The 72,089-nt window shown below is 40.9% G+C and overlaps 3 protein-coding genes and 1 long non-coding RNA gene across 4 annotated transcripts in view; all 4 read right to left on the reverse strand.

Annotated features, from left to right (window-relative positions):
- Nucleotides 1-3,081, reverse strand: part of LOC136714905 (serine/threonine-protein kinase N2-like) — a 3,270-nt gene extending 189 nt beyond the window's left edge. Inside the window, exons 1-9 of the mRNA XM_066692533.1 lie at nucleotides 2,803-3,081; nucleotides 2,423-2,514; nucleotides 2,033-2,209; nucleotides 1,608-1,670; nucleotides 1,265-1,341; nucleotides 1,023-1,165; nucleotides 477-584; nucleotides 105-185; nucleotides 1-9 (exon numbers count right to left, since the gene is read on the reverse strand). The exon at nucleotides 1-9 is cut by the window's left edge and continues 189 nt beyond it. Coding sequence (XP_066548630.1) covers nucleotides 1-9; nucleotides 105-185; nucleotides 477-584; nucleotides 1,023-1,165; nucleotides 1,265-1,341; nucleotides 1,608-1,670; nucleotides 2,033-2,209; nucleotides 2,423-2,514; nucleotides 2,803-3,075 — 1,023 coding nt within the window. The 5' untranslated portion in view covers nucleotides 3,076-3,081. The remainder of the gene's footprint in view (nucleotides 10-104; nucleotides 186-476; nucleotides 585-1,022; nucleotides 1,166-1,264; nucleotides 1,342-1,607; nucleotides 1,671-2,032; nucleotides 2,210-2,422; nucleotides 2,515-2,802) is intronic.
- A 15,933-nt stretch (nucleotides 3,082-19,014) lies between these two features.
- On the reverse strand, nucleotides 19,015-23,929 carry LOC136714430 (uncharacterized). The gene is made up of 4 exons (XM_066691936.1): nucleotides 23,403-23,929; nucleotides 21,573-21,763; nucleotides 20,666-20,704; nucleotides 19,015-20,209 (listed from the first exon to the last, which is right to left on the reverse strand). The coding sequence occupies exons 1-4, from the start codon at nucleotides 23,403-23,405 to the stop codon at nucleotides 19,633-19,635; spliced, it is 810 nt and encodes a 269-aa protein (XP_066548033.1). The 5' UTR covers nucleotides 23,406-23,929; the 3' UTR covers nucleotides 19,015-19,632.
- Nucleotides 23,930-35,832: 11,903 nt separating this feature from the next.
- On the reverse strand, nucleotides 35,833-40,228 carry LOC136715010 (serine/threonine-protein kinase N2-like). The gene is made up of 11 exons (XM_066692675.1): nucleotides 40,004-40,228; nucleotides 39,171-39,298; nucleotides 38,751-38,826; nucleotides 38,368-38,459; nucleotides 37,952-38,128; nucleotides 37,456-37,518; nucleotides 37,076-37,152; nucleotides 36,824-36,966; nucleotides 36,522-36,629; nucleotides 36,188-36,268; nucleotides 35,833-36,090 (listed from the first exon to the last, which is right to left on the reverse strand). The coding sequence occupies exons 1-11, from the start codon at nucleotides 40,226-40,228 to the stop codon at nucleotides 35,884-35,886; spliced, it is 1,377 nt and encodes a 458-aa protein (XP_066548772.1). The 3' UTR covers nucleotides 35,833-35,883.
- A 7,706-nt stretch (nucleotides 40,229-47,934) lies between these two features.
- On the reverse strand, nucleotides 47,935-58,072 carry LOC136714850 (uncharacterized). The gene is made up of 4 exons (XR_010805059.1): nucleotides 57,958-58,072; nucleotides 55,157-55,312; nucleotides 49,156-49,304; nucleotides 47,935-47,970 (listed from the first exon to the last, which is right to left on the reverse strand). It is a non-coding gene; the product is annotated as an uncharacterized LOC136714850 (long non-coding RNA).
- Between the last annotated feature and the right edge of the window lie 14,017 nt (nucleotides 58,073-72,089).

Raw genomic sequence — 72,089 nt, forward strand, 5'->3', positions numbered from 1 at the left:
ATCCACACTCTGCAATGAGAGACGAATGAAAAGACGGTCAGGGTAAGGCGGTGCCACCTTCATGTGAAAGAGTGGCTGTAGAGCGGATGTGTGCGCCAACGTACTCTGAAGAAGGGATGCTTCTTCACCTCCTCGGCATCTCCCTTCCCTGCCCCAAGGCGCTTTCCGGGACTTTTATTCAGAAGCTGCAGATGATTCAGAACAAGAAGGAGAGCACGTTATTTTCCATCAATGTACTTAAAGTTGAAACACGATGTTAAAAATAAGTTCCCGTAGTTGGAAGTACAGATGAGCATATGTTGGAATTGCGTTGTTATTGTGAATCTCACTCCACTGCTACAATCACTGGGTCTTTTTCCAATTCCACAACATTTCAATAACAGTGACATCCATTCATTACGGTTATAAGCAGGATACAGAGGGACAAGCTGGAGGCAAAAATTTGTCACAAGAAAGAATAACCCTGGCATACAGACCTTTTTCATGATGGAGGTGGCTGTTGAGGAGAGGAACCGAGGATATTTCACTTTAGCCTTAGCAATTCTGTGAAACACCTCTCTTCTGAAGACACCTTGGAAAGGACGCTACAGGCACAATGAGAGAGAGGACAGCACATTAAAGGCTTACTTCAGGCCAAACCTTTGATTATTCACATTCAGAGCATGGGAATGCAAGAGCCACACAGACACAAATATTGTCTACTGCACAACACAATGGTCAATGCACACCTTAGACATGACTTATTAAAGCAGATAAATGATCGAACACACAGTTCATCGCTGCAATAACTGAAATCCCACCAAGAAGCTAACCTGACTCAATTTTCAAATACTCTAATTACGTAATCGAAGCTTGAATTATAACCCAACTGGCTCTCATGGTATAGATTTAACTTTGCCTAGGTGGCATTAGTATTTTAGAGGATATGTATAGTATTCTGAAATTCCTAGGTGAGTCAAGTTGGATATTTGTAATTTTCTAAATCAACTGGTAAAAAATGAAGTTCTATTTAGAATACCCACCTCACCAACCAGCATCTGAAAAATGAGCACACCCAATGCCCACCAATCCACTGCCCGGGTGTAAGGCCTCTCTGCCACGACTTCTGGAGCAATGTACTCTGCAGTGCCGCAAGTTGAATGAGTTCGAGCTCCGAAACCCATGCCTAGCAAGAAAAAGTTGGGAAAAAACACTTAGTAGTACAAAAGGAAATTATACAAAAAGTTTCAAACTAGGAAAACAATACAATTGATTTATAACGTACCTTCCTTGCACAGACCAAAGTCTGTGATTTTCAGATAGCCCTCTGAGTCCAGCACCAAATTTTCAGGCTTTAAATCCCTGCAATAAAAACACAGTATAATCACTTGGATTGCAGAATATAGAGAGAACTTGTCAGAAACACAATTCTCAAACGTTTTGCAATCACGTACATGTCCACACTGATTTTAGGACATTCTATTGTGAGCGTCACAATAAATCATTTACAAAACATAAGAGGAATTAAATGATATCGGTGAATAGTTTAGGCTGTGCTTGATCTCTGTGAGACTGTAGATTTTCTCATCTTCATATATTGTAAGAATTGCTGATGTCTGATGACTTACCTGTACACTATTTTGCGCTCATGCAGGAACTGTAAGCCGAGCACCACGCAAGCCGCATAAAATCTGTTCAAGAAAAGAGACCAACGACAAAAGCACAGTTCAAATATTTGTCCTCACTGGTTTTTAAGCTGATTGCACTCAAACGTAAATGAGCCAAACCAGCCAATTTCCTGTCCATGCAGGAACTCCAGCAATCCATGTCATCGGATCTGAAAGACACTACAAACAGACACCAAAAACGACATCTGCATTCCTTTTGTGATCATGATCATATTAGCCTATTTAGTTGTACTTTGCTTTGTTATGTGGAGGTGAGGCCAATGGTTAGGAATAATAATTTGCACGGTGCTGAAATGCCCCTCAGGTGACATCATCACTGTTCGTAGAGCGAGCTTTTCTACCGAGATGGACAATTCTGCACTTACACGGCCCGGGGCTCCGAAAACCTGGCTGTCTGAATGTGCACAAAGAGTTCTCCTCCCGCCGCATACTCCATCACAAAGCAGACATGCTGTGGCGTCTGAAAGCAAGACAGGAGGTTCACCAGAAAGGGGTGCCGCACACTGCTGACAGTCTCCAAAATCCTCTTTTCACACCTGAGCCTGAGGTGAGACAAAAGACAGACAGCATGTGAGTATACATTTAGAAAGAGCTCAGGTGCAGAAGCAACAAAATGGCAGCTTTCCTGCAGAGTAAGAAAATACAAAATCAATGAAGACTTTGCTAATGCAGTGTATTAGTGTGTAGCATTAAAACATGACTAGGTTTATTGATATTTGCTCTGCTTACAAAATAAAATAAAAATGAAGCCTCACCTGTCAACCTTATCACGGGCCACAATGTCTACTTTTTTTAGCGCTTTGATGGCCACCATTTCTCTGCTCTTCTTGTGTTCAGCCAGCAGCACCTATCAAAGCAACACAGAATCAAGATGGTCAAACTCCACTCCCAACCCCAGGATCTACATTCACAACACAAGCATTTAGTAACACATCCTCACTAATGCTGTACTTTAATAAGTCACACACAAAGGTTTTGTTAAAGGTTAAAAATGAATTTCTTAATTGTCCACAAATATATTTTTTAGGAAAACTGGTGTCCAGCAGATATCTCTTCTCCACATGTTCTATTGAACTACTGATTGTTGGAACTGCCCCACATAATAACCATGATGACTTTGATTACTGGGATTTACCTTTCCAAACGCCCCTCTGCCCAGAACAGCAAGACATTCAAAGTCCTCGAGACCAGAATGCACTTGCATTTTCCCCCTGCTGCTCTTCTCCTCGATGCCGTGGCTGGAAGAGGGAGCGAGGCTGTGTGCCTCAGGCAGCCCCACTCCAGCACCTTCCTCTGCCTGGTGACTGGTGCCGCGCTCTTTCCAGCAAGACGTGCACCACCGCCAGCAAATGAGCCCCAGCACTGTAGGCAATGTGTAGGACAGCCTCAAGAATGACTTGAACCCCATCTTCTCTGGACCCTAGCAGTTAGCAAAAGCAAGAGGAGATTAGATACATCAAACAGACATCCTGCTCTAATGGGCTCCATCAAACTGTAAAACACACTTCAGTTCTCCATCTCTGTTTCCTCCTCAAAAGATTTAAGCACAGTGTCTGGAACCCTCTTCCTACAGCTCACCCTGTGGGCAGCCAGCATTTGTGCAAAGCCAATCAATAGCATTTTAAAGCATAGCATTTAATGCCACCAAACCTAATATACATGTCACTACATACTGCATGGCAATGGCAAGTTGGCATCCTGATCAAACACTCAACATATTACCACCTGTTCGGCTCTCTAAGGCTAGGTAAGGAAACGATCAATGATTCAACAGAAAAGGTGTCATTCTGCTCAATGCACAGCCCGACTTTGTATTCAATTCATCATGACACGTGACAGAGCATCACTTAAATTGTATATAAAATGACTTACACAGTTTCAAATAAAGCTCCCGTGAACAGTTTAAAGGGACTGACCTTTCAGAACCTCATGGCTCAGGGCAATGGGGATAGTTTGCATTTTGACATTTATGATTCCAATCATGGAAAGTAACTGGTTTTATTCTGATGTAGATCAAATCAGAAACTAAGTTCTGCCAGTGTTGCTGCAGTCTTTAGAACTTATATAGCCAAGCAAAGGATGCAGAAGTCTGAGCAATTTGATGCTACAGTTACATCCTTTGTAAAACAGGTGTCAAAAAATGTAGAGACACATGGGGCATTGATTGGATGATAAACATTTAACAATTAGACATTTGTATTTAATAAAAGAGTAACACAATGCACAAGACTGACATTTCTAAAGTTACAACCCATCAACGCACAGTACAGCGCGTTTCATATGTTCAAAGGACGCGTCCGTGTAGCGCAGATTTCCGCTGCTCTGCGCGGATCTGCGCGGCTCCACCAATGGGAGCGCTGGGATTCTGCAGACCTGCACCGAACTGCGGACATCTGCGCCAAACGGACCTTCGGTAATGATAACGGAGGGGTCCGTGTATATTTGCTGATCAAGTTGCCCACCATGTCATACAGCAGCACACACAGCTGCTGCATTTACAATAGTAACCTCTAAAATGAGCCAATGAGTTGCAGTGTCAGCGGCGACACTTTCACATCCACACATCTTACTCCTGTGACATCCCACAGCACCCAAACCCACCGGGGCACAGCGGCCAGCTTTGGGTTTCAGATGTGCACCAACGACCGACAACAACATACAAGCACACGTTTTCAGTTCCTGATACAGGACGCAAAAGTCGTGTTGGTCTCCGTTAGAAAACTCCCCTGTGCAGTTAGTTATCATCCCGATAGGAGTTGTCATACTCACGCTTCGCAGTAGTCTTGTCAATAGTAGAGGGGCCGATGCAGAAACAACGCACACCCGTCCGTCTGTCTGTCTGTCTGTCTGTCTGTCTCCGGCTCACTCCTCCACACGAACCAATAAAAACAGACACAACACAACTGTCGTTATGCTGTAGTCAAGCGATGTCAAACTCTAAAAACACTGACAACACCGCTTTCGCTATGACGTTTCCACAAACTCAAGGGATGTCCGCTCTCTTGTGGGTTTGCTCTGGAACTGAATACGATGGCATAAGTAGAGCGATCTAGAACTCTTGAACCATTGTGACGTCACAACTGCGTGATGACACAATGCAACGTATCCCACGGTGATAGTACGGAATGAAGTAGCAGTATGAATCATAAAGTGCAATGGCATTATAACCTATAAAGATCCGATTGCTTTTGTTTTTCATCAACTGTAAGCCTTTCCAAGATGAATACAAAACCAAAAACATTCCAGTGCAGTTCACATAATATCCGCCTGATGGTGCAGAAGTGTAAGTCTTACAGGTTTAAAATGAAACTCATACTTCTTCTCCATCTAGTGGGAATGATGTGTATTGCCATGGTAAGTCTATTTCTATCCAGTGGTAAAAACATGACGTTTAAAATACATTGATACATTACCGAAATGAAGAATGGAAACCTGTAGTGCACTCAGATTGTGAGCTCAAACTCACTCTGAAGGCAATAAAAATACAGTGAAATCCTACTAGATTTTAAGGTGATGTTTGCACTTGTATCAGTGTTCCCAAGTCATGAAATAACCAGTCCATACATACTGCTGTGGAAACGAGCAATATTTATTTTTGCTTGGTCAAAAATATACCTTTACTTTAAACGTAATTTACTAGACTATCAGAAATCTATCAATCAATACATTTGTATTTGTTTAGCGCCCTTCGCAGGGAGCCACAGAGCGCTTTTGACATGTCAAATCCCAAATCATTCAAAGTTAATATGAGTGAAGTGGATTGCATGAGTTATGAGCATGGATAGCCTATGTGGTGCTTCAAAAGTGTGCGTCTCTCCTGTTACAACACATTGCTGATAGTGGAATTTCCATAATTGATCAGTGGGGATACATATATAGTGGGTTTGTTATTATTATTATATCAGGTTTTGCTTTCTGATTCACGTTGGCATTTCAGACTTTCATTGACATGTAAATCTTCTTTATAGTGGACACCAGACAAACAATACTCAAGTTGCATTGTAACCGACTGTAACTATAGTATGGATAGCAAATATTTCATTATTTATTTTTATAACCACTAGCGCAGATGATTCAGGACCTAAATGCCTTTATTTTTCCCAATCTGACTTTCCATGAGGCATGTGTATGTGTAAGAAATACCCTACCTGTCTGCCACACTCCATTCACCTTGTTATATCTCGAATCTGCATATTCTGCACTGATGTCCATGACCAGACGTCGAAGTCCATCATCGGAGCAGTCTCTGTTATGTTTCCTTTACAAACTGTCCATCGCGTATCATTTTCCTCCGGATGGGTCTCACACTTGCAGACAACACACATGATATTTCAGGAATGGTGAAGTCCTGTTCTAAGAGATATTCAACCTGTTCCTTGGATATATTGAATTATGGCTGACCTTCATTGTCATTTTTTCCCAGTCTGATTTTCCATTAGGCATGTGTATGTGTACACAGACATACAGGTCTTTTTCAACCCAGTGGATACTGTTAAAAGCATACTGTCCAAGTATGGAAATATTACTATTTGTAAAATGTATTTTTATAGTTTGTGGTAAATTTCCAAACTATGTTCCATGCAGTCTTTTAGCTGAGATGTTAAACCTTATGCCTGGATTTAATAGATCCCAAGGCACGTGTAAAAAAAGAGTAGCGGTATCAAGCCAGTCTCCTGGCTAAATTCCAATACCAATAGCCACTTCCCTGGATCCAATTGTACTGATGACCTAATAGTATAAAAGAGTGTCAAGATATAATAATGACAATAAAATAATTATTATAACACATCTTAAATCCAGGATACACAGGCACAGTAGGAACTGTACAAAAAAGCTAATATTTGTACTGTGTTAATATTGCATTGTATGGCCTATAGTTGGAGGATAAAAATTCAAGGTGGCATTGATTACTACAGTAGAAAAATAGTGTCCCTGAAAGCCAGCAACAACAACAGAGCTTCAACCGTTTTTGAAAGTTGTGTTTTTGCTGTACATCAGTTTGTCTTACCATCATGAGTCCAGTGACAAAGGCCTTGAACATATAGAAGTTTGACTACAGGTAAGGCGAGCAAGGGAATGTGTTTATGCCCTTCCAAAGTCTTGAGATATTTGAATGCCCAAGTCCACGTCTTCCCTGAAGCCCTCGTATGAACGCCTGCATGGCACCCTTCAGAGATTGAATCATGTATTTGCAAGCGGAAACTGTGAACCAGCATGCAAATATTCTACGGCTGGAGAAGGGTTGGAGCCCAATGGTGACACTCTTGTTGCTCGTGGTTTTTATTTGTTCTGACAGATAAGCAGCGCTCCTTGAATACGCATGAGTTTCTAGGTTTGAATCAGTAGTACCAAAGACAGATGCACTCAATGCATCCAATCACAATGAGCAGCGCTCACCATATATATGTAAACAGTTTGGCCCGTGGGCCAGTGACTGCAACAACACCATTGTTGACCCCAGTGAGCCGTGGCCCGGAAAACAATCCCTGTCTGTTTCGAGAGCGCATTAGCAACCTTAATGGCCAGAGATGCAGCTGGGGCAGTGGGCACCACCAGCCACCCAGAACAAGCGTGGACTCCCACGACTCACGTCTGAGGACCATGGTGTCCTGCTAGGTCCTAGACCGAGACCGCCATCTGCAGCTCGTAGTGTGACCACCAGAGTGAGGCCTGATTCGATCAGACCACCTAGACCTGATGTGAATTAGCAGGTATATGCATGTATATGCATGCATGTATAGCTCATAGAGCCCAAACAACGCTAGTTAGTGCAGATAAGATGAAAGAGATGTGCTTAAAGTGAATGAGATGATAAGGAGCTGGACATGGGCTGCTGAGACGCTGTCAGGAGTGGGGTCCACTCACAGTCGTCTGTGGACGGATGTTGACGTATCGAGTCATGGAAGAGGTGTCTCTCGTGCTGTGGACTGGCACGTCGATTCACACTCAGTAGGAGTTTAAAAAGATATCTGACTGGGGTGTTGACTTCTCTAATTAGTTGAAACTTCACAAATTGCATAATGTCATTTCACAACAGTCCAGTGACCCATTTTGCACAGCAGCACCCTTCCTATTGATTTATCAGACTGTCATAGCGTGTGTTTGACATTGGTTTATAGATTGTACTCTTGACAGTCTGCGTTGCCCCTACTTAAATCCCACTGAATGGCTCTTGTGTAATGCAGTGCCACTTGCGGGTCCCAGGTGGGGGTCAATGCAATGAGAACACTATACCATTCTAAAGAGACACAATAAACATTGGACAAATTTGCTAATAGTCTCAGAGCTTGTGCCCAGCTTTTCCACAAATTCCAGCTTATCTGATTTTATATGGTTTACTATTGATTTGTGGTGACATAACACAATAAACAGATAGGTCTGCTAACATGTCTTGCTGTAGTAAGCACTGCTCATCATTGTTTAAAGCAGTAATTAGCATTGTTCTTCAGTGCCAACTGCTTAGTCAAATCATAGAGTTCAGCTGACTATCATGCATTTATTCATAGTTGCTTTCCATTTAATCCAAGAAATCTGATGAAAATGAAAAAGAGTAATAATAATGTCATCACTATGTATGTTTCACAGTCATCATTTGGCTTTATGTGCAAGTCCAGTGTTGAAGGGTTTGTAAAATCAGTACGAGAGCAGCACGGCTGAATAAGGCCACTCACACTCACAATCGTGCACATGCAAATACAGAGACACACACAGCGGCACAGTAATGATCACTCCAGAGTGAGTCAGGAATGCTTTCATTTTGAACCAGGAATAAACTCGCTGTTCACACGGGCACAAGCTACAGGCCAGACGCATTTCCCCAGCACAGCCCCCGCTGATTGAGGACAGTGATTGGCTCACATGGATTCATTCCCTTGTGAGTGTGCAGTGTGGAAGTTGACGGAGCTGTAGTGTGGATTTCCAAACAGCACCCCTTGCTGATCTGAACAAAGTATATAAATGGCTGATAATCCTTGTTACACTGAGTAACACTATCACATTGATTTGAATTGCATTGTGTTGAGTCACTAAGCAAATGTGTCACTTGGTTTTGCTTTAGTGGCTCTTTAATGGCCCTTTCACAGCCTCATTTTATCAAGTGCCTTGAGAGGGTGCTACCCATGTACATCCACAGCACATTGCAGCACTGCAATCTCTCCATCGTTCGGCACTGAAGACAGTTTGCTCAACTCCTCCACTGCAGAGCCCAGGGCACCCAGCTGTGCAGACAAGTGAAGAAAGAATAGAGGGGTGAATACACCGATACAGAGAAGGGGTTCATATACTTACACACAGGGATAAGGGCTTTAACACTGATACACACAGAGTACAGCAACTACACTGAGCCACAGTGCTGGTTACAGAGAGAGAAAGCAGTGCTCCACTTCTCACAGCAGGCCTGCAAGAGGCAGCAAGAGGAGCAGGGCACTCTGAGGAGAGTGTGAGGGTAAGAACAGGGGGCCACACTGAACAATATCAGTGTGCAGACAGACTCAGGACACGTGTAGCCAAGGAAACCTCAGCAGAGCTCTTTGTGTACAGGTCCAGCACCCACAGCCCCAGAGCTGCCCAGGGAGTGGGGTCAGACACACCGTACATCTGCTGTTTTGAAGCTCTTACCATGGTCCTGTCCCCTGGCTCTGCTCCGCCATACCTCCACAAATACACTGTGCCATTACACACTGCTACCACCAGGAGGGGCTGTACACCAGACTCACCCTGGGACTAAAGTCACTCACTGGCAGAAGGATCAACAATCCTTGCAATAAGCAGACAGCTTGTCAAGTTGTAACTGCAGATTCCTAGGCAGCTTTAGAAGGAGCAATATTTGACTTAAGATAAGACAGTTGTTCCTACACCTGCAACGATTAGTCTGTCCACAAATTGCCAGTCATCATCACACTGTGTCCTAGTCCTGTCTTACAGGGGCTCATGTGTGCAGTCTCACCTTTTCACAGCCTCCGTCCCAGCATGCATTGCATCATCCTATGCACCAGCATCAGTGTGACCTCTGAGGGGAGGGCAGCAGCGGTCATGAACAGCCTAGAGCTGAGAGAAACACAGACACAGTCATTTTTAAGACTATATTTTAGTTGTGCAGGGAGGGTTGGGAGCTATAGTAAGATTCAGGTTAAACTCAGGATATTAACAATAACTGTACATTTGTGTGATCACAAATCTTCCAAAAGTTGGTCTGTGTTATTATGGCAAATCCCAAAACTGGCTAAACATGTATTAGGAGGACATCCAAAACCTCACACAAATGTAATGGAAAGGTCAGGCTCTCTGCTACTTGTGTGCCAAGTATTAGGGAGGTTTCATTTTGTCTTCTCATCTTGATGGAGAATTTGGTTATAATGAAATCATTTGGAGATAATTCAAACTGTAACTTGCAAGTAGTTTACAAGAGATGTGCCCTGAGATGATAGAATCACTGCTTCAACTGAGAAAGTAACGTATCATAGAATTACAGGTAATTAAAAATGTATTACATATATGATATAATAGCTGGAGTGAGAACTGATCTTATTTTATAACCCCCAGCTCACAACAATACCTATGACATTACATATTTTGCTAATTCAAGAAAACATGACTTAATATGTGGGAGATTTAATGGAGGGGAGAGAGTGAAGCAGCTCCATGGCCTCAGCTCTGGCTCCAGGCTCTGGAGCGCTCTGAAGAGCCTGAGTCCAGCTCCAGCTCCGCTCCGGCTCCAGAGCACAACTTACAAAATCTGTCCAGCTCCGATCCAGCTCCAGGTCCTGGAGATGGCTCCGGGCTCCAGAGCTGGTGCACGGCCAACGTTACAAGGCAGCAATCAGGTTGTTTCCCAGAAATGTTGCAAATGCATTGCTCATCCATATTACCCAATGTAGGAGTCACTGGAGATGGAGGTCACCCTCCTCTTTAACTCCAGACTCATCCATGGCCTGTGGATAATACACATCCTCCTCAAAACCACATGCCCTGATACACTGATACACTACAAAGACATACAAATACAAAGACAATGCAATAATACAATACAAGTGTAAGATCTGAGGTTCCAGGGTTCAAGTCCCTGTTTGGGTACCAAATTATATGCAAGTACAGCCCAGCTGTTTAAATGTGTAAAACATGTAAAATAATGTGATATACTGTAATAATTGTAAGTCCAACACAACATATACCACAATATCATAGTTAATCATTAGCAATATAATGTACATTCATAAATTCAATGGTATTTGCCTTAAAGGCACACAACCAGATTTTAAATGCATATGTGAACATGTGATCAGCCAATATTGCAGTGAATTACACTGAATGCTGGACACACACTGTACACTGAATGCTGCACACACACTACGCACTGTACACTGAATACTGCATACAAACTGTACACTGAATACTGCACACACTGCGCACTATACACTGAATACTGCACACACACTGCACACTGTACACTGAATACTGCACACACACTGTACACTGAATACTGCACACACACTGCGCACTGTACACTGAATACTGCACACACACTGCGCACTGTACACTGAATACTTACGCTACACATCATACACCACACGCTACACAAACAGTGCACTCCACACCGAATACTGCACACTGTAGATTATACAGTGCACACTGAGCACACACAGTAGGGCATTTCTCTCATTGTATTATAATATAATTCAGTACATTAATAAATGTCCCTCTCGCTCTCTCTCTCTGCAGGCTGGTCCCGGGGCGGCTCTGTTCCAGGCAGTGGTGTCACTGCTGTGCTCAGTGCAGGAGCAGGGAGACCGCACCCCCCCAGGCATACTCAAGGTTGCTCTCTACCTTCTGGCACTCAGCCAGGACCGGAGTCCCCAATGACTAAATCCATTATTTTGACAATAACGTTTTTTGGGGTAATTGTCATTTGTTTTTATTTCATACATTTGTGTGTAGTGTTCGTCAAGGTGTTTTCACACTGCTAGCTACATTTTTCTTGTATGATTATTTCACAATACAGCAACATATGAATGATGAATCATGCTGTAAACATGTATGACGGAGATGAACCTAAATCTATTTCTTGCATCTTGAATAGTGTAGGGAAAAAATGAAAAGGAAATTTAAAAGTGGGGACATTTCCCGCTTCTTCCTTCCCCTAAAACAGTGTAGGGGGCACAAGGAGGGAGAGTTGGAGAAAGAAGGAGAGCAGAGCGAGAGACAGGAGAGAGATGGTGAACTGAGCTACAGAAATAAAGACAAGAGACATGGAGATGGAATGAGCAGCGCCAGAGAAGAAAGAGATTCAGAGACAGGCAACGATCAAGACAGAGATGGATAAAGAAAGTGAGAGCGATAAAGAGAGAGACAGGAACCCACAGGTGGAAAGTGAAGGGAGACAGAGACAGATTGACATGCCTGCCCCAAGTGCAGCTGAACCACATGCCATGTTTGTTGTTTGTGGTCTAGATAACAATTAGGCTGAGATATCTGCCTTAGTTGACTGAATTATTTACAGCAAAGTGTTGCTTTACTAGTAATTAGACCTTCCTTGACTTACGTCATCAAAAAAGGCTATCTTATGTTTGAAGAAAACAGGCTCCTGTATGTAAATATTTTCATGTCTACAAAATCTCTGTGATTTAATGAGATTAAAGAGGTAACGTATGCTACTCTTCCATGCATTCTACATACCGGTCTATTTCAGATTAACTTTATTATACTGTGCTTTCTTGTCTCCCCAAAAAATGTAAATAGGGAAATGAGCAACATCCAGGCAGTCATTGTTTTAATCTTACTTAATCACCGTCATTGTCATACTTGTGTGTCCTTTAGTGCACATCGTCCGTTCTCCAGCAGATATTGTAGCTGCACGAGGCATCGATCCAGTCTAACTATATGTGGCAAATCTATTTTCAAGTATATATAGTGATTAACATTGAGGCTGGCTGATCTGTTTTTGGTTCATCTCCCATCAGAAGCCACTAACGTCAATTTGATTTGGATTGTGTGGGGATTCTTCCACGCCTCCATGCCACCCTACAACTATCTCCTGCCACCCGCTTGCCACCCCAGGTGAAAATGTCTAGATCCGCCCCTGGTTGTAAGTTACTCAATGTCAAATAAAAAAATAAAAAAAGGAATATATATATATATATATATATATATATACACATATTGTCTCTGGATTAATTTTAATATTTGTATTGTATGGAACAAACTTTTTTTTATTAATTTGTCATAAGAACTACATTATTTGTGTCATAGGATTAAACACCTACAGCTATATTTCATAGCAAGCCTTGAAATTAGGTATGAAGCCCAATTCTGAAAATCATAGATCTCCTCATTAAAATACAATCCACCTCATTTAATGGGGCAATATTTCCATATGAACTCATTTACGACGTTTTAAACTGACCCTGGGGTTGAAAAGTATAATATTGATTGACACATCCTTCCCCCCGGTCCAATGAGTGCATTATCACAAAGTGGAATCAGTTGTTTATTTCTCTCTGAGGTTGAATCAGTGTGATTCATCAAATTGAAAGACACTCATCTGATACAGATTCATGACACAGCGTCACATCAATCTAAGACAGTCTGACAGCTGCTCTGGGTCTCTCGATTGTGTTGCTCACCCATCTGACTGACTGGAGCCCGTTCCCGCCTGGTGTGGAAACTGGGACACTGGACACTGGGGGGTGTCACCAGTAGTGTTCTCTGTGTGTCAGTGTTAGTGTGCCTCCCTGCTCAGGCTGCAGCGCCACCACTCTGCACAGCTACTGCCCTCTCCAGCCTGTCCACCACACTGGTGTCTGTGGCCTGGCTCCGTGTGTCCTCTTCACTGTGTCTGTGGCCTGGCTCCGTGTGTCCTCTTCACTGTGTCTGTGGCCTGGCTCCGTGTGTCCTCTTCACTGTGTCTGTGGCCTGGCTCCGTGTGTCCTCTTCACTGTGTCTGTGGCCTGGCTCCGTGTGTACCCTTCACTGTGTCTGTGGCCTGGCTCTGTGTGTCCTCTTCACTGTGTCTGTGGCCTGGCTCTGTGTGTCCTCTTCACTGTGTGTCCTCTTCACTGTGTCTGTGGCCTGGCTCCATGTGTCCTCTTCACAGTGTGTCCTTTTCACTGTGTCTGTGGCCTGGCTGAGTGTGTCCTCTTCACAGTGTCTGTGTCCCCTTCACTGTGTCTGTGGCCTGGCTCCGTGTGTCCTCTTCACAGTGTGTCCTTTTCACTGTGTCTGTGGCCTTGCTCCGTGTGTCTTCTTCACAGTGTGTCCTCTTCACTGTGTCTGTGGTCTGGCTCCATGTGTCCTCTTCACTCTTTAGTTGAAAACACAACGAAATGCATGTCATTAGTCCACAGCAGCTAGCAGTGGACAAATGCAGAGCTATATTAGCAATGTATTGAAAGCAAGGAATGAGTGAACCTTGAATAAGATTTGAGCAGACGTTTGCAGTCCCCCTGGAAGCCAAATCCCCGCTCTCCCTCCCCGTCCGTCTTGAAGAAGGAGCCTCGGCCTGTGTGGAGCGACGAGGACAAGAATAAATTGGATGTGTATATGTATTGTGTAAATAAAGGTATACATTGGTGTGTGTTAAGTCTTACTAGAAGTGTACTTAAGAAGGATGAGGTGATGCCAAGGGTCGGGCCAGAAGGTAGTTTGATGTGTTTGCTGCACTGCACAACAATGACCACCTGGGAAAGCCCCACCGAAGATCTATCATATATATGTGTTGGTTTGTCTGTGTGTGTGTGTGTGTGTGTCTGTCTATCTCTCTATCTGTCTGTGTCTGTGTATCCGTGGGTGTATGTGTCTCTGTTTGTGTTGGTAGTTTTAATTGCAATTGAATTGTAAGCACTGGCGGATCCAAGGGTTGGTAAGGGGTAACAGCTTCCACCCCAGTAAGAAAGACTTGCCACCCCAATCTCCCCATGCTAAAATATGTATTTTTTTACATTTTAATCCTGTCCGACATTCGCTATAGAATAGTTACTGTGTAGTTTTTCTGCGAGACGGTCTCTGACAAGAACGTGAACTTTAGTTTAGTGAACTCTCTACAAAATAGTTAAGGTGTTGGATGGGGACGGTGTGTGGTGGGGACTGTGGTAGTGCCAGTTCCCGTTGAGGCGGAGTGTGAAGAACCCAGAGAAGGTCTGCCACCTCCACAATATCATATAGATAGGAGAAGCTAGGGGGCTGGTCTACTATGACGGGATGCCAAAACTCTGCAGGCGGTGTCAGGGTCAAGACCTCGGTGTTGCCCAGTGCACAGCGGTGGTCTGTGGCAAGTGTAAGGGAAGTCATCTGACACATGCCTGCAGAGAAAAGATACTCTGAAACCTCTGGGGCTGTGAGGGCCATGTTTATAAGAACTGCCCCCAGTCGTACGCGGATAGAGTCGGGTCTACCTTCTCACGGACCAGCAATGCAATAGTCAAGCTGTTTTGTTTGCCATTATTGTTGAACTGAATTTTAAGAATTTTAATCATGAGCATTAAAATTTGTATTGTTTTAATTTGTAATGTAAAAAACTAAACCAAATAAACAGTATTTTCACTATTTTATCAGTATTTTATGATTCTATCAGTTGTTTATTGTTTTGTCTAGTGTGGAAGTGTTGTTTTATAGTCCGTGTCTTGGCCTGTTTTAGACTTTCCTCACAACTGCTGCATTCAACTCCACTCCTCCCCCACCTGGATTATTCACCAAGACCATTGCAATGCTCTCAATTTTTTCCAATCAATCTCCTCCACATTCATTGCTGTTTACACTGGACTTCTGCTAGGTGAGCTCACTCCATTCTTTTGACATTGGCTTGTTTTTCATGATCATTCTCGTCAACACATTGTTTATTCTTTTGTTACTTTGCAGAACAGTTCATTTTGCCTTTACTTTGTTACTTTTCTTCAGTCTGTTTTCAATTGTGCATCCATTTCAATCTCATTTACCCCATTCCAAGTGTCCTAATTCTTTTCTATAGGGTGTGTTACGCTCCTCAGTGAAGGGGAACATAACCGCCCATGCACACACACACTGGGGTAGGAAGAACAAATGTAAAGGCAAGTGCACTACCAAATGTACCCGGAAACAAAACAAGTCTCCCAAAAGAGGGATTTTATTTCCTTTTTAACAAGCAAAGAACTACTTGTTAACCAAGTTAATGAAAGTTAATAACAAACAGGTTTAAATATATAGAACATGGAACAGGGTTACACAATATAACAATAGTCAGGTTTTACAAATAACAATAGACAGATAAGGTAAATAAAGGGGTGGTGGTTAACTGACAAAGGGTAGGAGAAGGACCGTGCGAATGGTCTGTGAAATCAGCAAAGTAACAAAAAGGCCCTGACTTCCCTACACCTCTATCTCTACCTATAACAATACTAAGCCCTGAATCTAACCTACCTGCTACAGAAAGATGGTGACATCCACTCGTTCCTAACCTAGTGTATATAACAAACAGCTATGTGATGCAGAGTTTACCCATGGGTTTCTTACCTAGCCCTTCTCCATACTGACAGGAGCCGGAGCCGGGCAACACAAAACTAAAACACCGCCATACCGCTCTCTCTCCACACACTAAACAGCACAGGTATATATAGGTGATGGGTCCTGCTGTGATTGGCCGGCAACAATAGATGGGGGAACCAATGAGGACAGGTAACGCACCCCCTCTTCAGCAACAAATCCCCACAACCAAAAGAGAGCTCTTCATCAGCAAATCGCACCTAAAAGAGAACTACAGACAAAATCAAAGACAAACGGCAACACACAGATTCACAAGAGACCAGGAACGTAACAGTGTGTTTGTTGGGTTGTTTGTATGTGGATGGTCTGAATGCTTCAGCCCAACACTTTATTTCTCCCTTCTTTTTCTGCTGTTGTATTCCATGTGCTTTTCTACCTTTACCAAGTTATTTTCCATATCCAATCATATCCCTTCTATATCCTTATATACTATAATTGTACTCTGCAGTCTTTCTCTTGTCCTATATTCTATACTTCACTTGGAGTATACTTCACAGCTGTCTGAGTTGTGGGAAAGCAGCATCAACTGTGAAGAGCTCCTGCATGGATTTATTCAAGCAAGTTTTGCAGGGGTAGACCACCAGATTAAGGCAGCCATTTCCATTTTTGGTCTTTTTGTCTCTAACAGCTCTGCAATTGTTGCTCATTCTTCTTGGCAAAATTGCTCAAGCTCTCTCAAGTTGGATGGGCACTGTTGGTTAAGAGCAACTTTCAAGTCTTGCTACATATTCTCAACTGGATTGACGTCTTGGCTTTGACTGGGCCGTTCTAGGACACTCAGCTTCTTCTTTTTAAACCACTCCAGTGTAGCCTAGGTTGTGTGTTTTCCACAATTGTATGGCTGAAAAGTGAACCTTCACCCAAATCCAAGGTCTCTTGCAGACTGAAGCAGGTTTTCCTCAAGGATTTTTCTATATTTGGGTCCATCCATCATGCCCTCAATCCTGACAAGTTTCAGTCCCTGCCGATAAAAAGCTCAAGGAGATGAGTAGTGTTGTCTTCGTGCCACACATAGTGTTTTGCATTTAGGTCAAAAAAATCAATTTTGGTCTCATTTGACCAGAGAACTCTTTGCCACATCTTTGCTGTGTCTTCCACATGCCATATGGCAAATTTGATGTGACTGATCTTCAGCAATGGCTTTCTCCGTGCCACTCTTCCATATAGCCCAGCATTGTTGAGCACCAGGGTAATATTTGTCAGTTTACCCCATTCTGTCAGTGAAACTCTGCAGCTCCACAGATTTAACATGGGCCTCTTGCTGGCATCTCTGATGACTGACCTCTGTACCCAGTCAATTAGTTTCAGCAGACAGTCTGCTCTTGACAGGCTTGTGGATGTGCCATATTCTTTCATTGTAATGGATTTAACTCTGCTCCAGGGGGATGTTCTAAGTTTGGGATATGTTTGTATAGCCCAACCCTGACTGCTGCTATCACAAAACTTTCTCTCTGGCTAGTTTTGAAAGGTCCTTGGTCTTCATGTTATGGTGGTTGCTTGTATATGCTCACTGACATAAGCTGGGGCCTTCTAGAAACTGGTGTATTCAATCTGAGATCATGTGACACTAATTGCATACAGTTGGAATCTATTCAAATAATGATATGACTTCTGGAGGTAATTGGCTGCTCCACAGCTTATTTAAGTGTGTCATAGCAAAGGGTGTGAATACTTATGCAAGGAAGACATTTCATTTTTTTATCTGTAGTTAATTAAAAAATATAATTCCAACATCAACATTATGTAATACTTTGTTTTGATCACTGACAGAAAATCCCATTTAAATATATTTTAGTTCCAGATTGTAACACTACAAAATGTCCAAAAGGGCTTGAATTCTTATCCAATCCATTGTACCTTTTGTTTTGTGTTGTGGGACAGCACCTATCCAGTCATGGATCTGGGTGAGATACTAATATTTATATATGAGTAATATTTAAATTATATCTTATACTCATCCAACAAACCTAAACTCACTGTTTTTGAATATATATTTGACTGCATCAAATTGGACTTGCCAAAAATAAAAATGTGGAATTAATATTTTATTTTATATTTTAGACTGTGATGGCAAACTGCCTTACACCTCCCTACAGAGGTGCGAGAACAGAGCAATTACTAAGAAGAGCAGGATTTAAAGAATGATAACGATATGGCCTTGAACTTTGGATAATGGAAGCAGATTAGGGGCTTTCTTGGTTGCTTTGTGTTTGTGCTTATGATTAGTGATGTGTTTAGAGAGGGACCTGTGCTATATGTGTAATTAGGCTCAACGAGGAGTAAGGGTTTGTTGTATGTTTTTTGACTGTCTGTTTATTTTGAACACCGGGAATAATAAATTGCCACAAATTCACCAAAATACATGCTGTTTTGCTGAGCCCCACCTTTCAGAGACTTTACATTTATATGTAAATAAGTGACTGGTTAATATGTGCCTACCGTCCACTTGCTAATCAAGCCAACCATAAACCAACATTGGACCAACAAAGTTTCATGTCTGCAAAATGTTTGCACTTAAATTTGTTAATTATATGTTTTTTCAGTATTAATAGCACAGGCTATGCAACCAGTGGCGTAGGTTTCGTTTCAGAAATGAAGGGGAAATGCATTTTCATTCCGTTGAGGGATGGGGTGGGGGGGTGAGGGATGTCATAGAGTGGAGGCGTTAATTCAGTCGTGAATAATGACAATGAATTAATGTATTTTTGAAGTTAAGTGTAGGGATATGCACCACCCTAAATTATGCCTATGTGTAAATGATTGCCACTCTCTCAATATTGGGGGGGATCTCACACATCACACACACAGAAGTCCACAACACACATTCACAGAGTTTTGCAGAATGACTTTATTATTATTATTATTATTATTATTATTATTATTATTATTATTATTATTGCTAATTTTATGATTATTTTTGCAGTGAGAGGCATGGTAATGGCCAAGAGAGTTCAGTGATGCAAAACTAACACACCTTCCATGTCAACATCTTTGTCACCTTCTTTATCATCATTGCCTGACTTTCAGTCGTCATCCCCCCGAGTGACATCCGACTCTAGCTGGCTTTACCTCACTCAGTCTAAATCACACTTTTGCTGAAATTGCCCAAACAGTTCAAACACACATTTTTAATATCTGGTAGAAATGTGATCCTTAGATATGCCCCAAAGTGACCCTTCTGTGTACATTTCATAGTCATACACAATGTATTTTGCAACATCCTGGAGTTTTAGCAAATATCAGCAAATGAATGTCATAAACGGAAATACAAAGCTACTCAAAAACACTCCATGTAATAAAGAGACATTGAAAGACTCCTGTTTAGGCAGAGGGAATACAGAAGGGTCACAATTTGTAACATACATTAAAAATTGTGGTTTCTTCTATATGGGGAAATGGGGATATGTGAACCTTCTACCTCTTTGCCCCCTTTCCTGCCTCCACCCCCCACCCTGCATCAATACACACACACTTCTTGAATCGCCCCTGCCCCACACTGATGACACACGTCCGTCTGACAGCGGAAGAGCTCCACCTTGTGCTCGAAGTGCAGGAAGGCCTTGCGTCGTTTCTTGGCAATTTTCTCATTGTCTTTCTTCCTGAAGATCTTCAGGGAATTCCCACTATACAGCTTGTTGAACACAAAGGCTTTGGGTCCGGTCCACTGCTGGAACACGTCCAAGTCAGACAGGAGGCTCTGATTGGAGTTTTCAAGACAGTCCTTGTCACAGAATGGACTGAGGGTCAAGAAGACAAGACACTGGCTCTTGTCCGCTTGAGCCATCATGAGCTTCTCCAGTACTCGGCTGTGGAGCAGCTGATGCTCAGGGGACTCCAAAGTCTTCTTGAAGTACTTTATTCTCTCGGGCACAGCCGCCACCAGCTCCTTGCTCTCATACAGGGACTTCTTCTTCAGCACCTGGGTCATTGCAGAGAGTGCAGTCATCAGGGGAGTCTGATTCTGGAGCTCCTCAGATCCCTTGCACACGCCCACCGAAACCACCACAGCAATGGCGAACAGCTGATCTTTGGGCCTGGCATCATGGAAACAGAGATGAGAATTGGGGTGTGAACATCAGCCATGTCTGTGAGTGTCTGAAGCGCACCTTGACATTCATAAACTGAGTTAGGGTCTGGCTCTCTCGTCGCCTCTCTCTATTTGCATCTCTCTCTCTATCTCTCTCTCTCTCTCTCTCTCTCTCTCTCTCTGTCTCCCACACCCTCCTTCTCTCTCTCCCTCCTTTCTTTTTGTCTCTCCTTATTTGTTCCCATTTGTCTCTCCCTTCCTCTCTCTCTCATGCTTTCTCTCAAACCCTGTGTCTTTCACTCTAGTAATCTCTGAGCTTCTGTTTTTCTCTCCTTTCCCTTTTCTATTTTTTGTTTTCCTTCTCACTCCATTTCACTCCCTCGTTCGTTCAAGACAAAATCAAATTAGCTGTGCTACTGCAATTTCCCCTTTGCTTTCGAGAAAATAAACATAAAATACTCACTTTGCAATGTTCTTGCTCTTGGCAGTTTTTGGCAGCTTGCTGTGATACATGGGAGCGGGAGACAGAACATAAAACCATTTCAAGTTACATCAATACATCCCCATCAATTTGACCCGCCGACATTTGGTCCCCATGACAATTCACTACTGCAACAATTCGTTCCCGCAGCAATTCGTCCCCACAACAATTTACCAGATTAGCCTACTATACACAAAACAATCCAAGTCTGAGGATTATAATCAGTAGACCCGTTCGCAACATGGAATAAACATAAGTCATATGAGCACACCTCAGCACACAGAGTGCAGAAAAAATCACGACAAAAATAAGGAATCTCTTGCTTCCATAATACACAACGGTCGCGTTTGTGTAGCACAGATTTCCGCAGCACAGTTCTGCACAGAAATTCAGAGATGTTCGTTCTTCGAGTGCTGCTCCGTGACATCACAAAGCCCCACCCACAGAAATCTTTGCAGGGTTTTAGGAAGACATTTTTCAATGAGGTGCAAGTGATGTCAGACAGAGCGCAGCCACGAGTTGATGAAGCTTGGATTTGATACAAAGGAGTAATCAAGACTTTGCAAGGATGTCTGGGAAAGGATAGGAATATATAATGATGGCAAGGGCAGGTGTAACTGGGTGTGTAGAAAGATGGCTGAAATGGGATGATTAAGGTGAAGGTGAACAACAATCCATGGGGAGATGGGATCAGGGATGGTGACCTATTCTTTTATCTTTCTATTTTGCCCTCTCTCCCCCACTCCCTCCATTTCTCCCTCTGCTTCTCTTCTCCTCTCTCCCCCTCCCTTCCTCTTACGTTCCTCACATTGCCACTCCTGTCACACACTGTCTCTTTCTATCCCTCCCTCGCTTTTAGTTTCTCTCTCCCTCTCCATCCCCCACTCACCTTCTCAACTGAGCAACAATTTTAGAAAGGGCAGTGGGGTCCACTCCATCCCCCGCCCCTGCTTCAGTAACCTCTCCTCCATCTGCCTTGTCCTGATCCTCCTCTTTCTCAGCCACATCCTCTGGCGCCTGATCATCCTGCGCAAAGCTCCGCCCCCCCAGGCACAGCAAAACAACACACAAAGCAAATCTCTGGAGGTGAGAGAATGGACAATTATAGAAAAAATAATACAATTACACCAATATGCAACCAAAAAATTAATGTAATATATGGTAAAAATATTTGCTTTTTATATATATTACAGAATAAAAAGTATGTTTTAAGTGAAAGTAATTGCTGACAAATGCAAATAAACCTCTCTGAAATGTGCTAATATTTACCTTAGAACAATGGTTCTCAATCCTAGACCCGGGGACCCCCCTTTGTATGAGAGAGAACCCCTGACAACTCTGTGCTGAATGGGGTCATATATACATTGAAATTCATGCCAGTAATTCATCTCAGAATAATCAATTCTGGAATCTATTCTGTTTTTTTAATCATATGGATTGGACTCCAGCACTATATTGATCTTGAAATCGATATGAATATTTTTAGTAATTGATAAAAAGCAGACACAATGAGAGTGCAAAAAGCTTTAATTAATTAATACAAACCATTACATACATTAAAATTCCCAAAATACTTGGGTATTGCATTACAGGATTTAGCCGATTTGTTGCGTCATAATGAAATACTAATCACACGTTAAACTGTACAAGCTTAATTCAGTCACTACCATTGCGCTCAATGTAAAACATTCAAGACAATAAATATTGGTACAGGATTCTTGCCTTCTAAGCGAAGTGATTCGTTTATATTTACACCAATCAGCCATAACATTATGACCACCTGCCTAATATTGTGTAGGTCCCCCTTTTGCTGCCAAAAGAGCCCTGACCCATCGAGGCATGGACTCCACTAGACCTCTGAAGGTGTGCTGTGGTATCTGGCACCAAGACGTTAGCAGCAGATCCTGTAAGCTGCGAGGTGGGGCCTCCATGGATCGGACTTGTTTGTCCAGCACATCTCACAGATGCTCGATTGGATTTGGGGAACACCCCAAAAGAGCTGCAGTTTTGGAGATGCTCTGACCCAGTCGTGTAGCCAACACAATTTGGACCTCGTCAAAGTTGCTCAGATCCTTACGATTGCCCATTTTTCCTGCTACTAACACATCAACTTTGAGGACAAAATGTTCACTTGCTGCCTAATATATCCCACCAACTGACAGGTGCCATGATAACGAGATTATCAGTGTTATTCACTTCACCTGTCAGTGGTCATAATGTTATGGCTGATCGGTGTATGTATTTTATTAAGTGTTGATAAAATGAAACATTCACACATTCATACACTTTAACATTATTTTTACAGATTTCAATTTTAATTAGTGTATCTGATATGCAAGAAAACGGTATAGCTGTAGCTTTGAGTTTCTAATAGAATTCATCTGCTTATTATTATGTACTGTATATGTGTGTAATAAACTGAGCTTTATTTAAGTTTACATAATTGTTTAATTGGTTTGTAGCCAACCACATAATCCAACAATAATTAAATCTTGATAAAGTCTTGCATGTAGCCCCAGAATAGTTTTAATAGTTATTTTGATATTACACATGTATGTGTGTATATTTGTATTTTCTTAATATTAATGATACAATATTATCATTACTAATACTATTACAATACTACCAATACTAATGATGATAACAATAATAATATCAAGACTACTAATAGTGTTATAACCAGATGGCTTGTTGATTCAGTGGCTCTGTCAATACTCACCATTGCTGTGTTGTCTTCGGGTCTGTATCTTGCCGTACGGCTGTATCTGGTGTCAGTATTCTGTAGAGTGGGAACCAACACAGGGTTATTATAGTGGAGTCAGAGGGAAGAAAAGACTTGTCCTGCCTCTCTCTCTGTTTGACAGCCCCTCCCTCCTTCCATCTGTCTCTCTCTGTGGGTCTCACTCACGGGCGAGGGTATTAATATTGCCTCCTGTGCATGTTCCTGTCCTTAGTTATTCCCACTCCACTCCAAATCTCACTCTCTCCCTTTTATGGTCTCTCTCACTCCCTCTCTCTGTCTCACTCTCTTTTATTATTAATATTATTATATTTCTTATCCAGGGCAACAATATATCACATTATTTACATACATTAATAAAGTAGCTTAATATGCAGAAAGATCCCATTTGACCAGACAATACTTGATCTCTTTGGACCCTTGCATTAAATAAGTAAAATTGCTTTGCATGTGCCAGACAGAGAGATGGAGCTGAATAGATAGAAAGGAGTGCGATAGAGAGAAAAACAAATAGAGCTCCAGAGAGAGGAGTGAACAGATAAACATACAGAGAGATAGAGTGAAAGACCTACAGAGAGGACTTTATTTGAGTTCTGTCTTATCAGGCTAATTTATGAAACAATGAACAGTGAGGCTCACTTAATCACTTTTTTACTTAATTGCTTGTATTGACTATTCATTGCTATTCTTTTTGGCTCATTCACTTGTGTTATTTTCATTTGTATCATTATTGCCGATTATCATTAAGGTGTGCATTTTATTTTACTCTGTGTTTCAATAATTGTTTAATTGTTCACTTGTATATTTTCCTTTGAACATCACCTGCTCCCCACGCTCTGCCTGTTAACGCACCTGCTCCCCGACACTCCGAGAGAGGTTTAGCCCTATAAAAAGAGGGCTGGAGCAGGACAAAGGAGATTTGACCTCTGATTGCAAGCACAAGCCCGAGCACGAGCACAAGCACTAGCTCCAGAGAGGGGACGCTGGACCTGAGCACGGGAGTTCTTTGAAGGACTGAAATGGCATAATTGCATTGGAAGGATCCCTAGAACAGAAGACTGTGGAAAGTTGATTATACTGGCTTATTTGGCAATCACTCTTGTTTACATAGACCTGTGATAAAAACAAGAAATGAGAACTGAGATGATATGAAATGTAGCAAAACATAACTTTTTATACATTTCCAGTCTGTTGCTGAGGTCTCTGGTATCTTCTCCCCAGCATAGCAACCCCATCTCTCCTCTTATAAAGACATTATAATATTATACTATATTCCAACAAAGGCACATTCTATACACCTACCTGGTGTGGTTTGTCTTCCAGCCTTCCCTTACGTGGTGGTGTGGGTCCAGTGGTGCAGTGGCTCCCCTGAGGAGAATACAGTCAGTCAAGGCAAGGGGCGCAGACAGCACAAGTGAAGGACACTGCCTTGCCTGTGCCTGGCTGTATCCAGCGACCGGCCCTGGAGGCCATGCTGGTAAAGAGGAGGAAGACCACGGAGCGCAGCTGCTGGGAGATAAGCAAATTCTGTTCAGGACAGTGCTATTATTTTATTTTTCTCTTCTTTTGAGAATTTAGGAGGGGGAGTTTGTATTAGGATTAGGGGGATGCTTTTGTAGTTTTTAGGATTAGTTAGAGCAGACATAACTTTTATCTTTTAGGAACAGTTTTTATATTTAATTTTAGAGCCCAGTGAATTTAAGGCTGTTTAGAATAGAATCATAATTTGGTTCTCCCTGGATATATCTATACCATTCATAGAGTATCCTTGCCTTGCCTCTGAAAGTGAATACTGTCATCAATAAATTCTGTTCACATGCCCGGCACACAGACAACAGGGTAAAGTGTAAAGTGTGTCGAAGCTGCATGTGGAGAGCGTACATTTAGATGGTGTTTGAGGTCCCTTCTCATTAAGTACTAGGCGTGCCGTAGTCGGCTCATTAGTGCACCGGTGCCATCTCCAGCTGTAGACCCGGTGACATACCTTTATCATACAAAATGGTATGGCACAAACCACAACGGACAGGAGAAGGGAGAGAGAAAGTGGGGGAGGTCTAAGTGAGGTGCAGAGGGGTGTGTTTCAGGGAGAGGGAGTGGGTGAGAGAGAAATAAACGTACTCAGATCTTTCATTTGAAACATTTAGTTAATAGTTTATGCTCTGCCTTACACAAGTATTCAGACCCTCTCACAGTATTCACATTTTGTGGCTTTAAAGCTTGCAGTCAGAACACTATGAAGTAGGCATTAATGTGTGTTATATACACAGTCTTCTCCACACATTCAAAGCAAAAACAGAAATAAGTAGAGACTTCATATAAAAATAAATCAGGATTGCACAAGTATTCTAATTATTCTAAGTATTCTAAATTAATTTAGATGGCCATAAGAAGCCACATAATTAGTTATTGGCCTCTGTCTGTGTTCAAATTGTAGTTCTCATGATGTCAGAATACAAACCCCTGTCTCTGTGAGGTTCCTCAGTCAGGAAGTAAATTTTAAGTCTCAACCATAAAGGCAAGGCAAGTCAGGGATAAAATAATTTTAAATCATCAAGAAATGGAAGGTGCATTGTACCACCTAGCCACTGTCTAGATCAGACCATCCCTTTAAACTGAGCAGCTGGGCAAGGAAGAAACTGGTGAGGGATGTAACTTTGAGGGTAAAGACAGTTTTGAAAGAACTACAGAGTTCAATGGCTGAGATAAATGAAAAAAATGTGAATCAGTCAACAATATCCAGAACACTTCACAAAAACTAGCCTGTATTGTAGGCCTTATCTTACTCTTATGTCTTCAGTTTGAGCATTAAAGTGTTGGATACAATAATGTTTATGAATTTTGTAACTTCACAAAATGGGACAGCATAGGAACGGTCTAAACACGTTTGCAAGACACGGCATATAAGTGAGTGAGTGAGACAGGAGGTACACAGATGGTTGTGCTTTACAATTAAAATAGTCTGTGAATATGTGCCACGGGAGGTAGTGTCACGAGCAGGGCATGACTGGCCTTAATCACTTGATTATTTAATTATTGATTGTTGGGGTTTTCCTTCTGGTGGCCACTCCCAGATACGCAACCTGAAAAGATAAATGTTGTAAGTCGCCCTGGATAAGGGCGTCTGCCAAGAAATAATAATAATAATAATAATAATAATAATAATATAGGATGAGACATTATTATTTCAATTTGCACAATAATAACTACTTCTGTCAAGGGACATTACCTACTTCGATTTCCTTGTGATTCCTGGTCAGTCAGCGTGGTGCCAGTCCGGGTTTTGCCTGGCCCAAACAGCTACCGTCCTTGGAGGGTCTATAGATTAAGCACGTTCTGCAGCAGGCATCTCACCAGGGGCAATTCGAGAATTTTGAAAATTGCGGGGGCATAAGGGGGAAATGAGTCCATCCCTGAGCATTTGTTCAGTGCAAGAGGGAATGGTATTAGTGAACAAAATAGGGTCCCCTTAATGTGCAAAAATAAAGAATATGCCTCATTGGACAGAATGGGTACACAACCCCCCCAAAATCACTGGAATGCATCTTTAAAAAGCCCATTTTAACCCATTAGCTAAAGTTTCTGCTACACTGACAATTAGTTGAGAAAACCAGAGCTTGCTAGGGTTACCAAACCTGAACTTCCAATAAAGAGGACACTTCAAAAGGTGGGAGTGGCAGTGGGGGGGCTGGAGCTAAGTGTTATGACCTCAAAAAATCTCATCTCATCTCAACCTATCTTTTCCTTTTGTAAACTGTTAACACCCCAGCTAAATAAAACGTTCCTTATTGGTTGTTGAAGTCTTTACAGACGTAAGTCATTTATTAATAACCAATAGTTGTTCATAAAACCATGACATCAGTGAACACTATCACCTTAAACATCATCATTCATACATGATGGAATGGTAGCGTTGCAGGAGTGGAAGGGTTAAACAGGCACCCGGGAACTGTAGTGTTGGAAAAAGATCAAGGCAAATCTCAGACATTTTTAGATCCAGCTGGACGGAGATTAAAGGACTGAAAAGTCTGTTAAATACTGGCTATATGGTAACCCAAAGATAGTGTAGTTTAACTATCACCATTGAGTAAATTGTCAGTGTTATAGCAGGAATAAAATTCAGGATAACAAGAGTATTTAAATGATCGATTTACCATAAACTGTATTGTCTTGAAAGTAACCTGTAGTGTGTCAGTGGCTGTGTGCATGCGGAGCAAATACAGTGTATTTGTTTACAGTAAGGGGGAAAATAGTTTTTATATTAATAGCTTTTACTAGATCATTTAGTTATTATTTCTACCCCAGGCACCATGCTCCTGCCTCCAGGCCCCCGTGATCCCCTCGCCTGAGTAAGCCCCTCCGGATACATTTTCACCCGACAGAAGGAGAGAGACGGAAAGGGAGACCAGGATTTGGGAGCAGCAGCGAAATCTAAATCCCACTTGAGAGGGAATCTATGACACGCTGCAGCCGAGGAGGAGGCTGTGTCAGGATGGGATACTTGGGCTAAAGACAGTGGACCTATAGCTCATGGTTATTACCAAGTGGAAGAGGGCCTGGAGAGTGTGATTGAAGTCTACATCCACCTTCTGTCGGGTATATCATCGAAGGCTTTAGGCTGGTCCGGTCCAGGTATAGGAAAAGACACAAGCAGTCAGTGTATCTGTTAATCAGTCTTATTTTTAAGGGACTGGGTCAGAGCATTGAGCTCAGCTGAGGCACAATTACGCACAGACAAGACTGGGACAGACCAGGATAGGACACAGACATGCAGACACACAAACGTACACAGACATACGGACAGAAAGGCAAGACACAGTCAGATTCGGCCAGAGACAAAGAGCGATAAACAAGAACAAGAGGACACATGTAGGTACACAGATACAGATAGAGATGCATAGAGAACCAGAATGAGACCAAGACATAGAGACTGCTGCATGTATTTTTTGCATTTATAATTAAGTAGCAGACCCCTGTGTATCAAGGGGCTTCCTTAAACAATGCAGAGGATTTCCATGCCATCTTACAGAAATATTAATGAGAAGCTCAACAATATAGGAACATAAAGTAACCTAATATGCAGCGAGATCCCATTTGACCAGACAATACAAGTTCACTTTGCATCCTTGTACAAAATGTGCAGAATTGCTTTGGATGTGATACACAGCTGAAAAAATAGAGAGGATTGTGATACAGAAAAACAAAGAGCTCCAGAGAGAGAGAGGAGTGGAGAGATAGAGACAAACAGAGAGGACTTTGTGAGTGCAGCATTTTCAGGTTAATGTATGACATTGAGCAATGAACAGTACCTATCACAGGGGTTACAAGGCTCACTTAATCACTTTATTGCTTACAGTTCTCGATTGTTTGAATACATCTCAAAACAGAATTAACTTTCAAAACAATTAACGCGCCAAAAAACTGAAATACGTTTGGTCAAAATGACCAATCCTTTGCAAAATGCACAGATAGGGGAAACTAAGGTGGCGGCTCTCCCTGGGCCACGTGGCGCATGGAGTGAGGTCAGGGAAGAGGCAGCTGGAGAACCACAGATAAGTACTTCTCTCACGCTCCAACAGAGTACCCTTGTGCACGTTCCTATCTCTCCCTCCCAGCTGCCTGGGTCCAGTCTGCAGAGTGCCTTCCACTGCAGAGCGACCCCATATCAGTAGCACTGCAAGGTAAGAGAAAGAAAAGTGTGTTTTGTCTGATGTGTCATTTAAATTCTCTTTTCTTTGTTCTGGGTGCTCAGTGGATGAAAGCCAAGACAAGGGATTCTCCCTTCGGTGGACGCGGGGTGGAGGGAGCTAGATACAAGGGCACTAAGGGTCAGCTGGCTATCTCAAGGGTTACTCTAAATTCTTATTCCAAAGTAAACATAGCTTCGTTCGCTGGCCTTCCTCACAGCAATGCTCAGCAACCCAACATTTGTGGACCTCGCAGCTCTCAGTCCTGTCTTTTCCAAAGCTCTCCCGCACTGTCCACCTGAGTCTCCAGCTCACTCAGCTTCCTCACTCTATTTGTGCTGTTGCTGTCCTCTCCTTAGTCGAAGTGCAGTATAAACTTATCAAAATGTATCACTGAAGTCACGGATGCTTTGATGAACCGATTCTGAAATTCGGTTCAACATGACTCAATACATTCACTTTCCCATTTCAGACAGAGATCACGTAAAGACCCAACATGAGTTGTACAATATGTCTGGAATTCCAAAGGTCATGGGATTAATGGACTACAACAAAACATACACGTTTATCGGGCGGTGTTACGTCTTGACTTCCATCCACTTCAAACCCGAGCGCATATGCCTCATTTAAATATGGCGTTTCTTTGCAAATTAGTTGAATTAATTACAGCTGCACTGATTTCAGTAAGAAGCGTACAGGTAGTCCCAGGGGAAACAGGTGATTGGCTAATTGTAAACTGAATAAACCAAACATGTGGCAATAATAATGAAATAATAAAGCAATTTGTGAAACACAAACTATATAGTGAAAATTGATAAATATATAAACAATAATACATGAAGTGCATAAAAAGGAATAATGAATTTAGAAAATAAACCAGTAAATAAATAGAAAGAAATTTTAAAAAACAACATCATTCTGATAATGAGCTGTCACACCGTCTGTGACACTCATTCCTTCTATCATTTTACTCCTGCCATTGACAAGAAAGCTGCTCCTTTATACATATTCTTGGTGGGAGCTGCGCACATGAAGAAGAATGCCTCACTAGCTTGGACTCCCCAATGTCTGGAGGCTTTTGAGGGTAGCCTAGTTAGTGCACCCATTTTATGCTATGCAGACTTTTCTCAGCCTTTTGTCTTATATACAGATGCCAGCCTGGATGGTCTAGGAGCAGTCTTGTCACAAGTTCAGGAAGGAATGGAGCACGTTATTGCCTACACAAGCTGCAGCCTGCACCCTCCCGAAAGGAATGATAAAAATGACAGCTCCAACTGTTGGTCCTAAAATGGCCTAAGGACTAAGGACTTTCTCTGAGGAGCTTCCTTCGTGGTGTACACAGACAACAATCCCCTAGTCCATCTAAGTACAGCCTGGCTGGGGGCAGTTGAGCAGAGGTGGATGACTCAATTATCCAACCATGATTTTGAAATCAAATATTGTCCGGGCCGGAACAACCAGAACACCAACATTTTGTCTAGGTTGCCGGGAGAAGTGCTGTATGAGGGCTTTGACCAAGTGCAGGCTGTGGCAGCAGTGAATAGGACAGTGCTAACAAGGGCAGAGGAGGGAAAGGATTTCCCCTGGGTCCAGTGGCAACAAGAGGACTGGGCAATATAGCAGGTAAGGGAGTGGGTAGTCGCTAGGTGGCGACCCTCCCCTGCTGTCCAGCAGTCATTGGCCACCGAGACCAAACAGATCCTGCAGTAGTGGCCAGAGCTGAGTCTACCAGGGCCTCCTGGTATGGGGAAAGTCATCTCTCCGCAAAGGAACAGCCCACATCATCATTCCATGGAGCCTCAGGAAGGAGCTGTGGATAAGATACCATGAGTGGGCTAGTCATGTAAGTAGCCTCCGGACTCTATCCATCTTGTGGAAGTGCACCCAGTGCTCCTTGGCAAACATGCTACGCCTGGGCCATCCCAGTTCGTAATTCAACAACCGCAGCTACGGTAATAGCCCTAAGGAATGCTGTAATTCAGTTGCTTGGGTGCCCAGAAAAGTTCCTTAGTGATCGCGGAGCCAACTTTGAGGCCCAGTTAATGGCAGACTTGAGGGAATATGTATGGGGTAAGGAAGAGCAGGACTTATAGGCTGGTTGTTGACAGCTTTGACCTGGAGTGGAGGCTCGCAGGGGAGAAGAGGGAGTCCAAGTCGTCTGACTGTAGCACGGTGGATAAAGTTCCCTGCCGAACCGAATCCAACAAGGCAGAAGCAAAGATGCTCTTAGAATCCCACATGACCCTAACTCGTATTAAACTTTGAGAAAGAGTCAGAAGTGGGCATAATTCAGTGTTCACTGTGGGGTCTGGGGAAACACATTGATGGACTGGACAAGCCTCACGAAAATGACCTGCATGGCCACAGTACAGACAGACGCACTGTTGTAGGTTGTGTGTACTTGTAACAACTCTGCTGGGTCCATAGTTTATTACGGGGAAGTCGTCTGTAAGGATGGGGATCGCTGGGTGTGGTGATCCCAGATGCAGAGCACAATGAACAAGTCAATTTGGGCGAGGGGTCGAATGCCGGCAAATGGGAACAACAAGGGCAAAGCTAAACTCCAGGTCAAGGGCACTAGCGGGTGGTCAAGAGAGCGGGAGAACAGGCTGGTCCGGAGAATCCAAGAATCAGGGATCGAAGGACAAAAGCAGAGGACTGGTACATGAGAAAACAATACCAGAGATAAGGCTCGGAAATGTGACTATAGAGATGACAAGACTTCGCGATGAAGGCTGGGAACAAAGGGCTATATATACACAAGGGGTAATTAGCAGGAAACTAGGAGCAGGTAAGTTGAGAAACGAGAGACGAGGTCTCATAAATCAATAATGAGGTGAGTGAAGTGATGATGATGGGAAAACACTGTGGCAAGGGTAGCCTCTGGCGGTGATCATGGGTAGCGGTTGTAACAAAAATACAGATAACGTAATAACATTTTCTTAATGATAACGTAATGTATTACTTAATTGAGACCCGTATGTTTGAAATTATTTTTTTAGGATATTGTAATTATACTGATAATATAATGAAACTCAAAAGTCAACACAAAGCTGTAGCTGTACTAGCATTAGCATCACATTAGGCTTAAGCAACACTGAATACCACTACTACCACAGCTGACACGGGGCAAGAAAGAATCTGTAAACGTGGCATTTTATTATTTATGGATAATTTGCCTGCTTGTGGACTTAATCTGCAGTTAAACAGCCATGCAAATTCACTGTTCAGAGCCATGCTGATGTTCAGCACTAATCAATGTATGGGGCTCAATGCAATTGCTTTAAGGTGTCTCAATGGACAGGGCTGTGAACAAAGTCTTAGTGTTGGCCCAGATTATCTTCATCATCCAAGAGCTGTTTTGGAAATGAGAGAACAATATGTCTCAGAAAGATTTTGACTGCTGGAAATTATACTGCCATCTCCTACTGTCAATGCAAACCTCCACAGTTGGTGGAGACAGAAGCGGGAGAGTCTGATGAAGGAGAAGGTCAGTGTGAGGAGAAAGTGATAGAAATGGAAGAGGGGCTAGAGGGAGGTAAACAACAAGAAGAGACGGTGACCGAGACAGAGGAGCGAAAAGGAAAGAGGAGATGAATTCCCCAATGAATGGCACAGGACTAACTGCTTACTTTACTGTACTGCTGTACTGCGAGACATGCACACTGTGACTGAGTTGTTTTAAAGACACCACAGTTACAGGTACATTAAATATACTGTACTTACACTGTATTACATGGTGAATGCAATTCATGTTTAAATCATTTAAGCTGGCCAGTAATTACACTGCACTATTACTATGTATAACAACATGACATCCACAAATTATGCTATAACACAATGTTTTATATCTACAATTAACCATTTATACAGCTGGGTTTTTACTGCAGCAATCTAGGTAAAGTCCCTTGCTCTAGGGTACTACAGCAATGTCCCCCACCTGGGATTGAGCCCACCACACTGCATACTGGAGTCCAGAGCCCTAACCGCTACTCCACACTTCTGCCTGTGGGAATGTGTAACGCACTAATAAGAAGCTTATTCCTCTATGAACGATACACACCAGCAGTACCTGGTACGGAAAAACATTTGCAAATGTAATTACAATGAGTATCTTGATAATTATCAATTTTGTAATTCAATGTAGTTCCTTTGGAAGTGTACTGTATTTTAAAGTGATGCACAGTTCCATGGTAATAAAAGATAACCTGAATGTAGTTGCATTGTGATTAAAATAAAGCAATGTAATTAAATGCCATTCCCCTGGAAGTGTACAGTATTTTTAAACGATTTTGAAGAGATGCACTGTTCCCTGGTAATAATACCACATTGGGAGCTAGTCAATTCCTGTTTGATCTGATCACATGTATACTTATCTTTTGGGGATCTGACATTGCACTTCAATAATAAGAACGGTAGCCTATTTGTTTTAAATGCTTGTGTTTTATGTACATTTCAACACTGAAATGGCATAAGTCATCAACAGACACAATAATTTACTGAACATGTTCACTTAGTTTAATCATTCGGCCTCACTGATCATCATACAAAACAACAAGCGCTTGTGAGTTTTACAGACAATGATCTACAATATTTGTGTTGAAAGCATTGCAAGTCAATATGAAAGTTCCTTTACTGAAGCTTCTCTGGTGCCTCCTAAGGCAAAGCACATTGAAGAAGGAACTATACAGATGTATAGTGAGGAGGTTAGGTTACATGTTGTAGTGTGGTTTCACCAAGAAAACATGGAATACAATTGAGCAAACGAGGTTTTATTATTTGACTGGGTGTGAGGCGCAGATAACTGGAAGGCAAGTTTCTGTGTCATGTGACAACTTGCCTCAACCAGACTGTTGTGCTAACTTTATGCTGACTACCTGACATGATGTGTCATAGCCTTCCTGTCATGCACACAAATAAATATGCCTCTGGGTTTTCCAAGAGTATTCAGTATTATCAATTATGAAAAAATGAGCAGGACTGGCATCTGTACCAATAGCACTATCTGGTGATTTTCTTTATAAGACTCTTCAAGCAACTAGTGAATGAAATTCTGCCACTGAAGAGTCACTTAGATAGAATTACTATCTGATGCACTGTCCTAGCAGATCAAATATATTTTAAATAAAATCAAATGTTGTATTTCTCTCTGCTGGTGTATGGTTAGTTGTCTTCATGAGAAAATTAACACAATATTTGTTTCCTATTAAAGTCTTCTCCTGAATCACAGGACAATACAATCAGCTGGTAGGATCCAGCACATAGAAGCAGGTGTGCGGTTCAAGGAATATATAATAATATATAATATAAATATTGTGTCGACTGCAGACTGCCACACAGTCCCTGCTTCTCACTCCTAGGAGGGTTTTTGATTGGTGGTTTCAATTATTGGCACTAATTTCTAGTCTAGCAAATGAAACACATAGTAACCCACATTTTCACAGAGCAAATCAACCATTCTTGTTTACTAACTTTATTTCACTTTAATACATATGTTGAGCCAGGAATAAAACCATCTCTTGTATTGACTGCACCATTATTTTATTTTATTATTATTATTTTTTTTTTATTTGTTTGTTTGTTTGTCTGTTTGTTTGTTTGATTGTTTGTTTGGTCCTGGGTAGTAAGTGCTATTTCCTAATTGCTTATGCCTCAAAAGAATAGAAAATGGCTATTATTCCCCACAAACTTTGCTATTGTGACCAGGACAGTGATATTTTGAAATGTAATTCTTTCCAATGAGAAAACGGGCGTTTCGTTCACATAAAGTCAGAAATAAATTACTCCAAAAGATTTAGAAGTCAGTCATTTTTCGAGATTTAGGATTATACTGTAAAGACCCTGTTCGCCCGTTTTTTCACTGGAAATTGTTACATTTAAAAATATGAAACTTTGAGAAAATGGGCGAATTTATGTCTTTACAGTATAATCGTAAATCTCGAAAAACGACTGACTTCTAAATTTATTGTAGTTATTTTTGTATTGCTTTAGTATAAATACATGTTAGTTTGGATTCATACATTGTTTTTTCCTGACTTTATGTGAACGAAAAGACGCAAATTTGCCCGTTTTGTCATTGGAAATAGTTACATTTCAAAATATGAAACTTTGACAAAACGGGCAAATTTGTGTCTTTGCAGTATAATCCTAAAACTCAAAAAACGACTGACTTCTAAATCTTTTGTACTCATTTTTGTATTGCTTTAGTATAAATACATGTTAGTTTGGATTCATATGTTGTTATTTTCTGACTTTATGTGAACGAAAAGACACAAATTTGCCTGTTTTCTCATTGGAAATAGTTACATTTCAAAATATCACTGTCCTGGTCACAAAAGCAAAGTTTGTGGGGAATAATAGTCATTTTCTATTCCTTTGAGGCATAAGAAATTAGGAAATAACACTTACTACCCAGGAACAAAAATTGTATTACATAGTGTAATGAATTTATGAAAAGTAAATGCATGTGGAATGTCTTGTGAAGTAATTAGTTCCTGCTAAAGATGTTTACTGCTCACATGGTATCTAATTTCCTGTTTCTAGTTTTTTTCTGCTATACTATACTATAATGAGCCCGTTACAAAGTGACGTAACCCCTCGGTAAAAGTAGTACAGTGTTAAGCCTCCCACGGTAGGGGGCCCGGCCTTTTGGCATAGAGGGCTTAACGCTGTACTGCGCTGGAGCCGCTGCGGTGCGGAGCGCTCGGAGGAGCGCCGGTGGTGTGTGGCTCGAATCCCAGGGCGTGGAGCTCTGACCCGCATCAGCTACATGAAGGCTAACACCATGTTGCTGTGTATCCAAAGTCACAGAAGTTCTCCTCCTCCTCCTCGGTGAGTATGATGGGCTGCTGAGGTGGAGTCAGGACTGGTATATTTTCTGACAGGTATGCGCTGCTGAAATTCCTGACATCCTTGTGCCCTCTGATGGTAGGGATGAAAGGAGGCTTCACCTTCCTTTCCAGCAGCCCATTCCAATCCACTCTCTGAAACGAGACAGAAGAATGAAAGGACGGTCATGATAAGGTGGTGCCACCTTCATGTGAAAGAGTGGTTATAAAACAGATGGGTGCGCCAACGTACCGAGAAGTAGGGATGCTTCTTCACCTCTGCAGCATCCCCTTCACCTGACCCAAGGCGCTCGGCTGGAGTTTTATGCAGAAGCTGCAGAGGATTTAAAACAAGAAGGAGACCACGTTATTTTCCATTAATGTACTTCAAGTTGAAACATGATGTTAAAAATAAGTTCCCATAGTTGGAAGTACAGTGAGTGAGTTTGCGTTGTGGTTTGGAACCTCACTCCACTGCTACACAGTCACTGGGTATTGCTCCAATTCCATAACATTGACATTAACATTTAGGATACAGAGAGACAAACTGGAGGCAAGAACTTAAAGAACAACCCTGGCATACAGACCTCTTTCATTATGGAGGTGGCCTTTGAAGAGACGAACCAAGGATATCGCACTTCAGCCTCAACAATATTCCGAAACAACTGCTCTCCATCGTCACCGCGGAAAGGAGGCTACGGGCACAAGGAGAGAGGGATGAGAGCACATTAAAGGGATACTCCAGACCAGACCTTTGAATATTCACATTCTGAGCCCAGGGATGCAAAAACCACACAGACACAAAAATTGTATACTACACAAAAAAATGGTAAATTCACACCTTAGACATGTCTTATTCATCGCTGCAATAACTGTTAAGAATACCCACCCTGCCAACCAGCATATGAAAGATGAGCACACCCAGGCCCCACCAGTCCACTGCCCGGGTGTAAGATGCTTGGGTCAGGACTTCTGGAGCGAAATACGAGGGAGTGCCGCAAGGTGAACTGGTGTGATCTCCGAAACCGATGCCTAGCAAGAATAATGAAGAGGAGTCAGGGAAAAAAAACACATTGTAGTACCAATGTAAATTATACATAAACTGCTAAACTAGGAAACAAATACAAATTTTTTTTTGTACCTTCCTTGCAGAGCCCAAAGTCTGCAATTTTCAGAAAGCCCTCTGAGTCCAGCACCAAGTTATCTGGCTTCAAATCCCTGAAATAAAAACACAGTATAATCACTTGGACTGCCGGATATAGAGAGAACTTGCCAGAAACACAAGAACTATTTCACTGTCAACCATTAAAGGACACATACATTTCTCAAACTTTTTGTATTCAGGTACATGTGTACACTGATTTTAGGACATGACGTCTATTATGAGGATTTGTGAGCATCACAATAAATCATGTACACAATCTAATAGAAATTACATTAAATGTGTGAATAGTTTAGGCTTGATCTCAGTGAGACTGTAGATTTTTTGCTTCTAGAAATTGCTGATGTGTGATAACTTACCTGTACACTATTCTGCGCTCGTGCAGGAATTCCAAGCCCAGCACCACGCAAGCCGCATAAAATCTGTTCAAGAAAAAGATCAACAACAAAGAAAGGAGTTAAAATAGTTTTCCTCTTTGGTTCTTAAGCTCGGATTGCACTCAAATGTCAATGAGCCAAACCAGCCAATTTCCTGTCAATGCAGGAACTCCAGCAATCCATGTTATCCGATTTAAACACAAAATACAAACACCACAAACTGCCAATTTGGTCATTTTTTAAAAGTGCATCTGCATTCCTTTTGTGATAATGATCATATTATTTAGTTGTACTTAGTTTTGTTATTTGGAGGTTGTGTGCTGATGTTTAGGAATCATAACCTGCAATAATGTCTGACCATATAGGTACACAGTCCTGAAACACACCTCAGGCATGACATCACTACTGCGGGCAGAGCGAGCTTATCTACCAAGATGGACGATTCTGCACACGTCACACGACTCAAAGTTTCACTTACATGGCCCTGGGCTCCTTAAACCTGGCTGCCTGCATGTGTGTTGAGAGGTTTCCCCCTGCCGCAAACTCCATAACGAAACAGATGTGAACTTGCGTCTGGAAGCAGGACAGGAGGTTCACCAAAAAGGGGTGCCGGACACTGCTGACGGTCTCCAAAATCCTCCTTTCACACATGACGCTGAAGCGAGACAAAAGACAGATAGCATGTGAATATACATTTATAAACAGCATTGGTGAATAATCCTGCAGCTGCAACAAAATGCTGACTTTCCTGCATAGTAAGAAAGTAAAAAAGTCAAATAAGACCTTGCTAATGCAGTGCATTGGTGTATTCCACAAAAACACTTGACTAGATTTATCCATCATTGGTCTGCTTTCAAACCCAGCAGCTTCACTAGAGTCAAAATGAAGCCTTACCTCTCAACATTACCAAGGATTACAATATCTCCTTTTTTCAGTGCCTTAATGGCCACCATTTTGGATCTATCTTTGTCCTCAGCAAGCAGCACCTATGAGAGCAACACAGAATCAAGATGGTCAAACTCCACTCTCAACCCCAAGATCTACATTCACAACACAAGCATTTAGTAACACATCCTTCCTAATGCTGCACTTTAATAAGTCACACGCAATGCTTGTGTTAAAGGTTAAAAAGTGCAAATAATTTCAAAATTGTCCACACAGATTTCTTAGGAATCTAGTGTCATGCAAATATCTATTCTCCACATTTCCTATTAAATTACTGATCGTTGGTTCTGCCCCACATTATAACCATGATAACTCTGATTACTGGGATTTACCTTCCCAAAAGTGCCATGCCCCAGCACGGCAACAGATTTGTAGTTCTTGACACCAGAACCCAGAAGCCGCTGCCCCCTGCAGAAGAGAGAGGGGGGAGAATAGTCAGTTGCAAAAATAAAGGACAATTCACTTAATTCAATAATCCAAAGAGTTACTGTGTCGTAACTCCTGACATATTGCATTATCATAGATGGACATTCAGAATTTATTGTAAAATCACAGGAACGTCTTCAATGTATTTTGCATTCTCCAAGAGCTCTTACCAAATCCATGAGGTGTACTGCACTCCAGTCACTATCTTATGCAACATTTATGAGATTGAAGTGCTAATTTAATTTAAGATGCACCAATAATATATAATATCCTATCATTCTTGTATTTTAGGAAGTTTCACAATGGAGTAAAATGTTAAAAAGTACCTCATATATGTAGATGATGGAACAGCTAAGCTCCCCGGCTCTGGAACGTCAATCTCCTCTCGACGGTGGGCGTCTGGTTTTGCCACATCACTACTTCTGTCAGTCGGGATGTCAGTCACCACTACATCCTGCAAATTGAGCACTTTCATGTTGAGAGGAGGAACAACAAAACTGTGGCCCTAGAAAAGTTCTGTTCCCTAGGGATATTACTGACGAATATTATTTCAAAATAAAATGCATACATAGATACATATATAGTTATTGGCCAATGTAATGGTCAATTCACAGGGTCATTTATATTGCCTGATCTCTATAATCACTTCAAACACACTTGAAACTAATTAGAAGCCTGTGTAGGGCTTTGAATAGTGAAACAGCAGTAAAGCAAATGACTCCTGATTGTAAAATGTCTGCATAAAAGTAAGTTAGAATATCCATTTGCTTTGAAACATGCTTGGCCCGGCACCTCTGCCATCGGCGCAGCCACCGCTGTGTAGGGCTCGTTACTGATAAAAAGTCATATATTACATTACATGCTGATTTTGATATGGCGCACATGAGTAAATGAGTCTTGTTGGCTTTACAGCTACTTCCGATTTAAACACCTCATCATTCACATGGAGAACATATAATATAGCATCAAAACACCCATGCGTTTGCTAGAGAAACTGTAATATTATCACTCAAATTAAAACTCTAACGCATTACATGAACTTGTTATTAAGAAATGCAGTGTTGTTACATTGTTATTACTGACGCCTCCCCCCAACTCTGGCGCCGGCACATGAATTTCTGCTATAAATGTGCTTTTCCACCTGGTTCATTTGCTTTACCTTCTGACTCGGTCTTTCCACGGCCGTCGTGCTGGTCGCCGGTGAGATGTCGTGCATGGAGGCGGCAGTGAGGCCCTGTGCCTCAGGCAGACCCTCTCCAGCGCCTTCCTCTACCTGCCCACCAGCATCGGGCTTTTCCGGGCGAGAGGTGAAGCGCCTCCATAGCATGAGTGCCAGCACCACAGGATACACGTAGGACTTCCTCAAGATCGCCTTCAATCCCATCTTGTCTGCAAGCAGTTGCACCTGTTGGCCAAGAGATTCACTCTTGCCAGGTGGCTTCCACAATGTCAAGGGATGTGCACTGTCTGTGAGCTCTTCTCAATAATGAAGGCTTTGGCACAAGCAGAGCCGTTCAAGGTTCTGGAGTCCCTGTGACGTCACAATGGGATGACGCGCGTGCCGTGCAAGCCAGCAAAGTATGTCTGTTTAACGTCTCCATGGTTACAGTTGACTGCGCAGACCCTGCTTTATATACAAATATTAATGTACGCATATTTGTCATTCATGTTAATTAATTGCAGGCAATGGGGAAAATGTATATACATATATATATATATATATATATATATATATATATATATATATATATATATATAATGATCATTATGATGATGATGATGATTATTATTATTATTTGAAATGTATTGTTATGGAGGTTTGTTGCACTCAGTGCTTGTTATTGTGTGGAACCCAGTAGCAGCCCTTCCTGGTTATTAGCCAGTAGGACGTTAGTATTATGGGATGTCCCATGGCTGATTGCTCGCAGGTTCCCGGTCCGGACTGGGGCAAGAGCGGCACTTTGTACTCGTCAAGCACAGGTACTGGGTTTGTTTTCCTGATTTCTATAATTAAACAGCTAAACTGCGGATCGTCTGACCTGTGGACATATTTCAACCTCGCGTCCAAAATATAAAAGTGCGCACACGAGCAGGCAGGGGGGCTGGGGGCTCACGGTGCCACAGCTTGTTCACCAGAAACTCCTCCATCAGGGCTGGAAGCGGCTGCTTTCAATGAGGTCGCATATTTGTAGCGGCGCACGAATAGAAAACGGCGCCTCAGCCGATACAATCACAGCTGCACCGAAACAGCTGGTTGACGAGAAAGCGCGCCTCGTCTGCAGTATAATGGCGGTTCAAATGGGATATTTCGCTGCTGTATGTGGTTGTGAAGCAAAGATGTGTTTGAGTCCAAATCCGCCTGATTTCATGGATCGCATGGAGATTTTGAGGCGAGTTTATTGACTTCGAAATGAATTCCTCAATCCTCATTTTGCAGCATTAATTTTGAACAGACAGTGATCAAGGGAAGTGTTAAGACTTGAATGTAATAAGACACGAAATGCTTGAAAGTTGATCTATCTGCCTACAGTAATCTTTAACACATTAAAACAATACAAGTGGTCTGAAAGCGCTGTAATACTTATATGCACATCTATGTAAACGTTTTATTTTGCACTTTGTCAAATGAAAGTAATAAATATGTGTGTGTGTGTGTGTGTTGGAGGTGTATCCCTGGTGTCTGGACCTTGACTATACCTTGACCAAGACATTTGCACCCTGGCAAAAAGTAATTGACTACCCGTGCCGTAAAACGTCAATTAACACGCCTGGCGTTTAATCCAAATAACTGCGAGGAGCCGCGGCGTCAATTAGACCAGCGTTTGTATTAATAATCATCAGTAAAGAGACACCGCGGACACACGCAGGGTAAGAAGAGCCTGGAAAGATAATAGACCAGGCTTTTATTGATTGAGTTATTATGATCCATTAATCATTTGCTTTCCAAAGATGCAAACAAATCACATTCAGTGTATGGTGAAGTACACACTGGATTGGACACCAGATACCGGTGATTGTGTTAGCAGTGTAAGAGTCCATATACTGTGAACTGTCGCTAAATACACACAAAGCACCTCAACACGACTGTGGAAATACGCTTTAAACCCAGCCATCAACATTATACTTCATCAATGCATTGTTTATGTGGCAATGGACACAATGTACAGCAATACAAACATACAGCAATATATGGGTCAATGACGTGACACATGCATTCTGGAGTCCCAAGCATATTACAAATATTAGATGTATTTATTTGTTATTAAATAATATGTCTCAACACTCCTATCTTTATTCACTGATTGGAGTATTTTTCACGAGTATTTAAAATGTTAGGATCATCCAAAATGTCATACTGTCCACACCTAAAATGAAAATTCAAAAACTACAATTACAAATTACAAAAACGAATTAAGAAAACTATAAAACCTTAGATCTAACAGTTGGACATAATTGTGTGAGTGTTTGCATTGTTGTATAAAAATATTGCAAAGACTCTTAATTTCATTTAATTTTTACATGAAAGATACTTTTGTCCCCATATTGGGATTTGTCATTCCGGACAACAGACACTCAGGAGCATTTTTACATCATTGCATTTTGCTGGCCATGTGATGGACATTATCATTTAGAAGATGATGAAGGACCCCCAGGCTGTGCAGAAAGTTTTTGTAAGTCTCTCCTAAAATGTTGATAATTTGACCTTTTCGATCACTGGTGCACTAGGGTACAAAATTCTGTGTCATACAGGGCAACACTTAAAAATCATTTATAATATAGTTTTTTGATATGTATATTTATTTGTGAAAGATGGCATTGAATAGTTGTAGGTCATAGTAATACATTTATATAAATTGTCAAGTAATTGCCTGATTCATAAGTTAAAACTTGTATTTTGTCATAGCAGGAAATGATCACTTTCTGTTATCTAACAATATCACTCATTATCTGGAGTGACTTACTTATACTTGTATTGTTTTTAGGAGTATTATTAAGCATGTAGGCATCACATTTACATTGTCATGTTGTTTAAATAACAATTAAATATTTATAACATTATTTCTGTAGTTTTAATGTACATATTTTGTGTGGATGTCCTTAAATAAGAAACAAGATGGCAACATGGTCATTATTGTTTTGTTTTAATTTATGTTTATGCCATGAAGTCATTTGCAAGTTTTAAGAGAATATAAAAATCCAAGATCAAAAATAGCATAATTCCTATATATTTAATATGGTATGATATCAAAATGTTCAATATACTTTTTAATCTGTTGAAATATTACTGAATTGACTTCATGTCATTAATGACTTAGAACATTGTTGTCGCAATTTGTTTTTACATCACAAATGTTTACATGTTTGTTGTATAACCTAAAAATACTTAATGTGCTGAAAATTATTAAATTAATGTTTTGAAATCTTAAAATGTTTTACTGCTATGGTTTTATCAAATATGCCTTGAGTGGAAATGTATTGCTCACCTCTGATTATTTGCTGTTAATTTAAATAAATTATACATTTAGTAACTCTCACTCTCAGTTAAATATAGAATTATTTTTTAACTACATCTTTGTTGCTGAGACTATCTTGAGATATCATCCCATATGAAATCTCACAGTATGTCATTCTGAGTAACAATATCAGTCAGGTAGGACAACACTGAATATTCTTGTAAAAATACAGAAGTCAGTAACAATAATGATATAATTTTTACTAGAAAGCATTTTTAGACATTTCCCAGCATTTTCCACTATTCAGCGTTATGTTTTGAGTGACTAACTTCACAAAATGTGCCGCTGTCAATAGAAAAGCCCACATTTGTGAGATTGTGTTTTTTGTTTTTTTCTGGGCTGAATATGTTTGTTGAGATGCATATGAATACTCATAACTCACTCTATGCTGACAAAAAACTAAAGTCAAATAATTTGCAAATCTATCTATGTTATCCGGTATGACATTTTTGATACTAGAAATAATGATTTATAATACAAAAGTATAAATTATTTTCAGAAATAAACCTTTGAAATATATGCATAACATTATAATGAAGAGCTTTAATTTGTATTTTAAACTGTTTTTTGTTTTTTTTACCATTTTAAAATCCTTATTCATCACTGACCCATATATATATATATATATATATATATATATATATATATATATGAGTAAATGTCTATAATTTTAATGGTAGGTGTATTTTAACAGTGAGAGACTTATAATGCCTTGCGAATTTCCCTCATTAACATGCAAATCCATTTATAACTTTTTTGAAATGCATTTTTCTGGATTTTTTTGGTGTTATTCTGTCTCTCACTGTTAAAATACACCTACCATTAAAATTATAGACTGATCATTTCTTTGTCAGTGGGCAAACGTACAAAATCAGCAGGGGATCAGATACTTTATTCCCTCACTGTGTATATATACACTCACCTAAAGGATTATTAGGAACACCATACTAATACTGTGTTTGACCCCCTTTCACCTTCAGAACTGCCTTAATTCTACGTGGCATTGATTCAACAAGGTGCTGAAAGCATTCTTTAGAAATGTTGGCCCATATTGATAGGATAGCATCTTGCAGTTGATGGAGATTTGTGGGATGCACATCCAGGGCACGAAGCTCCCGTTCCACCACATCCCAAAGATGCTCTATTGGGTTGAGATCTGGTGACTGTGGGGGCCAGTTTAGTACAGTGAACTCATTGTCATGTTCAAGAAACCAATTTGAAATGATTCGACCTTTGTGACATGGTGTATTATCCTGCTGGAAGTAGCCATCAGAGGATGGGTACATGGTGGTCATAAAGGGATGGACATGGTCAGAAACAATGCTCAGGTAGGCCGTGGCATTTAAACGATGCCCAATTGACACTAAGGGGCCTAAAGTGTGCCAAGAAAACATCCCCCACACCATTACACCACCACCACCAGCCTGCACAGTGGTAACAAGGCATGATGGATCCATGTTCTCATTCTGTTTACGCCAAATTCTGACTCTACCATCTGAATGTCTCAACAGAAATCGAGACTCATCAGACCAGGCAACATTTTTCCAGTCTTCAACTGTCCAATTTTGGTGAGCTTGTGCAAATTGTAGCCTCTTTCTCCTATTTGTAGTGGAGATGAGTGGTACCCGGTGGGGTCTTCTGCTGTTGTAGCCCATCCGCCTCAAGGTTGTACATGTTGTGGCTTCACAAATGCTTTGCTGCATACCTCGGTTGTAACGAGTGGTTATTTCAGTCAAGGTTGCTCTTCTATCAGCTTGAATCAGTCGGCCCATTCTCCTCTGACCTCTAGCATCAACAAGGCATTTTCGCCCACAGGACTGCCGCATACTGGATGTTTTTCCCTTTTCACACCATTCTTTGTAAACCCTAGAAATGGTTGTGCGTGAAAATCTCAGTAACTGAGCAGATTGTGAAATACTCAGACCGGCCCGTGTGGCACCAACAACCATGCCACGCTCAAAATTGCTTAAATCACCTTTCTTTCCCATTCAGACATTCAGTTTGGAGTTCAGGAGATTGTCTTGACCAGGACCACACCCCTAAATGCAGTGAAGCAACTGCCATGTGATTGGTTGGTTAGATAATTGCATTAATGAGAAATTGAACAGGTGTTCCTAATAATCCTTTAGGTGAGTGTATATATGTATACACAAACCTTTAAGTTGGAGGTATGGCGCCATCGAGGGAACCTCACAAAGAACCTCGACGACATTTAAAAATAATTGAGTGGAGTCATTGGTTAGGCAGAAGACATCAAATGGTGTTCTAGGCAGACTTTTCCATGATGTGAAAAGGTTCAAATTCTGAGTGTTTAACTTATCTTACTTTAAAAGAAGAAAAGAAAAACATTGATCAAACATTTGTGAGGTTTGATTAAAAGTGCAGTGACTCTGACCTACAGAATCTTTTCTGTTTGTTTGTTTTAAATATGAGGACACACCTACACACAAAACTGAATGTATCTAAGAAATACAGCAACATGTAAATCTATATATGTATATTTTTGGTTGTATTTTTTACATTGACAGAAAAGGTCAAGCTGTACATTTCCCTATGGCAAACTAGCCTTTTTATTTTGTAATAAAGCTGTTTACTGTCATTTGTGTTGAGTGTGTTATTACTCTGTATTCAAGCAAATAACACAGGAAGAAGGGTTTATGAAAGTGATACGACCTATAATACTTATGTCACTTTATTTGAATTGCACAAAATCCTTCATAGCAATGTAATGTGAGTGTTATAACTCTTGCAGCACCTTATACCAGTGTTATAATACATGTTAATGTCCTGGTTTATTGAATATACTTAATCTACATACTGAAATGAGTAGCTTACTTCCATTTAAGCAGCACAAAAAAGAGCAGCAAGTAAAAGATTGACATGGTCCTTCATTTGAGCTACAAAGGTATATATTTATTTTAAAATAAGAAAACAGTGACATGATCAAACAATAAGATACAGATGTACATCAATAATCCATTTAGGTCCACAATGAACAGAACACAATATTAATTATGATGAGAACAATATGTACCAAGCTGTGCATACATTTTCTTCAATTGAAATCTACAATTTTCTTTGGTGTCCTATGGCAAGATGTTATGTCCCATGTTTCATAGCAGAGTGTTATAACATTATGTCTTGTATGTATTTATACCTGCATTATGACGCTTTACCCCCAAAATCAGGACGAATCATTTTATGACATGTGGCATGCATGGTTATGTCAAACATTTCATAGGGAATGCTACAATCAGTGTTGTGAATACTTATGTGCCTGTTATGTCAGTTGGAAAATGGTTATGGCTGGTTATGAATGTATTATGGCTGTGTTATGTAGCCTTTATGTAGGCTACATAGAGGGGTGTTCAAATAAAGCGTTACCATGCGTGCACTGCTTCGAAGCACTGGACACATGCTCTCCATAGTGACATCAGCTGCTCAATACATGGTATTGCGACTGTATCGAGTGACTGGAAAGACAATAGTCCTCGGACATCAGCCAGGCAATATACAAATGAACCCATCGTCATCATGTCCACAAATATTCGGTCATTAAACCTGCTTTGTCAGCAAGGTATAAGTAACATTATGTAATAGTTTCTCTGTGATCAATATAAAGACTCAAGACTAGATGATGAATTTAGAGTAGGCAGTCACATTTACCTGATTAATGTCGTATGTTAAGTAGCCACGCCAAATAAATGCAATTAACTATAAGCATAGTCTACATTTCATATAGCCTAGATATAGTCAACAGTTACATGTATTTCCTGTTCATATATTTAGGGATGTGGTTGTGTGATGATCCAAGTGATGCTGATATAGAGTATCGCCTACATTTTGTTTATGACAGATATTGTGCACCTGGGAAAGTGATGGTTTATATAACAGAGGGCAAAGACTATATTGGGAAGTAAAGAGAGACATGCTTGTTTAAACCAGAAGTGTCGATACTGCTTCGTGAAGCCTGCTTCAAGTGTCACATCACTAATTGTCGGTGGATATTTTAATGCATTTTATTGATAATGTGCTCTTCTCACACCCAGGGTGCTACAAGTCTAGAAAAAGATAAGAGTTGTGTTGCATCCATGTCTTAATGTCCAGTAAGCAGTTTGTAAGGACTGTATGAGTGTCTGTCATATCAGGCTTTGTGGCCATGTAGATTTAGGAATAATTCTGAGGTCATGTGGTTTGTGGGTTTCCAGGGAATGGCATTTAAAGAGGACATTTTATGATAAATACAGGTTGAAAGCTGCAAGAGACAGATCTTCAAAAATAAATGCAAAATCTATTTTAACATTGGAAAAAGCCTTTCTAGTGAATACATTCAGGGCCTGTAGACAGTCCACACCCCCTTGAGCTTTATTCACATTTTGGTGTGTCAGAGCCTTCATTTTTTCCACTCATCTACACAACACACTCCGCACTGTTGAGGTGAGAAATTTTTATCATGAAAAAAATCTTAAAAATACAGCCTCCTCCAGCAGCAGCAGCCATCCCTGAGACTGACCTTGAAATAACGGTGCAGGCAGTCCTGGACGGAGCTCTGAAGGAGGAGGTCCAGAGCCCGGTGGGGGAGGCCTCTGAGGAGACAAGTGCAGCTCCGCTGCTGCAGGAGAGACACAGATGGGGAGACACAGGGGCCACAGTTATTAAACACAGCCCGTGAGGAGTCAAACACATTGACCCCACTGGTCTTCCATCAGCCACTGATTTGTTTCATTTGAAAAAGATCAGACACAAATGGGGGGTTTGTTCTTAAGTTCTGTCCTTCACACCAATTTCATTTTTCAGATCAGTGCTCTTCCTGCAGGTCATTATCTCTGACCACAGCCCTGCCATTGACTGCAAAAAAGCAAAAGTGCCTCAAACTTATGCTCTGACATCGGGAGCAGCCTGGCTGTGAGTGCTGTCCTCTGATCTCTACTGCTGGGGTGTGAGACTGCAGTGGGGAGCCCATCTCCTTCCCTGAGGGAGTGTGGCACTTATTTACCCTGGGGGCTGTCTGGCAGGCTGAAAAGAGCGTGTGCATATTCCCTATTCCACCTTGCACAGTCAGTCCATGATTGTCATACGACGGTGAAATTAGTTTGATTCTATCGATTGATTGATTAGATGGGTTGAATGGCCTCCTCTCATTTGTAAACTTTCTTATATTTTACGTGCACTAAAAGTGACATGACCAATGAAACAGGAGAGGAAGACCTGGATTGGTGGAAAAGCTTATCTGCGTGTCTAACCGCAAATAACTGTACAACAAACCAAATAAATATAGACAGACAATATATAACAAGCTATCGCGGAGGAGCTGGGGATGAATGGTGCCTACTGATGTAGCTAGAATTCTCCTAGGAAATGGGTAAGCACAGATAAACAACAAAAAGGAGACTTACATTACTTACAAAGATTTGCAACTTCAAATAAACACACTGAAACATGCTCTCTGCATTTGTGTCTTTATGGTGAGGGTAGTCTGAGTGAAATCTTTATTATTTAATTTTTTACATATTTCTAAATGATGTAAAAGCTCCTGATTTCTTCAGCAGCCCCGTTGTAACCTCAAAACATGTCAGGTGACAGAGCTTTCTGTAGACATGCCTCGCAGCTGAAGCTTCCAGAAATGTCTTAAAATTCACCTATTTTAAAAAGCTTTTAAGGATCTCGGTTAGTTGCAAGTTTTTAAATCCTCATAGGCATTCTTACATGCTTGCTCCCCATTATTGGCTGACCTGCTTGTTTTGTCAGTATGTTTAAATTGCCACTATTGTGCTGCTTGTTGCCTTTGCTAACTCACAGAGTCCCGAAGCTGAAGGTCATGCTATCCGTTCTGCATATCCCCGTCCGTACACACGTCTTGCTTGTGGCTCCTGACAGTCTGCATGGGCTGCACTCGATGGTATCAGTTCAGGTTTGACAATCGTGATTGCAACCATTGCACAGAATCTGATACGCAAAAACAATAAACATTCAAAACAGAAGTTACAAAGAAACATTATGCATATTTAGTGTTGATTGTGTAATCTCTAATATAGGACAGTTCCTAGGACAGACAACAGACAACACATACAAATCAGACAAAAGGCGTCCAGAAATGGCTTGTACCCATTGATCGCATAATAAGCAAGAGTAGTCTGTTCCTGCTCCCTTGTTGTGGGTCCAGGACATGTAAAAGAAAGAAATACTCATACTATAGTTAGAGCATCCATTCTAGGAATAGTCTTGATTGGAAGAGACTGAGTTAATTAATTACATTTGCCATTATATTGTTTGACCTGAGCCCAACATTTACAGCACACCCCTCTATCCTGTCCGTCCACAAACACCGGTAACAGCATTGTGGGCCACTTCAGGTCTTTTCAACCATTTCTACTTGAAATTTTGCTAAAACATCTTATAACAGGATAAATCCTATGAATTGTTTTGGAAGAAACTTCTTTAACTTCATTGGCGAGATGATACCTAACAGAAATCTTAAAAAAACTAAATCAGTTTATATTTTTAAAAATTGCATTCCAGTAAAATGTTGCAGGGGGAATAGAAATACATCATTTCCTAGTTTGTTTAATGTCACATTTCCTATTTAAAATATCCACGTCCTCCAGCAATAAGGATGATGTCTGAACAACAGTCTCTAGCTGGCAAACCTCCTTATATAATCTTAACAGTAATAAAGTCCCTCTGGGAATTGCAACAAAAACTATTGCAAATTAACTGGATTTTTAAATGCATTGAAGAATTCTGAGTAATTAAATAATTATATTTTAATTTAATAATTATGTTTATATATTCATTTCCAAGTCAATTGTACCCGTTTATGAACAGTAGCAAGTTTAACAGGGATTTTATTCACATCAAAATTACATAAGAATTCAATATCACCAACCTTCCGAAAGATAAATCTAGTGAATACATAACTGATCTAGATATTCCTTCATTCTTCCATAATAGAACACGGTCTGATACAGATAAATCCCTTGTTCGTGATGGGTTAGTGAACCCAGGTGCGCAGCGACAAGGCAGATCAGGCTAGCAGGAGGTCAAGGGCCGGTGAACAGTACAGTGTAGGTCATGGGATCAGACAAACAACACTAACTAGGTAATCCAAAGAGCGATGATCAAAACACAGAGCGCTCTACAGAACTAAACATTCAGAAAAGCAAACTCCTAGAGAAGGCAAGACTTCACAGAGAACAAAGGGGTATATATACAGGAAGCAGGTGAAGCAAGGAAATGAGGAACAGGTGTGCTAATGGATTGGGGAACAAGGGGCAATAATTCAATAATGAGGTGAAGAGGAATGAAAGAGACAGGGGAGACATAACACTGGGGAAAACTAAGACCTCTGGTGGTGAAATGTAGACATGACAGGAACCCCCCCTCATGCTATATATATCACAAACCAAGAATTACAATTATTATTTTTTTCTATAATGGGCATGAAGTTCAGACTACTTCTTTCTTCCAGATCTTAACATATCTTGGAATTAAAATGTGTAATCACCTTTTAATAGGAATGTCACTGAAAAGCCCAGTAAAGAATTTATGTCTTGAAGCACAGAGGATACAGTATTTATTTAACATGCCCGGCCTGGAAGCTCTCCACCTCAGCAGAGTCTCTCTGAACAACACAATTTAACAGCCTTTTATACAATGCATGACGCATGGTTCTGTGGGCAGGGTCAGTCACATGCTTCCAAGAAGCGTTGCCCCAAGGTCAGGTCGCGGACCTTTGCAAAGAGGTTGTCTTCCTGGTGGAAGTTGAGGGATGCAGAAACCAGATGGCTTCCCTTGATGTACTGGGAGAGGTCCGATCCCACGGTCATCATTAGCAACTGTCAACCAATCATTAACTAAAACACTTCCTGCCAATCTGGGGAACCAATTAACAGACTTTTAACAAACAGCTGTGGACTCTCTCTCCACTATGTGATCATTATATCATTGACAGGAAATTATAACAAATGTACCTTATTGAAATTTGCTCAGTCTGCATACTATTATTAATATAAAACATTATACAGTTTATATAAAGCATACTGGCTCTTCAGTCACAGATGTTGCTTAACTCACAATCTTCTAAGGCAAATCATTCAAATTCTTTAACATTTAACAATAATCCACATACAGAAGAAATCTATTTTGATACTATCAAAAGCCTCCTAATAACTTAAAACCCCAAAACTTGCAGTGTTTTAAACAAACTCATGCTTCTGTGACAAAGGCTTTATACAAATCCACAAACAAAATTAAGCTGTCTTCATGAATGAGGTCACTGTAGTCCAGTGGTTTTCAAACCGGTCCTGGAGTACCCCCTGCCCTACTGGTTTTTGTTCCAACCGAGGTTTTAATTGCTTAATTGAATCCTTAATTGACCTAAAAAAAGCAATATACCATTCAATTAAGTAATTAAGACCTCGTTTGGAACAAAAACCAGCAGAAGGAAGGATCACACCCAAACACTCGAGTAACTGATGTAAAAATTAGGAAAAATTACAAACCATGCCCATTCCAAATATAAACAGTATTAATCTTATATCCTTAAATGACCGCATTATAAAAGTGTAAGATTTCAAGGTAAAGTAAGATGCTGATGGACATTTCATTGTTAGCAATGTTGTATTTTATGTTAATAATGGCAAAGCTTTTTTTTCTATGATCATTGTTTTCTATCCTGTGGGTCTGCTGTGCACCGTTAAGATACTTTACATCGTGTTGTAATCCTACCATTAAAACACTAATACAAAGTTTTAAAGCTGCAAGGCACATCTACTGGTTTAATTTGAACACGTTGTCACATGACAGCCATGGATTCCGGGATGGAAGTGTTTTAAGTGTTATTCTCACGCGTGTAAACCAGCCTTTCTGGCACTTTCCTGCAAAAAACACTAGACCACTGCAAAAACTGTACTAGAGCTGATTTGTGAGCAAGTTAGTGGTTAAAACACACAAGTCAACTCTGCCATAGACGCCATCAACACTGAAAATACATTCACTTTGTAGGGTGGTACAGAAAGATGCACTTCAGCCAATCTTGCAAGGACAGGTAGTCGATACTGGTTCATTTTCCACCACAACAACAGGCTTTTCTTTCGTTTCATTATAGTTACACCAAAATGTCTTCAACCTCAGTGGGGTAGGAGCGGCTGCTGCATGCAGTTATTATATTAAATGTTACGTTAATAAGTGGACATTATTACTTATTCTGGTCATATTATTTCATACAAATACACAGCGCAAGGAAATGTTTAAAACACATTTATTCATACTTTTAAATATTTAGAATTGGGAAGCATGGACAGAGAGATTCTAGAGTCTGTAGGGGCCCTAGGCAGAATATTTCCGGGGTGTGTGTGGGGGGGATGCCGATGTGTTTTCTCCTGTGAGAGCGGAGGGAGGGTGCTGATGGTGTTTTCTCCAGTAGCGGAGTTTTTCTGGTAGCGGAGTACTATTGAAGATGGTGCCAAGATATTTGTACTGGTCTACAATGTCCACCTCCTCGCCATGGATGATCACCGGGGATTTCTTCTTTGTTTTCAAGAGAGGTGGTTCAAAGAATTCCAGTGGCTCCACTACAGTCTTAGTGTGAATGGAGTGTTATGCTTCTATTCCACAAAAGCTTTCAAAAGCCAGAAATCACCACTTGCAAAAAACTCTGATGCTGCATTTGTAAACTCTTGATTCAGAAACTGGAAAAGAGCAATAGAAACATTTGCTTTACATTCAAGCACCAGTCACACAAGGTTGCCATGAATACACAGTCATCAAACAAGTCCAGTTGATACCCAACTGTCCACAGTTAGAGCTCTCCAGCAAGAGAGAGCAAGATCATGCCTCTCAAAAATAGTGGGTACTGTGCAACTTTTAATTAGACAGAGTTTAGCTCTCAGGGGCCATGAGGACAAGGATGGAAATCTATACCAAACACTGAAAATGAGATCTGAGGATGACCTAGTTCTTGCTACATGGTTGACAACACAGTGCCATGATTATTCAAGCACAAAAGTTCAGAATGAAATCCTGTGTTTATTGGCCAACTGCATTGTCAAAGATATTGCCAGTACAGTCCTCAATCTACCACTGTTGCAATACTCGATTATAACAGATGGAACTCAACAGGAGTTATTCTGTGTCCGTTGTGTGGATCATGACCTGATCCCCCATAAAGCATTTGTTGGATTATATCTGGAGACAACCTGGCAAAAGTTGCTATGGATGTCCTGCTGCACCTTAACTTGCCCATCTCAAGTCTGCGTGGACAAACATATGATGGAACACCAACCATACTAAGAGAAAAGCAGCCACTTGCTCTGCATGTCCATTGTGGCCCTCACTGTATAAATCTTGTCACACAGGCTGCCTGCACATCATCATCTCTGACATGTATTGCCCAGAGTGAATACACAAGTTGGGCTGTCTGTATAGGCAATTGGGGAAATTAGCAATCCACTCAGTAATAAGCCTTAGTCTGTAGAGTTCAGCTTGGAGCAGATTGCTACATCTGATGGCTCAGACACAGCAACAGCAAGAGGGCTTCTTGAGAACTTTGAGAAAGGGACCACAGTCCTGGGACTCCTTTTAGCCTCTATGGTCACAGAGGAGTTGGAGTGCCTGAATAGCAGCTTACAGAAGAGAACAGCTGCAGTGGCTGGAATGCTTGCTGCAGTTGAGTGTGTGAAGAACACATTACAGGCAAAGAGGTCAGAGGATACATTTAAACAGATATATGACAGAGCAACAGAGGTGATTGGAAAGTTCAATTTACAATCAATTCAGATGCCTCACATCTGGAATCCATCTAAGCACTTCACTGGAAATGCTGCTTCTTATTCTCCCACATCTTCTCAGGAATACTACCAGGCTGAGTTTTATAAGATGCTTGATACTGTGGATGTGCAGCTGAATGAGCGCTTCAATCAGGCCTGCCTATAAGAGCTTGACAAACTTGCAAGGATTCTCCTCTCAGGAGAGGTTAATACTGTGGTGGACCAGTACCCAGAGCTGAACAAGAGATTGATTGATGTGCAGTTGTCCATGTTACAAATTCACCACCAGTATAGCACAAGTACTGAAGCTGCAACTATCCTCAGAGACCAGCTGCCTGAGGTCCGTGGTCTTTTCAGCCCAGTAGAAGCACTTGTTAGACTTCTTTTGGTTGTCCCTGCTTCCTCTGAAGCAGAGAGGAGTTTCAGTGCTTTAAGGCGGCTTAAGACCTGGCTCCGAAGTACAATGAAGCAAAGCCACTTAAACCATGCAGCAGTCTGTCATGTCCATCAGGACAAGTTGGATGGATTGGACAGAAAAACTATTTGCCAGCAGTTTGTCTCTACAAATGAACGAAGAAAACTGGCGTTTGGAGCTTTCAATTAATAAAGAAAAATGTTAGGATGTAAGAAAATGAAGAGAAGGAAAGAAAAGTTGATAAAGTTGATAAAGTTGTATATTCATTTTTATAATTATTTTAAAGAAAGTATTTGAATAAAGGTCATCAAAAGTAAGTTATTGTACTTTGATTTAGTAATGTATCAAAATTACTGAATGTAGCATATGAACCTGGTTTTTAAATATACACAAACATATTGATATCTTACATTTACTTTTGGGCTATTTTATACATGTTATAATAATGTAGGCCTATAGTACTATTACCTTTTATATCTAGAAATAAATTCCTGACCTAAAGGTATTACCTGCAGAAAAATATTTGTCCCCCTCACATTTGAATTCAAACCTACACCCCTGATTAAAATGCCAACAAATTACAAACTACATCTTTCATAGTTGTTTTGCAAAGTTACCTCTGTATGAATTCCAGCGTTGATGCCAGTTCTGCAGGGCACTTGATGTTGAAGATTGATGTAGTAGGATGCCATCATCACAGTGAAAACTGTTTTCCTTCACAACAATCCTGTCAATGCTTAGCATGAAGCATGTCGCTGTCAACAGAGAGACTCCTGAGATGATAAGAATAAAAATAATTAATATTCTGCATGAACGGTCATGTTCATTTCTTAAGGAACATTTTGAACAGCAGAATAAGTATATGACACCTCAGATGATACAGTATGTTAAATAACTCAACACAAAACATTATGCAAGGTGAGACTGGAAGACTTGGTGAAGGTATTTCATCTCCTAAACAAGTGTCACTGGCCTCATGAAACATCAGCCCGTCATCTTTGTGAAAGTATGCAAGGATAAGTAATATTGTCCCTGGAACTTCTGGAACTTGCTTTTCACTGCTTTTTCAGCATTTTCCAGTAGTGCGTTTACTTCAGTTACCTTTTTATTTTTTCCATTACCAATTATTCTAATGTAGGCAATAAGTCTCTTCCCTTTAGATGACAATGTCTCTGTCAGAGTGTCTTCAAAATGTTTCCCCATAAGTTCCTTGAAATGAATAAGCATGCCTGTCATCTCAAATAGAAAGGGTCAATCTCTCAACTGGGTTTCAACTGGCATGCATCACAAGAAATCCCTTCCCTGGGAATAATAGGTGTAACAGTCCTTCATAGTTGCACTTCTGTGGTGTACTGCTTGAAGAAGAGGAGCTTTATAAATCTCTCTTCGTCAGTGGAGCTGAATGAACAAGGGAGTCAAAGAGTCACCGTTACAATTTAAGAAATAGGCCAAATATTAATAAACAAAATATACATGTTTGTACGTATGTAGGATTACTACAATTTACACAGGGAGATACATGTAGTCACTTCAAAACTTTTAAATAAACCTAAAGTGCATTTACAGATTGGTCTTTGAACAATTCATTGTTATATACTAAAACATTACAACAAGAATAATCATGTTGGCTATAAACCACAACAGAAAACACTGATATCAGGGGGGGAGGGACAACTAACTGATGAGTAGCTTAATTTAGACATTACACAAAACAAAATGCAAAACAGACAAGGAAAGGTTTAGGCAAGGGCAGATAACACATTTGTTGTCTTAAAAGCATACTGTACTTATTCTTTCCTTTCAGTGCAGGTAAAATAATTTGTAGGATGAATGCTGAAATATACAATTCCACTTAGAATGCAACAATCAAAAATGTCAAATTACATAAAACAAAAGGGGACATACTGACATGTCACAGTACAGCTGGATATCAGTTTTCTTGCCTGAACTGGTTTAAGAACCGTGAGCAGATCCTCCTCTTCTATGAATTTCAAATCTTCAGCAGTATCTACACCCAAGGTCATAATGGTGTTTACTGAATTGAATTCTTAATTTCTCAGGTTTGGCAACACTGACTGGATACAACTCAGCAATGTATGAGTTTCTTCCCTGACATTTTCCATGCCTTTTCATAGAAGAAAGAATACACCTAGATTTAGTCAATTGTTCACAGCTAATTATGAAACTATCACTTAATCTAGTCAATTTAAGCAATGGCTAATCACTTAACCAGGCTCTTAACAGGGGGGGGGGCTTAAACTGAAACTGGAGTGTTTTTTAAAGAAATTACTTGAAACCCACAAGTTGTGAAAGCTGGTAATGGATAAAAGCCACTAAGGAAATTAACATGCATGGTATAGTTACCATTTGTAACTCACAATCCTAGAAACCTCAATATCTGAAACTGACTTGTCATTTTTCAGTGCAAATTACAATGTCTGTTGTAAACAGACAGGTTTTTAAGTACAATTCTGGCACATTTTGTGGCAACACACCTAACTGGCTTTCCAACATGCTTTCACCTGGAGTGTCTTCCGCATTCAGAGCATCAGTCACGGCTACCATCCAGCGCTTCCACTTTCCCCACTAGATGTCGCCATCACGCTGCCTTAGCAGTCACTTCTGCCAGCTCTTCAATCATTCAATTATCATTCCTGCAACCCTTGCACTTGTTCAGTCACCCTCTGCACCTCCCATCCCGGTTCTCAGCTCCACATATAAACCCTCCACTCACTCCCAGCCACTGTGAAGTTTTGTACTACATTGCTGAGCTTTACTGACTGGGCCTTGATTAGTGCCGTGTTCCCTGGATTCCTTGCCTGTGGCCACGGCCCGTCTTTGCCTGGCCCTTGATCCGCTGCCCCGCGGTACTACACCGGTTCTGAGGACGGAGCCAACATTGTGACTGACTAAGAAAACCGGTTGAGTTTTTTCTATTTAGTCTGTGATAATAATAAGAACAACCATGCATTCTTAACCAAATATATGCTAAAGAAACTGAACAGAAATGGGTCCCGAACAGTGTTCCCAGACCGGACTTACTGGGGAGCAGAAGTCTAACCTGAACGCTAGTGAACAACCGGGTCGCCAACCCCGAGAGGCGCAGCAGCGTTGAATGTCTTGCTGGGTTCATCCACAGGACAGAAAAATCAATGCCACTCACCCGGCGAAAACCAAACGACAGTCATTGTGGAGCCCCTTGGTACCGTGGACCCAACCACTAACGCACAAGTTGTATCTCTCCATGTGTGTGCATGCGTGTGTTTGTTTCCTTGAGTAGACGGATGTCTGGAGTACAGGGCAGTCGCTTGTATCTACCGCCTCGATAGCAGGCAAGTCTTTCAATTCAAGTGGAAAATCGCTCCTCTTCATAACCTAAGGATCACGCCCAACATTTGTTGTGATTTTCTGTTCATACCTTTCTCTCGCAATAGCGTCTAAACTAGTACAGGACGGACTGTCCTTCATCTCGTCCATTTTGCTTTTCACTCCCGGCCTCCTTCTGAATTTCGCGCGTCATCAGAATCACGTGACTGCACACACGCGCTCCCTAAGCGCAGCGACACAAAATGGCGTCCAGGAGCGGGTGGCAGCAGCGGCGTAGGCAGCTTGAGAGTGTGGTGCGTCAGAAGCACAAAGTAGTTCCTTTGTTAATTCTACTTTTTCTACTTAATTCAATTTTTTTAAATGTTCGCTTATATAATAGCTGGCACACATACGCGTGTGTGTAATATATATATATATATATTTATATATATAATAGTGTGTGTGCTGTGAGAATACCAGAGCAACCATCTACTATTGATCTCGCTTGTAGCGCATGGATATCACATCTGAAAGTATGCTCCGGACCTATTGTTAACAAAAGAGAGTTGGCTAAGGAGGGTAATCCGTGCCAACATTAAACTATAAATAAATGTAATAGGAAATACATCAATAAATACGAAATGAATAAATAAATGCAGTTAAAAATTAAATCGAATATTTATATATTTAATATCGTATTTTATTATTTTATTAATTTCGTGATTTATGTATTTACATCCTGTTTTAATTTTGGCACGGGTTACCCTCCATAGTAAGGGCAGTAGTTAAGTTACTCTTCAAAGGAAAATAAAAAGTAATGTTTAAGTATAGCTTTACCGTAAAGCAAAGGTAAAATACAATTTAAAAAAAAAACGTTTAAGTTGTTACCATAACTTTACAACAGAACAGTATTTTTGCAGTCAGATTACATTTTTAAAGGTTTCAATTCAATTCAGGGGAATGGCAGTTCTACAAATGGTTCTGTACATTAAAAACAATTATGGATAATATTTGTAAAACTACATACATTTTGTTTTTTAATAGTAAATGTCCAGGTTATTCAGTGGATTTTAACCATATGTTAAAATGCGTATATATATTAACATTGGAACAATATAGTTAATTACATATTTTTAGAGTTTTATTTTTATTTTTTTACAGTGTAGATGGACATCATTTCACAACATTTCAGAATATTTAAGACTTAAAACATACGTTATAGTTAATATGACTAGCATATGCCCCAAAAATACTGGGCACTCCACACTACACACTATACCAGAGACACGATGGCCTCGACTCACAAATCATAAGAGATCTCTTAGTGAGTGAGGATTGGAGTTCCTCTCAGACCACTGTCACACTATTTTGTTTTTAGAAACTAAAGGAAACCGAGATTTTCCAACCTTGAAACCAAAATGCTTATAAGAAACCACACAGCAGACACTTTCACCCAGAGTGACTGGTTGCAACTAGGTGGTGAACTGTACATTAACAGCTAATGCTGCAAAGTCAGTTTTCAATCAATGGGAGGGATGAGGGACAAGGAGGAGAGAAAACGAACTCAAGACGACACGCAGGGAGCACCTGGTAGAGTCGAGAGAGAACCTGTTCTGTGAGCCTCCTATTAAAGTCTTGTCCTGAATCACAGGACAATACAATCAGCTGGTAGGATCCAGCACAGAGAAGCAGGTGTGCGGTTCAAGGAATACAAATATTGTGTCGACTGCAGACTGCCACACAGTCCCTGCTTCTCACTCCTAGGAGGGTTTTTGATCGATGGTTACAATTATTGGCACTAATTTCTAGTTGAACTGCAGCAAATGAAATGCATAATAACCTGCATTTTCTCAGAAGAAATCAACTATTCTTGTTTTGTGTTAATAACTTATTTTTTCTTTTATACATGTGTAGAGCCAGAAATCAATCAATCTCTTGTATTGACTGCACCATTATAGTAATGTCTTGTTCTTGCTGTTATGATTGTTTATTCATAATGTAAATGATGATTAATTTGATTATGAAAAGTAAATGCATGTCAAATGTCTTGTGATGTAATTAGTTCCTCCTAAAGATGTTTACTGCTCACATAGTATCTAATTTCCTGTTACTAGTTTTTCTCTGCATTTCCTCAAAACCCTGACGATCGTTGGTTTATTAAATAATTCTAAATCGGAGCTACTGAGTGTGTTGCTGGTTTTTTCTTCCCTACGTGTGTCTCGCTGGCCTGCACCTCACTAATCCAGGTGTGTGTCTGTTTTCTGTTTTTACGAGTGTCTGAAGGTTAACAGAAGTTCTCCTCCTCCTCCTCGGTGAGTCAGGACTGGTATATTTTCTGACACGTATGCGCTGCAGAAATTCCTGACATCCTTGTGCCCTCTGATGGTAGGGATGAAAGGAGGCTTCACCTTCCTTTCTAGCAGCCCATTCCAATCCACTCTCTGAAACAAGACAGAAGAATGAAAGGACGGTTATGATAAGGTGGTGCCACCTTCATGTAAACGGATGTTGTGCCCCAACTTACCGAGAAGTAGGGATGCTTCTTCACTTCTGCAGCATCCCCTTCACCTGACCCAAGGCGCTCGGCTGGATTTTTATTCAGAAGCTGCACATGATCCAGAACAAGAAGGAGAGAGAACGTTATTTTCCATTAATGTACTTCAAGTTGAAACGATGTTAAAAATAAGTTCCCGTAGTTGAAAGTAAAGTTGAGTGAGTTTGCGTTGTGGTTCGGAACCTCACTCCACTGCTACACAGTCACTGGGTATTGCTCCAATTCCATAACATTGACATTAACATTTAAGATACAGAGAGACAAACTGGAGGCAAGAACTTAAAGAACAACCCTGGCATACAGACCTCTTTCATTATGGAGGCGGCCTTTGAAGAGACGAACCAAGGATATCGCACTTCAGCCTCAACAATATTGCGAAACAACTGCTCTCCATCGTCACCGCGGAAAGGAGGCTACGGGCACAAGGAGAGAGGGATGAGAGCACATTAAAGGGATACTCCAGACCAGACCTTTGAATATTCACATTCTGAGCCCAGGAATGCAAAAACCATACAGACACAAATATTGTATACTGCGCAACAAAATGGTAAATTCACACCTTAGACATGTCTTATTCATCGCTGCAATAACCGGAATCCTACCGAGAACCTAACCTGGTTAACAAAATGTCCTGAAGGGGTTGCCATCGTAACCTGGCAATAAAGGCATGTGCTTCCGGTTCTGTATGCAGGAGAGATCTATTTTTGGAACTATAAGATCTGATTTCAAATAGTCTAATTAAGTCATCAAGGCTTATGAATCCTAACTGGCCCTCGGTGGTATAGATTTAACTTTGCTTTGGTGACATTCAATGAAATGGTTTTAACCGTAATGGATCCACGAGAGGATTACGCTCTTACTTCAACAGTGGCCCTCTGCTCTCACTTTAATACTGCATTACCTTGTATTTTTCGAGGCACTTGTAGGAATTAATTGGCAATCCTCTTTTCATACATGACGCTGAGGCGAGACAAAAGACAGACAGCGTGTGAATATGCATTTAGAAACAGCACTGGTCAATAATTCTGCAGCTGCAACAAAGTGCCGACTTTACTGCAGAGTAAGAAAGTAAAAAAGTCAAAGAAGACCTTGCTAATGCAGTGCATTGGTGTATTCCATAAAAACACATGACTAGATTTATCCATCTTTGCTCTGCTTACAAATCTCTCTACATCACCAAGGATTACGATATCTCCTTTTTTCAGCGCCTTGTTGGCCACATTTTCGGATCTGTCTTTGTCCTCAGCCAGCAGCACCTATTAGAGCAACACAGAATCAAGATGGTCAAACTCCACTCTCAACCTTAGGATCTACATTCACAACACAAGCATTTAGTAACACATCCTTCCTAATGCTGCTTTTGTTAAAGGTTAAAAAGTGCAAGTAATTTCAAAATTGTCCACAGAGATTTCTTAGGAAACTAGTGTTGTGCAAATATTTATTCTCCACATTTCCTATTAAATTACTGATCGTTGGTTCTGCCCCACATTATATCCATGATGACTCTGATTACTGGGATTTACCTTCCCAAAAGTGCCATTCCCCAGCACGGCAACAGATTTATAGTCCTTGACACCAGAACCCAGAAGCCGCTGCCCCCTGCAGAAGAGAGAGGGGGGAGAATAGTCAGTTGCAAAAATGAATGTCTCACCCAAGATTTGACGGTACATGGCCCGTCCATCGTCCCTTTGATACGGTGCAGTTGTCCTGTCCCCTTAGCAGAAAAACACCCCCAAAGCATAATGTTTCCACCTCCATGTTTGACGGTGGGGATGGTGTTCTTGGGGTCATTCCTCCTCCTCCAAACACGGTGAGTTGAGTTGATGCCAAAGAGCTTGATTTTGGTCTCATCTGACCACAACACTTTCACCCAGTTCTCCTCTGAATCATTCAGATGTTCATTGGCAAACTTCAGACGGGCCTGTACATGTGCTTTCTTGAGCAGGGGGACCTGCGGGCGCTGCAGGATTTCAGTCCTTCACGGCGTAGTCTGTTACCAATTGTTTTCTTGGTGACTATGGTCCCAGCTGCCTTGAGATCATTAACAAGATCCTCCCGTGTAGTTCTGGGCTGATTCCTCACCATTCTCATGATCATTGAAACTCCATGAGGTGAGATCTTGCATGGAGCCCCAGAACGAGGGAGACTGACAGTTATTTTGTGTTTCTTCCATTTGCGAATAATCGCACCAACTGTTGTCACCTTCTCACCAAGCTGCTTGGCGATGGTCTTGTAGCCCATTCCAGCCTTGTGTAGGTCTACAATCTTGTCCCTGATATCCTTGGACAGCTCTTTGTTCTTGGCCATGGTGGAGCGTTTGGAATCTGATTGATTGATTGCTTCTGTGGACACGTGTCTTTTATACAGGTAACGAGCTGAGATTAGGAGCACTCTCTTAAAGGGAGTGCTCCTAATCTCAGCTCGTTACCTGTATAAAAGACATCTGGGAGACAGAAATCTTGCTGATTGATAGGGGATCAAATACTTATTTCCTTCATTAACATACAAATCAATTTATAACTTTTTTGAAATGCGTTTTTGTGGATTTTTTTGTTGTTATTCTGTCTCTCACTGTTAAAATACACCTACCATTAAAATTATAGACTGATCATTTCTTTGTCAGTGGGCAAACATACAAAATCAGCAGGGGCTCAAATACTTTTTTCCCTCACTTTATATATATATATATATAATTTATAATAACCATTCATTGTTTTAAACTCATGATTGCTATTGTTAAGGTACAGTGTATCAGGCACACCAGTGAATGCTTCCAGTAACGGATGAGACATTTCTGCAGGAGACGAGCGCTCGGGAAGGAAAACTTCACAGACACTGAAGTCTGTTCGTTTATCTTCGTTTATTGAAAGTTTCACACAGCCTTTTATACATTTACAAGCAGTATTTCAAAGGAGTTTGGGGGCACTCCCGAAACTGGATATCTTCTTGGCATATGTCCGGGGCAGTTCCGAGACATGGGAAGCGATAATTAATAAGGTATTCTTTATAATTAGTTTAAGCAGGGAGGCGTTGATATCAATGACACAGGAAACAAAATTTCGTAAGGTTTTCTTTGTAATTAGTTCAGTTATGGAAGCGCTGGTACCAAGGACACACTGTACTAATAAGAACGTATTAATACATAATTTTGGTTCGTTACCCAAGGAATTTCCACGTCAGCAGAAATTGTTTCTGTCTGCCACACAGATAAGTCTGAGCAGAGAAATCATAATGTGAGCAGAGAAATCCTAATAAAAATAAGTTTTAACTAGTACCTTTCTGGAAAGTTTCTTATATTTTCTAACAGTTATACAGTGGGTATATACAGTACATAGGGGGCAATTTTACCCCAACAGCTATTAAGTGGTAGGTTGATTAGATAATCATCTTACTTCAAAACCAGATTTAATATTCTTGTACCTCCACTAGCTCTTGTGGGCAGGGCTTTGACCAGTTCTTCCCAAGATGCATCATCATGAACCAGAGTTAAATGTTTGATTATGCTACCAACACTATGGAATTGAACTATCCCATCCATGGACTGCTCTTCAACAACCTCTCTCAGGAAGAGTGAAGCAGCCTGTCTCAGCCGAGTTATTCTGTTATACTGTAGCTCAATGGAAAACATGGAAATAATAATACAGCGTTACATGACTCATACAACCTTGCAGATCAGTACACATGCACACACACAAAATACATAAATAAAACAGAAAATGTGTTAATAAATGTATGTTCTTTTTTTAATTGTTATAATTTATTTTAAAAAATTGATTAACATGGGGAAACATGCACAGGCAACATGTATGTGAAATAGATTACTGGATGTAGTTTCATACACATAACAACAAGTGTAGCTTTTGAATATTAATGTGCTAGAGATGATTACCCATATATTAATACATTCAAATTGGCAATGATTTAATTTACAGGACATTTGTTTACCCAGCTGGCCAGGATTTAAGTGCAATTGTTTTCAACACTGGTCCCCTCTTTCCAAAGGATTTTATTTGTCACCTTAAAATTATCAATTTGTAAAGATTTATTTAGCAGTTGTGTTGGTGAATTATGTAATTTAAAGGTAATTTGGTATAAACATCTAAACCCTTTTCAGCTCCCAGGGACCAGAGCTTCCACTGTCATATCACTTGCTAAATTGATTAATAACTAACTTATTACAAACTACATTTATTCTAGTGTTTAGACATTCGTGATTTAGAGTGACCTGTACAATTAGCTGGATCAGGATCAGGGCTGTTTAAGCATCTCTGTAGCTTTATCGGAGAAATACGTAAGTGTGATAATGTCTGTGAAAACAACAAACAAAAAACCATGGTAGTATCTTAGTAGTATGTTGGATATATATGCTAATCTTATGGCTAGTGTTTACTATGTTCTGTTTAAGACTTTGTCCATTGCCCTTGCAGGAGTTATATATTCTATGTAGGGTGTTTTGTAATCTCCTAGGTACATCTTATTATCCTCCACTTATGATTTAGATATAGATACATCCGTCTCAGTGTTAATTGATTTCAATATTACAATAATGCTTTAAGGACTTACAATCATGCTTCCTGACACATCCAGCACCAAGCACATTTCTCTCTGTCCCTTCTGTAACACTGTGAACTGGGGTGCAGGAGGAGGGGTGACCAAAACACCAGAGTTCCTGAAGTCCTCAGAGCTGCCAATCACACTCCATACACTTCTGTAGTTGCACATTCTGTTCTGCATGTTCTGGGCTTCCGTGTTATGTCTTTTGTCATTACAGAATCCAGTTATCTATAAAATACAAGCATTAGTGTACCTGCAATTTCTATTCACGTCTGTGCTAAAATTTCAAATTGTACACTGGAGCAAACAGCTTTGAAAGTTTGTCCAGTTCGTTAGTTGTTGGGCATCTCTACTGGACTGACTGGGAAGGATAGAGAACACTGAGCTATACTAACCAAAGAGGAAGTAATAAATGTTAATTGAAAACAAGGAATGATATTGGACAGATATTTTGTTTCTTGAGGACTTGTCAAATATCACACATGTAGATTGGTATGAGAACATTTAAAACTTAGTTTTACTACTTACAGCAGGCAGGCTCTTGATTATTTTCTGGGAAAAACTGGCAGGTTGTATTGGGTAACCAGTAGCTGGGTCAATGGAGCACTGCCGCACAGAATTGCCACAGGGGACACCTATGGTGCTTTTGAGATCTTTGAAACACCTGAAAAAATGTGCAATTTTTAAATATGAATTTCATATTTTAAATGGTAATTTATATGAATACCATAATAATTAAGAGCAAAACCATATCGAAAGCAAATAAATTATAAATTAGTCATGTTTTGAGTATCAAATTACTTACTATATTGGTTATTGTCATGATTACCTTCGGGGGCACAGGAACAGGGGATCCCAGTGCAGTGCTGGATCGCGGGATGGTCGGACAGGTGTGGGTTGGGTACCAGCAAAGCAAGGCAAACAAGGGCTGAACGAAGACAAGGTCGTGGTAACAGGTGTTGGTCGTGGGATCAACAGGCAAAGGCAAGACGGATTCGTGGTCGGGAAGACAGGCAGGAAGTCAAGGGAACACGGGAAATCCAAGGCACAAAGAGGACAGGGATACGTGACCAAGACTGGAACAGGCACTGGGACAAGGCTAGGGATTGCAGTTGGAACTGACAACACTTCGCCCCGACGGAGGGAAGTGAGGGGATTATAAGGGAAGCAGGAACCAGGCTTGGGATGTGCAGGGCGAATGGGAACAGCGGGATAGAACAGGAGTGCACATGGGTGACCGGAATGTTAATAGACAGAGTGACGAGAGCAGGGAGAAGGCAGGGAAATGGCGGCCCCTAGTGGGGATAGAGGGGGAGCGCTAGGGGACCATGACAGCTATAGACTTATATAACTATTGCAATATTATGATGAATAGGAATGTAGTGTAATTAAAGTGTAATACTGTAATACAAATGTGTATGTTTCATTAATATATATAAACACAATCATTATTATGTATACATACAGTACATTAAACTATAATGTATTGAAGCTTTAACTAAAATAGTTTAAAATTACCTTGTTGCCTCAATCCGTTTCTCTTTTGATATGTAAAATGGCATTTGCTGGTTGTATTCATCATAGACCCCCATCTCAAATGAGCCCATTCGTGTATAAAGACATGAAGACACTGTATACACACTTCACCTATCTTACAATGTCATGTTAATATGGTAAACATTGTTTTATAGCACTCGAATAAACATTTACATTAATAAGCAAGTTGTTATTTTTCTTTAATGATATTTCGCTGGCAGGCTGAAAAGGATGGAATTTAGAAACAGGAAGAGGTCATGAACTATTACTCTCCAATTAAACACATTGTTTCAGAGAATCGGTAGTTTAAGCATTTTTTTTTAAATAAAAACTTAAATAAATGCTAAATCTTTTTTAAGAATATATATTTATCATTTGATAATTTTTTTAGCAAAATAAATATATAGCTAGCATGCACATACAGTCCTGCCCATCTGGTGCAGGTCAGCCTCTCACAGCAGTGAGGGCGGTATTTCAGTAAACTGTACAATTTGAGCTGCGTTTTAGTGCATCGTCGGGGCATCAAATTGTCCGACTCTGTTTTCGTGATGTGGTCTGAGTGGAGACTCTCTCCAAAGTAAAAAGCAAAAGCAGCCCAGTAAAAACTGAAAAAAAAAATCACAGAACTGGGGCAAGAAGGGTCAGGGCAGAGCTTTATATACTGTGAGTGGTCAGAGGACCAACACGCCCAGGGTGTGAAGTAGTAAACTCACAGAGAGCAATTTCCCCCTTTGATAAGCTGGCACACAATCCCATCAGCATAATGGCCTGGCTTCGTGTGTCCTCTTCACAGTGTCTGTGGCCTGGCTCAGTGTGTCCTCTTCACAGTGTCTGTGGCCTGGCTCAGTGTGTCCTCTTCACAGTGTCTGTGGCCTGGCTCAGTGTGTCCTCTTCACAGTGTGTCCTCTTCACAGTGTCTGTGGCCTGGCTCTGTGTGTCCTCTTCACAGTGTCTGTGGCCTGGCTCAGTGTGTCCTCTTCACAGTGTGTCCTCTTCACAGTGTCTGTGGCCTGGCTCAGTGTGTCCTCTTCACTCTTTAGTTCAAAACACAAAGAAATGCATGTCATTAATCCACAGCAGCTAGCAGTGGACAAATGCAGAATGTATTGAAAGGAAGGAATGAGTGAACCTTGAATAAGATTTGAGCAGACGTTTGCAGTCGCCCTGGAAGCGCAATCCCTGCTCTGCCTCCCCGTCCGACTTGAAGAATGAGCCTCGGCCTCTGTGGAGCGATGAGGACAAGTATGAAAAATAATTATTAAAGCTGTTATACAGTTAAATGGTTAGATTATGCCTTAACTTAGATATGTGCAATACCAAAAAAACTAAACGTTGACTTTTTATTGCACCAAAAACATGTAATTCTTTAACAAATTCGCCATCTTGGATTTTCTTTAATTATTAATTAAAAAGAAGTTTTAAAATGTACTAAAAGTAAACGTATAAATAACGACCACATTTATCATAGCACAAGACTCTTGTCTAACATTTGGATGGGATAGTTGATGCATTTGTATCGATTTGTGTGAACTACACATACATTGTCAAATGGTATGGCTCAGAGCATCTACAAAACTGCAGCTCATGTGGGGTGTTCCCGGTCTGCGGTGGTCAGTACCTATCAAAAGTGGTCCAAGGAAGGAAAAGCGGTGAACCGACGAAATGGGCGGCCAAGGTTCATTGATGCACTTGGGGAGCAAAGGCTGGCCCATGTGGTCCGATCCAACAGACGAGTTACTGTAGCTCAAATTGCTGAAAAAGTTAATGCTGATTCTGATAGAAAGGTGTCAGAACACACAGTGCATCGCAGTATATTGACTGTGGGGCTGCGTAGCCGCACACCAGTCAGGGTGCCCATGCTGACCCCTGTCCACTGCTGAAAGCGCCTACAATGGGCATGTGAGCATCAGAACTGGACCACGGAGCAATGGAAGAAGGTGGCCTGGTCTGATGAATCTCGATATATCATATGAAATGTAAATTTGTAAATTTGATATCTATATATCAACATTATTCAGCGTGAAGAATCCCCTTTTTAATTACTTGTAACAGAAATCAGACTGTAGAGTAGATTGAATCAAACACAGTCTTTAGTCAAGCTGCTTGGAGAAACGTAAAACACACACACACGCAGTTCTCTGTCCTTACTTCCCTAAAATCATAGAGCTTACATGATGTTATATACATACTGCGCTATCCTGGACAGGGTGAGTTTGAACCAATAAGGGGGAGACAACTCCCTATCTTTTGATATCCTCACTATCTTCTTGATTAAGCTTAAAAACAATGTTTTCTAGTTTATGCCCAAATATGGAGACATATGTAGCCATTTTGTTATTTATATTCCACACATATCTAACGCATGTCTAGATAGGCAAAGGGGGGTCGTGTGCCCATTTCCCCATCTTCTTGTGGTTTTACTAGAACATATGTTCTGTACTAAATTTGTATTGTGAGTCTGCAGAGAGATGCATCTGGTACAAACCGGTAGAAGCTGGTTTCATTATGTGCTCTTTGGTAACCTCATGTATGGACGAGGAATTCGGGGCCTCTTCAAGCTCAACATGTTTTTGTAACTAGACTACAACTCCAAGTATGTATTGCTCTTGTTTAAATGGTTTGTTAAACCCAATTTCCAGGGTAATGACCCCCCCTGAATATTAGCCTTTTCACACTTCTTGGATATCAAAACCAGATGTTTGGGAAGCAGGGTATCTTTAATTTCGGCATCTGTATTGACATGGATCCATCATGGCAGAGACACAAAGTAAGAGCTGTTGTAATGTAGCCAGGTGTAATACTAAACTAAAACAGATCTATCTGTGATTTCCCGATTTCCCAATTAGGGAACAACTTAAAAGAATATATCATATTGATCATCAGTTGAACTCCCTAGTTTCTGTGATCTGGTGTGAGTGAGGTAGCTTATTCTTCCTCATGCACCTGTAGCACTCGACTCTCGCTGCCGCATTGTGGGCACGGTTTCGTGTTTTGCCCACAACAAAAACAGGTTAAGCCACCTTTGACCAAGAATGTGTGAGGAGGCTAACTTTTTAGAATCTTAATGTTTATACCCAACTGTCAGACTGGCAATAAACTAGTCGAACTATCAAAATAAGATGATCTGAATTGTCAAATTACAGTTGTGTAGGATCTTGATCATTGTCATGTAAAATATGAATTATTCATGATTTGAGAATTCAATTAAACTTATTAGGTATTATTACAGTATATTTGTATTAAAATAAATGTTACATTAAACCATATTAATATTATACTGTATGTATTTGACTTTCTTCCATTAACCCACTTCTAGGTAACAGTACAGACAATACATCAAGTGAGGATCCTAAAGGATTGTAAAGGATCCGACAAGATTCTGTCAAGATTTTTATCTGTGAATCCAAGGAAGCAGGGTGTTGTAGGAGGGTTGTCTGAATGTGGCTTTACAAACAAGGCATCAGTACATAAGTACTTCCTAAATACTAAATACTTACATAACATATTCAATGTGACTGAATTGTAGTTTGTTATTAGGCAAAAAAAATATTCTGGACAGGATTATGGCCAGGATCAATCACATCGCTGGGGAGTTTTTTCCAGATTGTGACGCCTCTCTGTGTGAAGAAGTGTCTCCTGTTTTCTGTCCGTGTGTCCCTGCTGATGTGGAAAAGCTCCTCTGGTTTGATGGTGAAAAGGTTCAGTTCCCTCAGTCTCTCAGTAGGACATTCCCTTCAGACCTGGAATAAGTCTGGCTGTTTTATTGACTGTTCCTTTCCTTTACCACTGTTTATTATTTACGTGTGTTTCTTGATGTAATCGAATTATTGAGTGCTGTGTGTTTTATCACTAACCATGGTCCTCTGCCCTTCGCCAAGCACCTGTCCCTGATCACAGGTGCCCCCCAAAGCTGGACTGCTCTCACCTGTTCTCTGGCCCTGTGAGAGGGAGCTGACCAGTGAAAAGGGGAATGGAGTCAGACGGAAAGGAGACACACTGGGTCCGCAGTCTGTGAGAAGCTGAGCGCAAGAGCCAGTCGAGACGCAGAAGAGCGCTGCAGGGGGAATGGCGCAAGCTGCAGCAATTGGTAATAGACTTGACTCCCTGTTCCTGTATCTATTTCCTGAGGTCCCCTACTAGTGTTCTTAATACAAGAACAGGGGGGAAAAAATCAGTCATTGAATAAAATGCACCTTTCTGGTTAATTTAGAGATTCAAAAGTAGTCAAGAAAGTTGTTGACTTTTAACTTGATATCACACTTCAGTGTTTGTTTTAAAAGCATCAAGTCTTTATTTGGCACAATCTGGCATTAAGAAAATGTGCTGAGGAGGGCCGCCCAGAGATGCACTCCAAGCAGTGGTGTCTGTTCACACAGGAGGGGTCCTCCAGTGCCCTGCACAGGTGGTCTGGCCCCAGGCGTGTGGTGCAGGAGGCGTGGCCATCCTCCGGGGGCAGGGTGCGGTGGCCGCATGTGGAACCATGTGCCGCAAGAGTGTGCCCTCTCCCTGACTGGGGTCTGCTGTGTGTGCACCTTGGGACGCAGGCAGGAGCCCAGTTGCCTGAGGGTGGACAGCGGGTCCATGACAATTCATCCCGTGACAATTTGTCCCTGTCAATTCGCCCCCATCATTACATGTTCTCCACTTGATCATTTGTAACCAAATTATTGTAGAGCCATAGAACACATATATGTGTATATATACTAGGCAGGCTATATAAATATATATATATATATATATATATATATATATATATATATATATATATATTGTAGCAAAGTGCATGGCCATGTAGTGGATGGGCGCTATTATAGGAACTACAAACTACAAAATCACTGCTGCTAAAAAAACTACATTCCCCAAGAAGCATCCAGGTCCTTTGTTTCCAAAGGGCAGCAGACTCACCTGTCAGGCATTAAGGGCTAATGCAATGCCTATATAAAGTGATCTCTGCTCCTGGAAAGGTGTGGTAGTAGGAGGACACTGTGTGTGAGAGTTTGTGTGTTGTTTGGAAGACAAAAGGATAGACCTTACTGCGTATGACCCTTGCTTGTTGGGACTTTCTTTCTGGCGTGATATATATTGTTTGGAGGAGGAACTGTACTGAACTTTGGACTGGCTATTGGAATATGAGACTTGTGCTTTATAAGGCAGAAATTATAGACATTGACCCAGGTAACCCAGAAACCGCTTTGAACAGACAGTTTCTGAAGAATCCCCTAAGTTATTTTCAGAAATCAGATTCAAGATGTTTGAATTAAATAGAGTCTTTATTAACGAGCGCTCGGAAGGAAGATCGACTGGTGACACGCAGGTATTTGTCTCAACTTCCTTAAAGAGTTCAGAGAGCATACAGTTTTATACACACACAGTCCTGTGTCTCATACCAATGCTAGGGGACTACACCCGTATATTTTGGGTGCCAGCCCACCGAATAAGAGAATGATATCAAGGCAAATAATCTATGGCACAAACAAACATATATCTAGTACATCTTGTTTTCACAGCTTTGCAGAGCCCCCCCTTAAACGGGAAGAAAGCTGACTCATTTCAATATGTTTACAACAGAGGCAGAGAGAGAGAGAAGGGGGTTAAGGGTG

The sequence above is a fragment of the Amia ocellicauda genome, chromosome 19, assembly GCF_036373705.1.
Source record: "Amia ocellicauda isolate fAmiCal2 chromosome 19, fAmiCal2.hap1, whole genome shotgun sequence".
NCBI lineage: Eukaryota > Metazoa > Chordata > Actinopteri > Amiiformes > Amiidae > Amia > Amia ocellicauda.

Coding starts and splice junctions, on each gene's coding strand:
- LOC136714430 (XM_066691936.1), bottom strand. Junction 20,705..21,572: donor ATTGTTGCTCAGTTGAGAAG/GTGAGTGGGGGA, acceptor CATGTATCACAG/CAAGCTGCCAAAAACTGCCA. Junction 20,210..20,665: donor AAGAGCAAGAACATTGCAAA/GTGAGTATTTTA, acceptor CCATGATGCCAG/GCCCAAAGATCAGCTGTTCG.
- LOC136715010 (XM_066692675.1), bottom strand. CDS start 40,228: ATGGGATTGAAGGCGATCTTGAGGAAGTCCTACGTGTATCCTGTGGTG. Junction 38,827..39,170: donor CCATCATCTACATATATGAG/GTACTTTTTAAC, acceptor TCTCTTCTGCAG/GGGGCAGCGGCTTCTGGGTT. Junction 36,967..37,075: donor CTTTGGGCTCTGCAAGGAAG/GTACAAAAAAAA, acceptor TATTCTTGCTAG/GCATCGGTTTCGGAGATCAC.